Source organism: Artemia franciscana, unplaced genomic scaffold (genome assembly GCF_032884065.1).
Source record: "Artemia franciscana unplaced genomic scaffold, ASM3288406v1 Scaffold_1091, whole genome shotgun sequence".
NCBI classification, from domain to species: domain Eukaryota; kingdom Metazoa; phylum Arthropoda; class Branchiopoda; order Anostraca; family Artemiidae; genus Artemia; species Artemia franciscana.
The window spans coordinates 98,629-163,106 of NW_027062739.1; the positions used below are offsets into that span (position 1 = coordinate 98,629).

The following is a 64,478-nucleotide window of genomic DNA, read 5'->3' on the forward strand; positions in this document are numbered from 1 at the left end:
CTTGAAAAGTTTCGGATAGCTTTATAATACCAACTAGATTATATAATATATTGTTCCAAGTCTTGATCCGTCACGATGTCTACGATTGAAAAGGATAAAGTTCAATTTGTTGCAAAGTCAATTTAGTCCCTTCTTTCGATATTCTTTTGTTATTGTTGTTTTGTCAACGCTGGAAAATAGCCTTTGATCATGTGATTACTGATCGCGTTCTTCTTTGAAAATAACGTTTTAAAAGCTTCGATAGGCTGACAACTCCCCTACATGTCTTACCACTGGAACCGACTTGGTCTTATTATCAAGTACAGTGGAAACAAATAATAGGTACACCAAATAGCAAAATTTGCAAACCTCCCCCACTGCCGAACATGATTTTGAGCTAACAGCTGACCTTTCCTTACAAGTCCCCTACATGTCTCACAATTGGCATCGGCTCATTTTTGGTTTCAGTGTGTACGCTACTATTGAAGTTGTCAACCCATTGAAACTTTCAAACTAGTATCTCATGAAGGAATTTTTGTATCAAAAATGAATGACATATACTTTGATCAACTCATCAAAAGCTATCGATTTCCGTCGAAAAAAAATTCTATCTATCTTAGTTCAAAAGTTGATTTTTTGCCGTAAGCCAACTTTCTAACGTCACCACTTAGAAAGGAGCAAAGGATAAGCTCCTATTTCTTTAGCAATGACAAAACTTTTAAAAGTTTAAGATGTACATCTGGTAAGATTTCTGCAGCTCAATCCCAAGTCCGAAATAACAAATGATAAACCCAGCGAAAATCATGGTAGCACTTTCGGACCCGTGGGAAAATGCCGCTTTTTTGCTTCTGTAAATTTTTCTATTTATCATTCAAAGAAGATATATTGGCTGTGGGGCCGGGTAACTGCCGCATATATTTAACACTTGTAGATTTTAGTCTTCACTTGTATCTTCAATTTGAAAGTGGTGCCTGCCTGCTAGAACGGAGCTTCCCACTCGAAAGCAGAAACATGGTTTGATGAAACGAAAGCTTGGCTGCACAACTTCAGATACTCCTCTCTGACATAGGCTACATAACTCCACTTCACTTCGCTCACCATAGGCTCTGGCTCGTGGACAAGCAAAAACTATCGTCTTTGGCCTCAGGCAAAAGTTCTGCGGAGCTTTCTAAAATGTAATGCCATATTCATCAATCCGGCCTGAGGTCCACACTTTTTGCAAAAACCGCACAGTTACCCAAAGTGTTGCTCTCGCAACACAAATCGCTACAAACAAGAGTACGGGGCACTTACAGTTACAGCACTTTTCCAAGGGCAAGTTATTCGAAATTGAAAGTTCTAGTTACCTTTTTAAGAGTCATCAAAAGGTATCGGAGGAAATTAACCCCCCCCCACACACACGCGTTTTTTCCCCTAAAAGAATCTGATCAAAATTTTGACGTAGCCGTTTTGTTGGAAATAGTTCAACTATCAGATGACATAAACTTCGGGGTCAATATAACCCCTTTGAGCCCAGAGGAATTGTAACTGATGTCCCGGAGGCAAATAAAGTTTTTTTGGAAGAGGTTGTCGTATAAACTTTAGAGGGGACTCAAATGTCAAGAAACAGAAAATTCTAATTCCCTTTTTAAATGTCAAAAGTGATCCGATAACATCTAGCCCCCCCCCCCACCAGCCCAGTTTTCCCCAAATGTGTCTCATTGAATTTTTGATATATTTTGTTTTGTCCAAAATAGACCAAAGATCATAACTCTGGGGTTTCAACAGCCCCGAGAACCCGGGGGGCAAGTATTTAAAATTGTGCCCCTGGGGTATATAAGGTTTTTAAGGAAGAGTAAACTTTGTAAGTGGCTCATTCCATTAGAAATTGAAAGTTCTAGTTACCTGTTCAAAAGTCAAAGGGACCAGAGGGCAAATAGTCCCCCTTCCGTCTTTGCCTTAAATTGATCCTATCAGTTTTTTTAGATAGGAGCAAAAGATCAAATAAAAAAAATCTATAGGGTCAACATAACCCCCTCCCCCAAAGTCTGAGGGAAAGTGTTGTATGTTATGCCCGTGGGAGTATAAGGTTTTTATATGAGGATCTTTAAAATAGTTCAAAGATCAGATAAGCCTGGCCCCCACCCCACTAAACTTACTAACGATATTTTATTCCAAAACTTCAGGGAGCTGACCCCTGGCCCTCCCTGCATAGCCCAATCCCCCAACCAAAAAAAAACTTATCAATAATATTTTATTACTGAATATATGAGAAATTGCAATGAAACTAAGTGAGGATTTATCAATAGGCCAACTAGGCCCTGCGGCTTTCACTATCCCCGAAGTTTTGGGGTTACCCCGAAAGATCTTGCAAACAAGTGTTTTGCCGGAGTGGCAAAACGCTTGGGCCCAGAAGCGTCAAAACTTTAAATCTGGCCCTGAGTAAAGCAAAATCTTGAGCGAGTGAGCTTTCAGCAATTAATATCATTATATATCAAATACTCAGTGTAATTTTGTTAGTTTTTGTCAGGAGTGTTAATTTATTTTGAAACAATTTTTTTTTTGAAATAGTTAATTTTGAAAACTTAGAACTTAGGCAATCAAAAACGAACAGAAATTAATAAAAAAAAACTCCGAAAAATAAGGTTTTTAAAGAAAAGTAAAGACTACATTAAACTTATGATCAGAAGAAACCTACAATAACTCAAACTCGAAACTACCAGAAATTACTATTGAAAAAAAAAATTAAACTCAAAAGGAACAGAAATTAAATAAACAATCATAGCAAAAAAAAACAAGTACTAATATAAAAGAATAAATAATTCTTAAAACGACTTAAATTTAAATTGAATATTGAAATTAAACTTAAAAAGAACAAAAATATTTTACTATTAAAATATGAATGAAACCCAAAACGAACATGAATTAAATAAACAATCATATTAAACAAACATTCAATAGGTACTAATATAAATGAATAAGTAAATCTTAAAACGAGTGGAACTTCAGTTGAATATGTAAATCAAGCCTGAAATGAACACAAATCCCTAGAAACAAGAGTCTAGAATTTGCCTCCTTCTCTCACTGTAAATATCTAAAACCTACTGCGTCATTGGCGCTTTACTGAAAATGAATTACATTACAAATATTCTCTTTTGTACTTATTACAACATTGAAAACAAACCTAAAACTTACAGTAAAATTGCATCAGGAACTGATGAGTTTTCAGCTATTAATATCATTTATACATAAATTATTCAGTTTAATTGTATTAGTTCTATCCAAGAATGTTCATGACAAATGTAGCTCCACTACAAACAAGAGTTGGGCTGCTCCCCCCTCTCCAAACTGTTGAAGTCTAAAGCCTTCCGTGTCATTGAAACTTCAATGAAAACGAATTTTCTTACAAACAATTTATTTTTTCCAGTTGTTACAGCATTGAAAATGAAAATAGAATTTACACTTAAATAAAATCTTCAACTAATAATCTTTTGACATTTAACATCATTCTATATCACATATTTAATTTGATTTCATTTGTACTTTCCAAGACTATTCAAGAAACAAATAGTTTTCAGTAAAGTACCAATGACTTAGTAGGTTTCAGAATTTTATAATGAGATAAGGAGAAAAACTCCAAACTCTTGTTTGTGCGGATTTTTGTTCGTTTCAGGGTTGATTTGCATATTCAATTCAAGCCGCACTCGTTTTAAGATTTGTTTATTCGATAATATGTTTCGTTTGCATTGATTGTTTATTTGATATCTTTTCGTTTTGGTTTTCATTTATTCTTCAATTGTAGTTTCTAGTCGTTTTGAGTTTGAGTAATTATAGGTCTCTATTTCTTCGAATCGTAAGTTTAATAGAGCCTTTAAAATTCTTTAAAAATATTTTTTATCTGAATTTTTTTTAATGAATTTATAATAATGTTAACTCACTCCATTAACAGGACTTGGTGGTTTTTTTGTACCTGTCGTGACAATTTTTAACTGCTTAGGGACCAGATGGAATGTTTCAGAAGCTAGAAAAAGGCACAAGAATTGAGCATGGTATCGGGAGGTGATCAGATAACTGATATTCAGCTAGTTCGCTTAGTCACCAGATTTTAGACTCGATGGTACAGCAATATTATCCAAGTTAGATATTCTTCAGGATGTGTGGACTAACGTAAAAGTACAAGTTTTGTCTAATACGGACAAAACTTCAGCAAATATACCTTAGACCTGTGTTTGACATTGTAAAGGTTGAAAATGGGGCTCCAAAAGATTGCAATCAAAATCACCGGTCGCCATGCTGGTTAACGTGCACGCTGTTGACTTTTAACTACGAAGGATCGTGGTTTATCACATAATAATGCCAGTGAATATCCTTAATTAATTAACATTATTACCATCAGTGGGTAGATGATCATTTATGAGCAAAATCAGCTGAATCAACTCTTAGAGTTATATGATGACCATCTGTTTCGAACAGATTGGAAAGCAATATTTACGTCTCAAGTAATATGTTTTTAATGTGCGTGAAGTTTTACGCTCATTTGAGCCCTTTAAGCTTTTGGAGGGTTATTTGGTACGACGGAATTGAAGGATATCGGTTGTGCAATTTGAGCAGTCTGTGACGTGTCTTGGAGGTTAATTGGAGAGCGATTTATGTCTGTGCTAAAACTGTTTATTTTTCTGGAAACCTCACTGACTTTAGATACTACTTTGGTGCAGACTGCTTCGCCTACGGCAGGTACATCACATGTTACTGACTATTGCAATTTTCAGGATTTGACTTTGAAATTTTGAAGGACTCTGTAGCGATTATCTTGATTCAAGTCACTCTGCACTCTGCTTAAACAATGTTAATGCTAGCTTATGAACCAGACATGCAACTTGCAAATAAATGGCTAATAACTTGCCAAGAATGGTAACAATAATGGGTATAATTGAATTTTTTTAAACAGTTTTAATAGTGGAAAAATAGCAATACTGGCCATTGGGCCACCTGGGAAAAGGGAGGGGGTCACATTTAGAAATGTAACTTCCTTCAGTTATTTTTGCTTCCTTTTTTTCTGTGGTATCTTTGGGCGGATTTTAAATTAATAATGACGTAAAGGTACATATGTGTTTGATTCTCTTAGGAACTGAAGGATTGTAGCGAGCATGGCCTCATTGCTAGGTATACAAGTGAACTCCCCGAAGAGCAGCAAATTCTGGTATATGCCGCCTATTTAGAATCCTTGACTACGATTCCTCTAGAGGAGAAAAATGGACTCTTGGAACTTGGTTAACGATGTGGACTAGATGTGAAGAATATTGCTGTTTTAGTAGCACATAGTACAAGGTAATTTTTTGCATCATAGATATTTACAGTGCAAGCAATATTTAATGAGCTTTGGAAATGATTTCAAAACGGGGCTCAGGTGAAGGGGGGGGGGGCTAAGTCTTTTTTTGAAAGCATACTACGAATCATCGTATTGTCAGAGGCGATGAATATTGAGATAGTGCAAGGCATATCTGATGTAATAATGCTTTTTAGTTTCCGAAGCTTTAAAATGAGGAAGGAGGAGTAGAATAATTAATTCTTTTAGGAACGAACCGTTAAAAAACGTATCAGTACAGGCGCAGAAAATTACTGATCTGGTAGATTGTAAAACGTAATTTTCTTTTTATTATGAAAACATGTTATGCTCTCAATTTTTCGAGCTTGTAAAATTTTCAAGGCTAGGAGAGGAAATTATTATTTTTTTTTCGTTTTTTACATAAAATGCTGCTGAAAACTAAGCATTTTATTGCTAGAGATGAAAAAAATACTTCTCTAGCATAAAGTACAAGTTTTTAACATTGGCAAGGCCGCATCCAGGAGGTTGGCTTGGGGATTCAGATTCCCACCCCTGCATTGTTTGCCTGATTCATAAAAACATAACAAAATGCATAAGAAAATTGATGTGTTTTTAGAAGTTTTATCTTTGTAGACCTCCCCCTCCCCTCCGAAAAAAAATCATGGATATTACCCTGATCATTGGGATCGATTATAGAGTGGTTTTGTAATTCAAGATTTTTCAAATTTGTAAAGCCCCCCGGGCAGTGAAAACGGAATCAGATTGTTTGGATGGTTATTTTGGCTGTTCTTTGGTTGTTTGTTTGGAATATACAGTGAAGATTAAATTCGATTGCTTGGAATGTTTTGTTTTTTTATAGTTGCTCGGTTTTGTTGGTTTTTTGGAATGAAGAGTGGAAATGAAATCTGATAGCTTGAAATGGTTGTTTTGGATTGTTATAATGTTTAGTTGGTTGTTAAGAATGGACAGTGAAAATGAAAAATGATAGTTTGGAATGGTTGATTTGAATTGTTGTTTGGTTATTGTGTCGGGTTGTTTATTTGGAATGGACAGTGAAAATGATGTTAAAAAAAAAGCCGTTCTGGGTCAATCATAGGTCTATTTGTATCCGAAAACCGCAATTTTCAAAGCTTTTCTTAAGATTGCTTTAGAATTACGAAGTTTTAAGATCAGTTCAAAATTTTTTCAGTATTGCCACGTTTGACCTTGAAAATGAAAGAGTAAATCTAATCAATAAAGGTAGATAGTTCGTTATTCAAATATTAGCGACTTGATGATTCTCAGAAACAACTATCACCTTCCAAAAAAAGTTACAGCTTTTTGAGCTGTTTGGCACAACACGTCTACAGTTATATTTGTCTAGTTTCACCAATATTTTTTTATTATTATTATTAATTCGTATGTATCTTTTACTGAAACTACATTGCTGAATATGGAATTCTTAAATAAGAAATATCTTAAAATCACTCTTCCCCTGTAGATTTTAAATTGCACCCATGTTTTGAATTCACTCTTGTGCCCATGGAGCCGTAAAACATTTCACGCTAGCCTAACTGGCTCTTTAACTTTGTTTGGAGGCCTTATTTCTTTTTAAGTTCTTATTAACTTGAATTCGTTTTTAATTGACATGTTTACATTATTGGGTAATTTTGGGTGTATTTACAAAGTTTTTTTGTTAGATTCCCTACTTAAAGATTCCCTTATTAAAATTTGGAATGTAATTTGACTTTTGGACAAAATTAGAATATTCAATTTAAGTTTCCGATCAACCCTCATTTTCTTCAACAAATTGTAATAATATTTTTAATATATAATTTGGGATGGTGGGATTAGTGTTCATAATAACCAGAAATTCCTGTCGGTTTTGGTTTTCTATAAGGCTGAAGCCGTTCCTGTTTTAGTTTCGTAGACACCCTTGAATGTACATGTATCGTCATACACTATTTTATTAAGAGAACCTTTTTATGTTGCATTTTGTTGCAACTGTACATACACTGTACATAACTGTACATACACTATTTTATTAAGGGAACCTTTTTATGTTGCATTTTGTTGCAAATGTTTGTTTGTTTAAATGCGTCAAGGTATTTTATTAAAAAGAACTTTATTTTGTTATCTTAAAAAAATAATAGGAAAAGCAGGACGTTCTGAATAAACACAACCCTATTTGATTCCTTAATATCTTGTCCTATTTGAAGTTCCCTTGGTCATGAAGCTTTATTGGGGTCTGAAATTTTACTGCATATCTGGGTAAAAAATTGTATTTTTTGTGATAAAAATCGGTGTAAAACATATTGGTTCCAGAATGTAATATTCTCTTTGTTCGTTCCTCTTATTCTGAAAATGTCATTCCAATTTGAGAAAAATCACGCTTCACCCATTCGGGATTTTTGTGAGTTGATAAAACCATTTTTTTTTCAAAATCGTTTCATCATCTTTTTTCTTTCTTTATCTTCTTTTTTCTAGTCCAGTATACATATGTAGTAAATTGTAAGCTGATCTTAGATAAAACAAATTTGGACTGAGTATGGCATATAGCATCAATCAGACCACGTCTTTATCAAAATAATAGTCCCTTATCTTGAGCAACAAAGACAATCACTTTTTCGCGTGTGTGCATAAAGATCCAACTGATTTTCAACCTGATTTGAAACGAAATATGAGAACCCGTTTCTTTTTCTCTCAAGTATTGCAGTCTTCTGCCCTGGAATGATCAAAGATATTCAAAATTTGAGGAACTGGGCTGAACTAAGACATTACATTTCCTAGCTGGCCGGAAAGAAAAAACTTAGGGCTCGTTGTCAGAAGAAGTTGTATTCCTGTTTTTCCTGTGCTGATGGGTTCACTTGATCCAACAGCTCATGGATATAAACTTCAATTATCCAAGAATAATGGAAGAATCAATGTTTAGAAGATGAAAAATTTTTCACCGCTTTATCCCCTGCAACACTGTAAAAGTTCAGAAATGATTCCTGACGCAGTTCTTAGGATATTGCAGATACGTTGTTTTGATAATTTAGTAGACATAGTGTCTTGAGGTATACCTTAGTGCTTAACTATAAATAGACTATAAGTCCTATAGAGGCTTATAGTAGAACGCTTAGGGAGGTCGGAGAAAAAATTTGGGCCCCTCCTCTTTCCCCTCTCCCAAGTCAAAATTTGAAGTCTACTTAGACTCATATTACTCTATGAAATTTTGTACTTGATAACCTCGTAATCAGATAATACCTTTTAATTTACTTCGCTACTCACACTTGATAAATTTTAATTCTCATTGGGGCTTTTTGGATTGTTGTGTAAAGATGTTAGGTTAATTAAGACGTGATATTCCCTCCTCTAACACGGTTTTAGAGTGCTCCCACTATGTGCACACTACTTGAAAGTTTTAGTTTAAAGTTTCCCAGGCCAATTCGCCTCTGCCCTTATTGTGCCAAGTCAAAGTTTGGAATGCAATTAAACCCTAAAAACCTTCTGGAAGTATCAAGTCAATCTCTTAATCCGTTCTTTTGGTAGTTTGGATTTCCGTTAACATAGCACCTTTTTATTTACATACCTACTTCGTCTTGAATAGATTTCAGGTAGATGAGGGCTGGAAGTGTCAAAACATTTTTAAACAAAATATTTTTATGCCTTCTCTATCCTCTTGCCCAAGTTAGATAATAATCAAAGCCCATGTGCCCTCACCACTTCAAAAAATACCCTGGATGTAGGTAGTGTCTTTTGACTGGGCTTTATCCCGTCCCCCTTCCATAAGTTTCCCTAAATGTCTCAATATGATACCCCGAGTCACCCACGAGATATTAGTGACGGACTGTTTAGATAAACTTATTACACATAATTTTGTTTTGATTTACCTTGCCACATCGCTCACCATATATTTTAAATCTTGTAAGAATCTTGCTTTTTAAATCTTGCTTCGCAAAGTGGGTCTGAAACAATTTTTTTTTTCTCCACATAATACAAAATTTGAAGTTTTTGTCCCACGCTTCTCCCTTCTTTTCTGTATTATAACCCAAATGTTTCAAGTTCATTCCACCTCCCAATTTATTTTTGACATGCTGCAATTAATTTTAAACTCGAGTGCACATGGTTTCTTGATTTTCTCACGGGTGTGTTTTGTTTTTAGTGTATGCTCTTAGAATGTTCTCGGAATCTTGGACTAGCAAACGGTTTTCAAGAGCTTCTAATTTATCGGACAACCGAGACTGGAGTTGGCTGTCTTTTCTGCTAAAATGTATCTACTAACAGTGGTTAATTTTCAGAATCTAGGATCAAAGCGGCCCTCTGATTTCTTTTGGCTTAAAAAGTCAACTAAAACTTCCAATTCCCAATTAAATGAGCCTGTCTGAAGTTTATACTAGCAGCTTTTCCATAAGAACCATACCCAGGGCATAACTTAGAACGCCTGTTCCGGGCTCTGGAGGACTGTGTCGACACCGGAGTTTTTGTTATCGTTCAAAAAACCATATATACCCCAAGGATATAAATTACAACGCCTGTTCCGGGCTCGGGGGGGGGAGGCTTGTTGACACCTGAGTTTTTGTTTTCTTTCATGAGAACCATATATGCCCCCAGGCCATAACTCACAAAGCCTGTTCTGGGACATGTATCTTAAAATTTCGACTCGTTCGGATTCTGGGAAAGTTGGGTAGAAAAAATGGGCATTGCGTAGCCGCTGGTGGCCCTCCAATCATTTTTGGCCATTTAATAAATCAAAAGAACTTTTAATTTACAATCTAATATTTCTACAGCTACACCTTCCAAACATGGTTTCTGGGGAAAAAATTATCGACCCGTTTCTGGGTCTTTGCTGGGCCCTGTTTTAGGGAATATTTTTTCCATTTTCCCAATTCCGTTACGGTCCCCTTAGCTTAACGATCTAGTGATTTTTTTCTAGTAAAAACCTTTAATTTTAAAATATAAAAAATTTTTTTTTGGTACAAACAATTTCTTGGGAGGGGGGGTCCATTTTTTGGGATAGGGGGTGTTGCGTCATAACTTTTGTTTTGCTCTTGAACCACGGGAGATCACAATTCATTCTAAGTGAAATAAAATGCAATATATTTTCTTTCTATTTCAGGAAGCGGCAAGAGGAGGACCTTCCTTGTATATTAACTGATGTGGAAGAGATTCCACCATTTTCGGTTTTCAAAATTTTTGGTCATCAATGGCTGCTTTGGGATGGTGTTCCTCTTTGCGGAGACGCGATTTTCCACAACAATGGGCTTTGTCGTGAATTCTTGCTGGTTGGTGACCTTGAAAATGTGGCTGACTCATTGGACATGGTTAGTAACCTTGTTCAAGGTCTAGATAGTTTCTCTACTGAAATTTTTAATATTTTGCAGTTCCAATAGACTCTTTCTTTTTTTTTCTTTTTTTTTGTATCAAAGAACTAAGTCATTGAGCGGTAAGACTCAACTGCTGAATACGTAGCAAGAAATTGATAAAAAGAAAGAACAGGACGTTTTTTATCATAATATACATTAAATCAAAAAATTAGCAAACACAACGAGGAAGTTTTTAAAAAACTTAATATTTTTTTCGACTCTTTTTAATCTCTTAGATAATCTTAATTCTATAATACATCAAGTAAATTGGAACTTTAAAGATTGAATAGTTAAAGAAACAATAATGAGAATAGTAAAACTATTTCCTTTTCTACCATTTCTTCATACCTAACTCTTCTTCATAGCTATAGTATCTAGGACATATATGGACGAAGTTAAGCAAAAGCTTTTAATAACTGGTTGAATAATCCAACTTTACAAAGTATGTTAGTCATAAATAGTTCTAATAGATTATTGATCTGTCATATGTTATCATAGAGTATCACAATTAGCTCATTCAGTGGTACACATTATCTTCGTCTTCCCTGTTAGTTCCATATTAACCAGGTAATTTCAGATTATCCTTGTTTTTTTTTTTACCTTGGAGTCTCTTTACAGTGTCTTGTAGTCTCTTTTATAGTCTCTTTATAGTTCCCTGTAGTCTCTTTATAGTCTCTTTTATACTCAATAAATTTCAATTACGTAGGTTTTTAATAATATTCCAATTGTTTATGGAAAAAGGGTATTATATTAAAAAATTACATACAATATTATATATAAAATTTATTTTTATAATTATACAAAAAAATAATTATAAAATTATGTTTCATAAATATATCACTTGGGGGAAAAAACCTTCTATTTCACGTTATTTATGGTTGTAATCTACCGTGTATAGAGTCATTTATAAAGTATGCTTGACGACATTTAAGACAATCAGGAAACAGAATCAAGTAGTTATGATATAACATAGCCTTGTCAAAAGAAGATGCATATGTTATATCATTGTGTATATAAACATGTAGTTGTTTTTTGAAAATTGCTTTGAAAACATAATGAATATTATGTTTTGTTTTTCAAAAAAGTAAATAGATAATTACGAATTCCCATGAAAAATCCCCTTAAACAGTCGTAAATGTTGTTCCAATAGATACTGCAAATTCCTATTGAATGAGCCTTTAAAAAGCCATCTATTTGTGCTAGTTGCGTGTTAGCAGTGGAAAAAAAAGATTTTCATTGTATTGGGGCTGTAACTTTTCTGTGTTGGGTTTCTGAAAACGGCAGTTCAAATGGTGAATTTTCATATCCATCTGATGCCATTTTTGAGGGGTTTCAAGCCATTTTACGAAGTTCCCACAAGTTTATTTTTGAAGTCACAATTACCGTTTCTGAATCATTTAAGAAAATATTGTATGAAGTTGCAGATGTTGTCTCAGGGAGGGAAGCTAGAATATGTGTCAGGAATGCAAGCGAAAGTGATTTAAGTTTAGTTGAGAGGAGGATGGGCTTCTACAAAAAATATCTGAGTGATAGATTCTATAGAAACAAAAGGAATGTAAGGAAGGTGGATATAACAATAAAATATGAATTAAGGATGTGTGATTGAGGATGTGTGAATTATGAATTAAGGATGTGAATTAAGGATGCCATGGATGACATGGCTGAAGACTTGAAAGATGCAGCCAGACAGCCTAATAGTAAAATATTTAACCGGCATATTAAAGAATTTAAAAGAAAAAGTATATCTGATCATGTCCCAGATAAAGAGCGGAGGAGATGGTTATAACCTGGCACGTACGCAGGGGGGGGGGGGGCCTTCGCCCCCCCCCCCGAAATTTTGTGAAATGTTTAATTTCCCCATGGTTTCTTGGGATTTCTGGCAAAAGTAGGACATTTATTAAGAATCTAGATACATTTGTGAAGCCTTCTGGTCAAGTCACTGCCCGATTATTAACCCATTTTCTGTCTAACTTTTTACTCTCTTTGAAGAAATTAGCAAATGTACTGTTTTTTTTCTTGTAAAGATAGTTTGCTTTCCACAGCAAAATATATTATTATCCTTGATATTAAGGCGTTTATCTCCCTTTTTCTAGATAAAGTACAGCTTTTAATGGATCAACTTCGGAAACTATCATTTTTCATTAAAATCTACGTTTTTGCAATAGAAGAACTACCCCCCACAGCACCCATATTGCACTGTTAACCCTAAAATTTCCCTTTCAGTGTGATATAATAGATTAATCACTGGTTCTAAATCGCTTTGAATATAACCTGAGCCTAAAACGTACTTTTGAGGCTTCAGTCGTCTCCCCCCCCCCCCATCCGCTACAATGCTACAGATTAAAGTTAATCTGTATTTTCCGATATACGTGCTTTTTGTATTTATTTAGTTACTAAATAAAAAAGTGCTACTTTATATTTGCTGTTTCGAAGGTTTTGGCCCCCCCTCGAAAAAATTCTGTGTACATGCCTGGGTATCATGTTTTGAAAACATGCTAAACTATGATAAAGTAATAGGATAGGATTTAGAAAAGGACGAAAAAGTATGTAACACTGTAAAAGTGAAGGGAGATTTATTTTGTGGAAAAGAATTAGCGACATTATTAAAAGAAGTGAAAAATTACAAGACACCAAGTGCTGATAGTTTGGCAAATGAGTTCTTTCTAAATATGGTGATTTTAAAGTTGATTTTAATATGGTGGTTCATAAACTGCTGAAGATTATAAATATGAGTTTTTGAAAAGGGGAAGCATGTATTGATTTTATAAAATCTTTATTTAAACTCCTTTATAAGAAAGGTGATAAGAATGAGTGTGGTAATTTTAGGGGCATTTGCTTTGCTTATGTAGGAAGGAAATATTTAGTATTATGATACTTTTTAAACCTAAATATTATGTACATAAATTCTTAAAAGAAGAACAGTGTAGTCTTAAAAAGGGGAGAGGACACGTCGACCAAATTTTCCCTCTTAGATTAATAATTGAGAAGATATATTTCATTATTTAGTATTGAGAAGTGTCTGAGTCAAAGCATCAAACCCCTTTAGTGCTTTGATTTATAGATTATGAGCAAGTGTATGATTCTGCTGATTGAACAACTTTAATGAAGGTCCTATCCTTGTGTGGTATACCAGATAAATACACTAAGGTGAAAAATGTTATGTACGAAAATAATATTGCTGCAGTTAAGCTAGAAAATCAGGTGAGTTGCTGGTTCTGTAATGAATCGGGATCTAAGTGTGGTCCCCATTTATAGGGATTATTTTCAGGAACTTGTCCTAAGGAGCACAGCAAAGGTTATGCTAAAGCAAGTAATCAAATGGATAAGTTAAACTCTCCTAAACTTAGATTATGGTGATGATTTGAGCGTCTAAGCTGAAAATGATAGCGTAATGAATGATTTATTTTTATTTTTTGAGAGTTGAGGGTGTAAGGATAGGCTTGATTATTAGTTTTAATAAGACTAAGTCGCTAAGACTGGGAATAGGTGAAGGCTCAGAGGGGATTTTGGTTAAAGAAAATATCGATAAAATGAATAGCTTTACTTACCTAGGTAGTATTATCAGTGAAGATGGTAGTTCCAGTGAAGATGTTAAAAAATAGACACAGGCTGTTTTTTCATAGTTTAAAAAGTTTACAAGAATAGGATGATAAGTCTTGAATTGAGTTTAGAATATTGGAAGCTATATTGATGACAGTGTTCAAGTATGATCTGAAGCGTGAGCACTCCGGAAGATGGATGGGGGAAGAAGATGAATGTGTTCCAAGGAAAATTGTCTATGGATGGTTTTTGGTACTCGTCTGACTGACTGTATTTCAACCAATAAGCTGTTTGAAAAATGTGGGTCAATCCCGCTTTCAAGGGGTATAATGATAGAAAGACTAAGATGGATAGGTGACTTTTTGCAGATGAAGGGTAAAAAATTGCCAAAGATCGTACTTTTCGGATAACCATCTAGGGCTATACGAAAAGCAGGTCGTCCCCAAATGGAAATGGTGGATATCCTAAAGAAAAATTTCAGGGAAATTGGAACTTCTTGGGATGTTCTAAAGAGGAAGGCTTGGGTTAGATTGGGATTGGAAAGGAGCAGTACCAATGGTTGAGTATTAAACTAGACCTCAACTTACTAAAGAGGCAACAAACGCCTTTTCTGTAGGATCATATAATTTTGAAAAAAAACATATTTTCAAATGTAATCTGTTTGCTGATAACTTAATTTTTCAATTACCAGAGGAACTTCTTCTTCTTTAAAAGAGTTTTCTTGTAATTTTTGATCTGGTTTCAAATGGTTATTATTGTTTTTTTGTTCAAAATTTAAAAAATCCCTGTTCCGAAAAAAAAGAATATAAATTCCCCGCCCTGCATGAGGTTTATTTTTCTCTGGTTAAAATTACTAATTCCGTTTTTTATTATTTTCACTTTTCAGTTGCCTGACAATATTGAGGATTTGGTTAAGCAAGAATGAATTGAAGCAATGAGTGTTGATGATAATGAAGAACAAGGAGTTTTACCCTCTAAAGAAGAAAATACTATTAGAGAGCACATTTGTGTGCGGTCGTATTTGGTATGGTATAACTTTAATTAGCCAGGATGGGCAGTTTCTATGGATATAATGGCTCTCCGGATAATAGTGAAAGTATCACCTCACGTAGGAGCTCCCCGTTATTGAAGGGTTAAATTCATGACTTGAGAATCTATTTGTTCTGGACTGACCCTAATACTGAAAGATCAACATTTTCAGTGTTGCAGCACAGATTAACAGATGGACTTATTGTGAAAAGTCCATGGGGTCAAATAGTTTTGGGTTTTTTAATTGTCTTATATTCATACAGGGGTACTAATGAGATTTTAAATGGATGGGGTCGTTTGTATCTTCAGAAATTATATTTTTTTTTGTCTGCCTAGATTTCTTGTTAGTATTTTCAACAATCTATCACTATCAGTCACATCTTGTCCAAAATATCTTATGGTTTTGTTGTAAGAATTTTGTGTGGGGAGCCACTGCTGATTCGATTCGTAGGGTACTTAAAGCAATCAGATACTTCTGATTTAAGTTAATCATCATGCATTGGCAATTCTTCCTTTAGTTTTGATGTTAAGTACCTAACATCACTCGGTCCCTGGAACTTGGCTCGTGGACAGCTTATATTTATACGCAATTCTCACTATCTGTCGTCTTCTAATCGAATGCTAATGTCTACTTCTTTTCCAGCTTTACCCCAGTAAACACTTTTACTTTAATTACGTTCTTATCTAAATTCAGTAACAACCAGATATGTTCCATGGAACACACCCTCTAAAATGATCAAACTATGCATTAGCATAACTATCGTGTTACTCTTTAGCTTCTCTTCTTCGTCGTTCTTTGTTGAACTTTTGTCCTGTTTACTTTTTCTATATTTTGTTATCTTCGTTTAGCTTCTTTGTCCTATATTCTTCTCCTGTAATTTTTTACTATCGTTTTTTTTTTTGCTTGATTTATTTTTTCAGAAGAAGTCCAATTATTTAATTTTTTCAGCAATGCCAGGAAGCTTTCGAAAACTGGCTTATAGTATTGAACTCAAAGCCTTGCCCTCCAACGAAGCCAAAAACTCTTGAAAGGCCGATGGGAATCACCATTATTCTGAACAATTGACATTCGAAAAGAAAGAGCATTTGTACAAAAAGGACTTGAAGAAATGGGAAAGTCGACTTTCAGCAATTACTGATGTGAGTTTAGCAAGAGCATTTTAAAATAAATGATCAAAGACTTACATACAAAAATAGGAGAGTCGACTTTCAGAAATTACTGATGTGTGTTTAGAAAGATCTTTTTAAAATATTGTTATGACCAAAGACTTCCATTGCAAAAATTGGGGAGTCGACTTTTAGCAATTTTTGATTTGCGTTTAGAAAGAGCATTTTAAAATATTGTAATAACCAAAGACTTGTATTACAAAAATGGGAAAGTTAACTTTTTGCAATTACTGATGTGCGTTTAGAAAGAGCTTTTTAAAATATTTTAATGACCAAAGGCTTACATAAGAAAAATGAGAGAGTCGACTTTCAGTAATTACTGATGTGTGTTTAGAAAGAGCTTTTTAAAATATTGTAATGACCAAAGAGTAATATTCCAAAAGTAAAGATATAGACTCTAATTTATCGAGAAGTTGTTGACAAAGTTCAAAAGAAACGAAGTTGTGTTTTGAGTAAAAAGAAAATGAATACCAATATATAAAGTAAGAAATAGTAACATAGGTCAGACATAGAAATACACAATGAAGGACATAAAATAACGGTATCCCAATTAGGACATTAAATCGACAAACAAGAGGTAAGTGCATAAAATAAATAGTTATTGGGTCTTTCGGCTATGCTGAACAAACTGCCTATCTCAAATTTTTATTGGATATGTCTTGGGAATTAATGAGCTTGGGTGTGGGGCTTGTCCCTAAAATCCCTTTTGACTCTTAAACAGGGAAGTAGAACTTTAGATTTCTGTTTAAGTGAACTCTGGATGAGCGATTAAATAAGTTTATCTTTTTTAGCTTTGTTTATTTTGTCCATGTTTATATAAGGGCTAAAAAAAAGTCTTTGTGTTGATACTCTCCCTCTTTTAAATGGTTTAGGTGCCCCTAACAAAGGACATTGCCTGTGCTTTTGACTTGTTTTATGAGAAATTTAATTATAAGTGACATGGAGGGACTGAGAAGTTAAAACATTCTAAAAATATAACGGGCATTAGTACTATACTTTATAGTACCCAATAGTTCTGGGTAGGGGAACCTGTCCACTGTTAGGCTATGAAAATATATTTTATGCTTTGCCCAATAGTTCTGGGTAGGGGAACCTGTCTAGTGTTAGGCTATGAAAATATATTTTAAACTTTTTCGTAGAAAAAAATAGCTTTCGCATGCTGACAGCGTCGCCTGAAAGTGGCTTCTCTGAAATAACGTTTTTGTCAAAACTGAGTTACAAACGGTATCTTGTGTAAGAGAAAAAACAATATTTCGAATAGTCTAAATGACATTGCTTGGTCGTCTCTAACTGTCTTCATTTTACGGTTCTCCTTTGCCAAACTGCATTTTTTTTTTATTTCTTTAAAGTGATTTTTCCGAATCACATGCAGCATATTCTGTTTTGGCGATAGCTACTGATTTGCTGAACGAAACGTGGTTACATGGTCATAAAGTTTGGTACATGGTCAGATTCATGTGTGCCTAAGAATCTTAATCAAATAATGAGCAACATGATGCAAGACATCATGAAGTAGTATTCGCACGTCTGGAGTATAACAATGAAGCTTTCTGAACCTGGCCACTCCACGTTTCAGGACATCGATTTTAGCTTAGTGCCACTTTCAAAGTTGAAGTTACTATAGTTTAAGCAACAATAAGGAATTGTTATGTTGTTGTGCATAAGCAAGGACTATGCAAAAGGATGTTTTATAAAACTTTGTTCGCAGACAATATTCCTTCTGTAGCGCTGACTGCACTAGCCTAAGGAGGTCATTGCCCAATATTCCTGCACCGAATGCTGTGCAATTATGTTCCGATTGCGTTGCGTTCATCCCCGAACCCTACCTTCCCGTCCGCAACTGACCGTCCCGTATAAAATCCCTAAAAGTCCATAAACTCACTCCCATCTCCGCTAAACATGAAAGATATTGCAAGAGTTTTGTTGAGTTGTATAATAATCAGGAATACTAGTCATGGATTTTATTGTTACTATGTATTTTTTATTTTTGACTTTTTAACTAAGTGCTCACTTTTTTTGTGTGTGTATTTGTACAAAGAATTATGTTTGACGTGAAGGTCAAATTCTTCCTATAGGATTTGTAAATGATATGATATATTGTGTATACTACTGCTATTTGCGGCGTAAAATTCTAATTCAGCAATCATGCTGTGATAGAAATTTTGAAATAAAATTCTGTTCTGTTCTAAAAGCTGCTGCTTCCCTTCTAGCACATCAGTGGATTTCTCAAAAGAAAATATAAAAGACGTAGAATCGCTTTACCGTTTTCTGCCAGCAGTAGATGTTGCATATGTAAAAAATTATTACAATTTGTAACAAAGCTTAGGTACGCAGCACTTCAGGAAAAAAAAAATCTTCCCTAAGTAGCCACTACCTCCGAAGGTATAAACCTGAAATTCAAGGAGCTTGTTACTAAGTGAGACTTCTCTTTGACCTTTTGTCATGTTTTACAGTAAAACTTCCAATTAATTTTCGAAAATAAATATAAAAAAAACTTAATTTAAATAAAATAAATGGTTCGAAATGAGAATAAAGTTTATATAAATTGAATAAAAGTTCGAATTTTGTTCCAATTCTTTGAGAATGACCCTCGAATTACAAAGGCCGTTTAATTAGAACAAATAGCTCTTTCAAAAGTAATATAAAAAACTTTAGCGTAAAGAGCAGGTATTGAGGAGGGGGCACACCCCCTCATATGCATAATATTTTTTCTTCTTTTAAAGTATTAATGTTGTAAAGTTTAAAGTTTTAATGTTTTTTATTCAGTTTCCGACTGCTCTTTAGATAATGCTGGGAAATCCGGCACCCCCTTCATGGAAAATTCTCTTTCCCCATAAAAACTTCCTCCATGGAAAGATTTCCTCCCACGTGACCCTCACAGCACCTACCCCCCCCCCCCCCGTCCCTGCCATAAAAAATCCCCTCTGAAAACGTCTGTATGCTTCCCAATAATCAATGCCATATTTAAACATTGGGCAAAGCTCATAACCTACAGCCCTTCCGCTGGTGACTATGGGGGATTAAGTCATCGTCAAAGGCATAGTTACTAGATTTTTTGACTATGCTGAACAAAATGGCTATCTCAAAATCTCGGTCCAGTGACTTAAGGAAAAAATGAGCATTGGAGGGTGCCTTGTTGCCCTCTAATTTTTCGGTTATTTAAAAAGGGCAATTGAACTTTTAATATCCGTTTGAATGAGCCCTTTCAAAACATTCTAGGAACACTGGGTTGATAGAATCTCCCCTGGGATAATAAAAAAACAAAACAAATAAACACGTATCCGTGATCTTTCTTCTGGCAAAAAATTCAAAATCCACATTTTGGCTGATAGTGAAACCTCTGCAGGCTGGTCCTCTGATGTTCTGAATCTGATGGTGTGGTTTTTATTAAGATTCTAGGACTTTTAGGGGATGTTTCAACCTTTTTTCGAAACTAAGGCAAATTTTCTCAGGCTCGTAACTTTTGATGAGTAGAATTAAACTTGATAAAACTTATATATTGAAAATCACCAGAAAAATCTGATTCTTTTAATCTGTCTGTTGGTATCTTAATTCCGTTTTTAAGAGTCTTGGTCACTATTGAGCCGGGTCGCTCCTTACTTACAGTTCTTTACCACGAACTGGTTGATTAAAATTTTTCTATCTGATGAAATACGTTGAGCCGAAAGTCACATTTCTAATTCATGCTGAGCTAATTCTGATTTTGCCATTTTTTACCTATATTCCAAAACTTCCTGGGGGCTCTGCCAAAGCTGATATTCATTCCGTTTTATCTCTAAAACGGCTTACCTTAGGCCAATAAAAATAAGCACAATGATATAAGGGGTTTTTCTTCTTAATTTGAAACAAAAGTTCAAGCTCTAGCTATAGTCGATTCTGAGGTACAAATGTCAAAATTTTCAAACTCGTTTTCTCGGTTTTTTTGGGAAAACTGATTCGGCAAAGGCGCTTTCAGGTGACGCGGTGTTTCCATCTGCCCATTTATAACTGGGTTGAGTCCGGCTGAGCCTAAAGAGTCACGCCATTGACCCTCGTTTCAAACCATATAACCATCAACACCAGGACTGGAACCTTTGTTTGAATAAATAGGAGTGAATAGGTACAAAATGGAACAGTTTTTTCTTTAAGTTTATTCGGTACGCTTTGTATCCAACGGAGAAGAAATTGTAATGGAATTAGGCCTACTAAAAAGATATCAATGTGATATCAAAACGAAAACAAACCTAGGGAGAGGGAAATAGACTGTAAGAATCCCAAAAATACTAGCATAAAAAAAGAAAGAAATATAACGTCATCAAAACAAGCGTGTATGGGCTAGAAGCCAGAGCATAAACCGAACAAAGGAAATCTGAAATTTTTGATGCTCTAGTGGAAGCCTCGAATATCTAAACTGCTAACCGTCATGAATGAAACGACCAGAGGGGAGACGTCAGCTGGTATCTACCAGGGCTAAAGAACTGAGCCAGCTCATTAGGATTAAACCCTGAGCATTAATCTCAACTTCTAATGTGCAGTTTTATCACAAACTCTTCTTTCTTTTTTTCTTGTTTAATTTCTATTTTTCTACTTTTGTTTAAACCATAAAGCTTTCTTCTTTTCGTGGTTTTCTGCTCCGTCTTTCTTTTTCTTCTGTTCTTTTTTCCATGTGCTTTTTTCTCATTTGGCTTTCATGTATAGTATTTTTTCAGAGAATCATAAGACTTTTGCGAGAGGAAGCTATTGAGTTTTCTGGTGGTTGGCTCATTGATTCACCAACAAGTGATGACAAAGATGAAGAAAGTGAAAGACGAGAAAGGTTGATTGCCTACCAAAGGTAAGTTTCTTATTGAAATTAAATTTCGGTCCCTCACGTAAAGAGTACAGATCATTTCTCTGTTGTAGTACTTTCAAAAATAAGTGTCATCAGGGTTCTTTTGACATCTTTCCAAACAGATAAAATATTTGGCCTCTGTTCGATATAGATGACATCTTTTCCTTGACATTTTTCCAAAATAGATATCATCAGCAGCATCGGGGTTTCACTGAAAGAGGAAGGAGTACAAGAAAATATTAGAAGACATAATATAATTTTCGGGATCAAAAGAAAAAAGGTAAACTAGCTCTGACGTATGAAGTATATTGACTATCACATATGAAGTCTATTGGACATACCTTATCTTAAACCTTAGTGCCTCCAGAGGTACACAGAGCGTCAGTGAGTAACCTCCAGTCCACCCTCAAGCGGGCCACTGCGTAGATATCCTTCCACACTGGGATGAGACTCGTCTGAAGGGTTCTTTTTTCATGTTTGTACGTTTTACGGAGCGTGTTCTGTGGTCTTCCTCGATGACGGTTGCCTTCTAGCTGCTGGTGGAAGAGCAATTTAAGAAGTCCATGATCTGGCATATGACCAAGGTATCACCATCTTCTTCATCTCATTATGTAGATGTCTGGCTAGTATGTTGTATGTTGAAAGTTTTGTTTCTTCGTTAAATTTGTTGTGTGATGTTTTTTTTGGTAAATTTGTTGTGCGTAATGTGGTGTTTTTCGAGTGTGAAAACCTCCCCCTGAGAGTTGAATAATATTCAAAGATTCAGTTACGAAAACTCCTGAGGTTCGAAGCTCAATTCCAATATATTATCCAAAGCACTTTTTACGTAATATCTGCTATTACATTTAACATGCTTTACTTGTTTTTTCATGGGATAAGATTAGCGTCATTGCCGTTGCCACTTAGATTATATTTTGAGTGGCAATAACTGTCGCACTAGTGGCGCAAAGTGGCAAGAACTCGTAGTTTGGTTTACTTCATCCTGAGCAATCCCATCAAACCTGTGAGAAATTGTGAAATAATTTTCCCATCAGAAGCTATTAGAATTTAAATTGAAAATAAATTAGCTCACATAAGGGGTGGCTCTTATCCGACGTTAGAGAAAGGTAAACTGAAAAATCAAAAACTATTTATTGTTAATTAGCTGTTAAGAGTATTTTGACAACCGAAAATGAACCATCAGTGCCATCTATTTTGAATATACTTTATGCGCCTGCTTGGTGGCTTGAGGATAGCAAAAACATTGGAGTGTAGCGTATGGTTTCACATTCTTTTTAATTTCAATTAATCATTGAATTTAAAATTATTAATTTCTAAATTTGTTATTTATTAATGAGAGAAAAATAAAAGAAGCCTCTTATGGCTATGTCTTCTCAGTATTTTCTCATGTCTACAAGAATGAATCTATGTAAGCATACATGCTGGGAGATGGTCGCTAAAGAAACCAGTGCAAGAAGGCTCCGAATGGAAAATCCAAAGTGGCTCTGGAATGAGAGGTCCTGGATTGGGGAATTTATGAGTTAGATTTTCGGTGATTTGATATGGATAGGCGAGGATTACAGGGCTACTTACAGTGTAGGGTCCGATAACCTCATTAAAAAAGAGGAAATTTTTAACGATCATTGAATATTTGATGCGATTGATAAGCAATGGAGTTTAATTTCTTAACTGGAATGTCTCATTTTCAAGAATATATTTTAAACCAAAAATCCAGTCTGCAAAAAGCAGATTTGGGTTAACTTAGAAACATCTTGGCAAGTTAAGAAGGCTAGTTGACTTATAGGTGGTAGGCATAATGGGTATAGAATAATGCTTTTTTTTTGCTGCATATGACTCTTAAAGTACCTGGAAAGACAAATATGCAGGAGTTTTGGGTCAAATGAAGTTTCCAAACGCCAGATGGCGTTCGTGATCTTTCTTTTCCAAGTTAGTGACAGTTTTAGCTCTTGTATGTTTCCCATACTCTTTGATCTAATTTTTAAACTTTGGACTATTCTGCCAAGCATTGTTACAACAATGAATGTAGGCCACAACTTATTTTTTCTAGATGTTGTTAACTTAAAAAAACGCTAATATTAAAATCTAACGAAAATCCAATAGAACGAGAATTTTAGTATCAAAAGTGTCAAGAAGGTCCTTCTAGTTTTCCCATATTATCAGTCTTTTATTGAAAACTTTAGTATTTTTAGTAGTAATTTCAGTAAAAACTTCGTGTATTCGGTAAAAAAAAACTGCATATTTGGGTGACATGTTATTAGCCTGATCGTGGAGACTAATTGATAAATTTCAACTACTGAGATGCTATTTAAGCTATATCCCTTTACATTGTGTAGAGCAATTTGCTATATATTTTATTTATGGTGTCCTGCGGCTTGAATGTTTCAGCGCGAGACGACAACTATGCTATCATTCGATCCAACTTTAGATTCAGCCTTATCCATAACTTTTTATCTTGCTTCAAATGTCTTTTTTTTTTATGGAAAATATATTGAGAACATATCAAATTGAAAAAAATATATATGTATTTTTGAGCAGGTCTGGATGATTCTCGAAGAAGATGTCTACATTCCTAATGATATGAGCATCTTTGCCTTTCCGTGTGAGTTAGTAAAAAATGAACTGTATATAGCAAAAGTAAAAAGATAAAGTATAGTAAAAATTAATTTTATTTTTAACCAGGAGAATCTTGTATTTTTGCTTTTGTTTGCATTTCTTTTGTCCTCTCATTTTTTTATTTATTCAACTATTCATTTCAGCCTTGAAATTGAATCAGCCAAATTATTCGATATTTCATTAGATTTTTTTTTTTTTAAGGGCTAATATTATTTTGTATTCAATTCGATTTTATTTTAAGCTTCTTATTTACTTTACCTGTATCGTAGATGTATTGTGTTTTTCTGACGGTTTCGTATCCTATCTTTTTAATTTCTAGAGTTTTCAATTCTTTATTAGTTTATTTAATCAAACTCCTCAATTTTTTTTTCTTTATCAGATTTTGTTTTACGTTTGGAATAATGTAAATTTGACATAATGTAACTTTTTGTCAACTTCATCATGTTTTTATTATTTAGCAAGTTTTATTTTCTACCATGGATGTATTGCATTTTCTAGGTTCTGATTTCATATTTGATCCTGTGTCTAGTTTTTGGTTTGTTATTCTTAACCTTGTCAGGGTCAAAAATAGAATCAATATTAGCCAGGGGGGGGGATACAAATTTTGCTCCGACTTCCAAATTTTTGGGCTTTCATACCTGTAGCTAGTCCAATACTTTTTCATTTTAATTTCAGGCTTGTAGTTTACTTTACTAAGTTCTTTTATCATCAAAAAGAATTGAAGAAAATCAGCAAATGGAAGCAATTATTATGAATCCTGAGTACCAAGTATCAAAATCTTTCAGGGAGGATGAACTGGAAGAGTTTCTTGAGAAGACTTGGAGGGCAAACAGAACCTGAAACTGCTTTTTAGCCTATCTTAATGTCACCATAAACTGTTAATATTTTGAGCATTTTCTAAGTAAAATCTCTTATTTCAACTGATTCAAAATAAGTTATTTGTCTATTGTATATGCAGGAAATATATAAAATAGTAGGTAAATTTCAAGAAGTGATAAACATTCAGATGTCGACAAATAATCGAACCCGGCTGTAGCAAGACATTACAAGGCCGGCGCAAGGACCTTAGTAGACAAGAAGTATCGTTAATCCTAAACACTTCTGTTTTACTGAAAACCAAGGAAGTTTTGTACTGGAGATTTATTTGGTTTATTGATTTAATACATATTGGAAAGACGTGTAGTTGTGATGAGGCAAAGTGCAAGCTTATATGCTGTAATGGAGGGTGACTCATACTAATAGTAACTTATACTCTAAAACACATAGCAATCGATACAGCTTTGTGGTGAATGCTCATCTAACAATCTTTTGGGTTAAAACCTAGTAAATATAAGCAATAGCTATCAATTGAGCCATTAAACATCTATCTACGATTTTGTGGTAGCCTGCTAACGTTGCAGGAACTTACTAGTGTGCAAACGATTTATGAAACGTACTAAGGGGACTGGGAGGGGGAGTGTACGGGAGGGGCTCTTATAAACCTCCAGTTTACGGTTCCCATCAAATCTATTACAATAGTGCCTGCTATGTACTTCAGAGCTTTTCCACTTAAGAAAGTGGTACCAAAAGTGTTGTTTTCAGCGTTGTATCGCACTTATGAATGGTAAAATTGAAAAAAAAACATGTCGATATGAGCCATAGCTTTCAAATGAGCCATTAAACGTAACTCTCAAAAGTTCTGCTAGTTCAATAACCCCAGCTTTTTCACTTGAAACATGGCACAAAAGTGCTGTTTTAGTGCCATATGGAACTTGCAGATGGTGGAATTTATAGGAAGAACGTAGATATGAGCAGTATCTTTTATATGAGTTATAAAAAATTTGTCTACAATGCTCTATTAGTCTGATAGAGTCCCCTTAAGAAGTGGCACAAAAAGTGCCATGTGTCACGTACACTTGGCAGAATTGATAAAAAGGATGAAGATATGAGAAATAGCTTTTGAATGAGCCATTAAGCATGTCTCTGTGATTTCCTGGTAACTCGCTAGGCATGAAAAAACAAGAGCTCATATGGCACTTGTAACGAGGCGAGAAGAGCTAAGAGCCAAGAGATCATATGGTATGAGCTCTAACAAAATTCTATGAATCAATAGATTGATTTAAAAAGGAAAATAAGAGGCTTAATGCCGGTCAGGATTTAAAATAAGAGCTCTGAGTCACGATGTCCTTCTAAATATCAAAATTCATTAAGATCCGATTACCCACTCGTAAGTGATAAATGCCTCATTTTTTCTAATTTTTCCTCTCCCTTTAGCCCCCCAGATGGTCGAATCTGGGAAAACAGCTTTATCATGTCAAATTGTGCACCTCCCTGACACGCCTACCGATTTTCATCGTTCTAGCACGTCCAGAAGTACCAAACTCGCCTAATCACTGAACCCCTCCCCCCAGCTCCTCCAAAGAGAGCAAATCCAGTACGATTCTGTCAATCACGTATCAAGGACATTTGTTTATTCTGCCCACCAGGCTTCATTCTGATTCCTTCATTCCAGGTGTTTTTCCAAGATTTCCCCCTCCAACTCCCCCCCCCCCTAATTACAAAACACCTGGTCGGGATTTGAAATAAGAGCTCTGACACATGAATTCCTTCTAAAAATCAAATTTCATTGAGATCAGATATTCTATTCATAAGATAAAAATACCCCAATTTTCATGTTTTCCAAGAATTCCGGTTTCCCCCTCCAACTCCCCCCAATGTCCCAGGATCTGGTTGTAATTTAAAATTAGAACTTTAAAGCACAAGATCCTTCTAAATATCAAATTTCATTAAGATCTGGTCACCATTTCTTAAGTTAAAAATACCTCAATTTTCAAAATTACCCCCCCCCCCCCAATTCCACCAAAGAGAGCAGATCTGGTCCGGTTCAGTCAGTCACGCATCTTAGACAGGTTTCTATTCTTCCCATCCAGTTTCACCCAGATCTCACCGCTTTAAGTATTTTCTAAGATTTCCGCCCCCCCCCCCAACTGCCCCCCCCCCCCCCCCTATTATGCTTGTTCCGGTTGAGATTTAACATGAGAGATCTGAGTTACGCGGTCCTTCTAAATATGAAGATTCAAGAAGATCTGATCACTCCTTCGTAAGTTAAAAATACGTAATTTTTTCTTATTTTTCAGAATTAACCCCTCTCCCAACTACCCCAAAGAGAGCAGATCCGTTCCGGTTATGTCAATCATGTATCTATGACTTGTGCTTATTTTCCCACCATGTTTCGTCCCGATCCCTCCACTCTAGGTGTTTTCCAAGTTTTAGGTTTCCCCCTCCCAACTCCCCCCCCAATGTCACCAGCTCCGGTCGGGATTTAAAATAAGTGCTCTGAGACACGATATCTTTCTAAATATCAAATTTCATTGAGATCAGATCACCTGTTCGTAAGTTAAAAATACCTCATTTTTTCTAATTTTTCAGAAATAACCCCCCCCCCCCAACTACCCCAAAGAAAGCGGATTCGTTCCGTTTATCTCAATCATGTATCTAGGACTTATGTTTATTTTTCCCACCACGTTTCATCCCGATCCCTCCACTCCAAGTGTTTTCCAAGTTTTAGGTTTCCCCCTCCCAAATCCCCCCAATGTCACCAGATCCGGTCGGGATTTAAAATAAGAGCTCTAAGACACGATATCCTTCTAAACTTCAAATTTAATTAAGATCCGATCACCCTTTCGTAAGTTAAAATACCTCATTTTTCTAATTTTTCAGAATTACCCCCCCCCCCCCCCCCACTACCCCAATGATAGCGGATCCATTCCGATTATGTGAATGATGTATTTGGGACTTGTGCTTATTTTCCCATCAAGTTTCATCCCGACCCCTCCACTCTAAGTGTTTTCCAAGATTTTAGGTTTCCCCCCTCCAGCTCCCCCAATGTTATCAGATCCAGTCGGAACTTAAAATAAGAGCTCTGAGACACAATATCATTCCAAATTTTTAATTTCATTAAGATCCCATCACTCGCTCATAAGTTAAAAATACTTCATTTTTCTATTTTTTTCCGAATTAACCGACCCCCCCCCCCGACTCCAGATGATCAAATCGGGAAAACTACTATTTCTAATTTAATCTGGTCTGGTCCCTGATACACTTGCCAAATTTCATCGTCCTAGCTTACCTGGAAGTACCTAAAGTAGCAAAACCGGGACCGACAGACATACCGACAGAATTTGCGACTGCTATATGTCACTTGGTTAATACCAAGTGCCATAAAAAATAGGAGGTAGGTCATTCCTGAAAAAATGTCAGATGGTGATTTTTTTTTTTTTTTTTAGGCAGTTTTTTTCAAGACGTATTTTTCTGATTTTAGTTACTATTGGCTGTGGTTATCGCTTTACTAGGTTGCAGCTACTTCTGCAACCATAGTATTGAAATAGATTTCCTTTATTTTTAAAAATAATGCGGATAGCTTTGCATATCCAGACATATTTGTAGCAACTTTTCCTAGCTCAGCAGTATTGTGCCTTTAGGCTTAGGGTAGTTGTTTGACCTGTCTCTAAATAGAAAAGCCACTTATTACTTAGAAATGAACTGAAATTTCGAAAAAAGATCGTCTCTTGTGTGGGTAAGATAAACGGTATTATAAAATATGTTTGTTTTAATAAAAAATATTAAATAGATCTCTTATCCTTTGTTTTAATATTGAAATAGATTTCCCTCTCGGGAAATGCTTTAAAAATTTGAGCCTAGAAAATGACTGAAAAAAGACACAGGACACCGATACAGATACATCGATATGTCCGATACGATATATGTGATACCAACATGGCTGATACCGATACCACGTACAAACCTTCCCCAGGAGCTATGAAGGGCCATATCATCATCAAAACCATATTTATTGTACCTTTGAACTATGTTAAACAAAATGCTAACAAAAGCGCTTAGGATACCCTTATTTGGGGCCTGTATTCTAAGGTTTTTGATTAAAAGCTATTGACGTATCAGTTTAGAGGGAGTTAGAATTGAGAAAGTTAAAAACCTTTAGTTATCTTTCTTTTAATCTTGAAGTTAGTACGTTGGATTGATCATTTTATTTCTAGTTTGTTTCTTGTTTTTTTGTCTATAACACGTAATTTGATGCAAAACTTTCAATATAAGATTATACTTGATACTAAAAAAAAGCAAAAAAATATTCATCGCTTAAATCAACAAACGGAAAAATAGAAAGAATTGATTATATTCTTTTGTTTTTCTGCTTTTTGGTAAATTCTGTTATGATTGGCTCTTGCTTCCTTCTTTTTATTGGTGAAGAACAAACGATGTACTGTTTTCCCTGGCACAAAAGGATTTTGGAATAATTTCCGATGCCCATTTCGTTCCATCGGCTGCACCTTTTCTAGCGATCTCCTGCCAGTTCTTGTCCCATTTGACTGTGTCATTGAAAACCCTTTCTCATAGTTCTAGATCGGTTTGCAATTACCACATCCACTGCTCACTTAATTGAACCGATGGTTCCAGATGAAGGGTATTGGTGCCATTTTGGTGCCTATTAGACAAAATTTGGTATACAAGTATTCAAATTAGTCCATTTTTATCCAAGCAAATATTTTTGGAAAGGTTGTATTTTGGACATATTTAGTTTGCAAATAGTGTTTTTAGTGGATTTTCACTTTTATTGTTGCGCCATCTAATACTGGATATAGTAGCAGAACTGGTGATCAGAATTTGTCAACTGTGGATGGATAGTTCTCACACAAAGGAATCCTGTCTATCTGAGCTATATATGGAGGGCAACGAATCATTTTTCCAAAGTTTTTTTTTTCACTAACAGCTACACTAGAAAGGTATTATTGGTACATGAACTCTAGTTCAGTGTGATTGGTTAGGTTTTGTGACCAATATGTTTCCACCTCCATCCAAATCAAGTCAAAGCCTCCCTCTTTACACTATCCTAGGAAGTTTCTATTTTACTTAAGATTTCTTTTTGATATCTTCCAATCCGATTTGAGGACTACCTGCATTTCGTTTGGCCCTAAACCTTTGGCAGATAAGGATAATTTTTGACAATCTGTCATCCTTCATTCGTAGAACCTGCCCTATACATCTGAAATTTTCTCTCATTATAGGCTTAGAAAGCGGTATTGAACCACATTTATTGTACAGCTTACTATATGAAATAGGGTCGGTCAGTCGGGTAGCCAAAACAATCCGTAGGTAATTTCTCTGCAAAACATCCAACAAAACCTCTCCCTTTTTTTGAGAGTGTCCCCGATTCAGAACCATCCTTGACCACTGTCATCACTGTAGTTTCCAATATTATATTTTTCGTTTGCGCACTTGTCCTCCCATTCTTCCAACAAAAATTATTACCTGTGAGAAAAACCTTGAGCCTTGGCTATTCTACATTTAACATCTTCACTGCGCCCGCCGTCTTTAGTAATAACAGTACCTAGGTAGGTAAAGCTGTCCATTTGATGAGTCTTGTTATTTCCCAACATCGCCTTCACTTATTCCTAGTCTTAGTGACTTAGTCTTCTTGACATTGATTTTCAAACTTATTCTTTGCAAGGTATATCCCGTCTTCTGGTTAATTTTAGATTTCCTATTTACACCAACCATATCGAATCTTTAAACTAGTCTAGAAAATTCAATCGAAAAAACCAGGACTTAACCAGCAAATCTGAAAAAAATGAGACTCACGGTCACTGCGTTTTGACTTGGACCTCAAAGGATGACGAGAATAAATTCTCTTAGTAACTATGGGACACATATTAAAGCCATCAAGACTATTTCCAGCGTAAACAATAAAGCCGAGGATCAAAAGACTAACTCTTTGGCAAGTTGCACCCGTCAACCAACGCGTGCTCAGGTTTTGTCAAGGAAAATATCCACTGCTGTATGAAGATGGAATCCTCCTCAACCCTAAGTACTTGCTGACTCTTTCCTCCGTGGTGATATCGATTATCCCAATACCTGATGCGGAGCACTATCCATTGCTGCACTCCTGTGCCAGTCCCAAATCTAAACGGTTTCTTCTTTTTCTTCTTTTTTCTATGCAAACTAAATCTGAAGCAGACGTTTTTTTTTTTTCCGTGGTTTTACCCGCCCAAACAACTCTGAGGAAGATAATGTCTAAGATTTGGTTTGATTAGGGAAAATAAACCCTTGAAGCCAACTCCACAGGAGTGCTTTCTGTCTCCGGTATTAGAGCCAATACATGTGGTGTTTTCTTTTATATCCGGGAGGAATTCCCTTCCTGTCAGTTTTGCCTCCAGGAGATTCAGATGTCGACGAGAGGAAGAAATTTCAATGACTGGGTCATCACACGAGTAGTAAAGACACAATAGTCCCATTTCTAAAAATTTTCTTTGGTCAAGTTAGCTTAAATTTCATGCGTATCACTGACAGATGGGGAAATTTTATCTATTATTGATTACTGCTGCAAATATTCCGTAATATAAATCTCAAGAAGCTTACCTAATGTATTTTTTTCATAATTTAGAGTTTGAGAGGTACAATGTTCTCAAAATGAATTGCGAGCATTTCGCACACTTTGTAAGAAACCATCATGCAGAATCCCAACAAGTGAAGGATTTTCTTCTTGGGGTCTATGAAAATGGACTTTCAGTAGCACGAGTAAGTTTTTTTTTTTTTTTTTTTTTTTTTTTTTTTTTTTTTTTTTTTTTTTTTTTTTTTTTTTTTTTTTTTTTGATGTCATGCTTCAACCATTAAGACATAGAAAAAAGATTTCATCAGTTTTATTGAACACGATCCTATTTTGGAAGCCTACCGCATTTCTATCAGACGTATTTCTTATTTGACAGTGACTAACATGAAGGGGATGACCGGTATACTATATAGGTCCCCTAAAGTTTCTGTTAAGGTAATCCATTCACCGACCAAAAACACTTGCCCCGAAGCAGTGTTGTGATATTGGAGATGCTTTTTTCAATGTAATTTGTTTAGAATTCTGCCGCTTGTTATAAATGGGAACGCTTTTCACAGTTAATGATTCTCAGAAGTGCTGTTACACGCCTTCCACTTTCCATGACGGAGACTTCAACGCCTCATTTTTGGAGCGCTTAAAACTCTGATTCAAACGTCACGGAAGATTTTGGACCAAATCAGGTTCCTGACGTCCCCTTCGAAAGCTGGGTATCCGAACTGGTTGGACCGGTTATCCTGCTCTTCTGAAACTGCCTATCTACTGATTTGTCCCTCAAGGTGTGAAAAAATGGCTTTATCGTCCCAAGCAAACAGTGGTAGATGGAGGGTTATAGGAAAGGGAATTAAAAAAGTTGTGTTTCGTTTTTGCTTAGATTTTTAAGAGGAGGTAGTGGCTTAAAGTTAGACTTGCAACTTCATAGTTCGCATTTTTGTAATTATAATAGCCTTATAATTTGTTTTGGCTTGAGAAATTTATATAAATGAAGTCAAATTACATGAATGCAAGGGGGAAAATCTTGTAATTTCGCGGATATATAATTTTACCTGGGAAAAATTGTAACATATCCAGGAGAAAATTCTCCCCTGAATGTACCACTAACGTCACAAAAGTGGAGACCAGTGTGCCTGATTTTGCCTCATATCGCTCCATCTTTCTTTTGTCCTGCACGGATAAATACATTGGGAAACATTATGATAATTCATTCCTACAGATCTCTAGATTCACGTAATCCATTATCAGATGACAGTATTTCATTAAGGAGTAAATATTTAGCGTCAAGTTTTTACATTCAGAACTCTGTTTCGCTTCGTTTCTCTCTTTCCTCCTTTTTTCTTTCTTATCATTGCTGTTGTTGATTTATTTCCTCCAGAATCGAAAAGTATCTAAAAAAAAAGATGTTGTCAATGTAATACGTAGTCCCCAGATAATTTTTTTTCTTTACCATCATAGAAATTATCTTCTCTGCAAACATAAGTTAAAGCTGGGGCTTCACCTACCGGACTCTGGATAGCAAAGCTGGTCCGAGAAAGAGCCCCTAGATGATTTTTTCACTCCCACTTTTCAGAGATTCTATAACCTTTTTGTTTTCCTGCTTAATCAAAGTCAATTTTTAACTTGATCTGTTTCTTCCACCGTTAAAAATATTTTTTTCAGCTCTAAAGCTACCAGAATCCGGAAATCTGTGAGCTAAAATTTCTCTTTTTCCAAGCTGCTCCGAGGTACTTCTGGTCTGGCTTCAAGGTCCAGATTACATGCGAAGAAAAGGTAAACCCAGATTTTGAAAGCCCAGACTCTAGAAATTCTGGGAGGTAATGCCCCAGATTAGCTCCTTTTCTATTGGCTCGTGTGATTCCATTAGGGCTGAAAAAAGAAACGTTCCAGGTCTGACCGACCTGGAACGAATCCCTGCATAACTAGGAGCAGAAAAATCTGAGCTATTTTGAGATACTCAGCTTGGTTTTATTGCATTAAAGATCAGGATTTCCTTAGTCACAATAAATTCATTATTCAAAAATTTTAAATTTCAAGAAAAGACTTGAGAGTATCACATCATCAAGGTCTCTTAGCAAAGACTCAATTTTTTCCTGTTCAGGGAGAATTTTTTTATTTTTTCCCTGAGGATTCCAGGAGACACAAGTGCCGTGGTCGTAAATCTGCTCCCTAGTACGAATCAAGGAGTAAACATTCTCAAATGCACTGGTTTCAACCAGTTTTGAGACTTTGTTTTGACAACTGAGACTACGCTAAAAATGCACTCGACACAAGCAGTTGAGTGTGGAAGGGACATGATAGGTAACACGAATATGCAAAGTTCCGAATAACTGTTGTAGCCCAGACCATTTTGAAGCTCATCCAGGTCCCCCCCCCCAAAAAAAAAACTCTGTACTCTTAAAGTACTGAGGCAGTAAAGGCTTAGATTCAGCATGGATTGATCGCCACTGAGAGTATAATTCTTCTAACGATTGTTGATTGACTCAGTTAGGGAACATGACTGGCATTGGTACCAAGAAACTTCTACTAGTTAACTTCTTTGAGCGACTTTTTTGCGCTTGTTGTTTTTTGTCATTGTGTTGCTCTTTTCTTCTTTTTTTATCTATTTTTCTTTTCTTATGCCCGTCTTGTTGCATTTTTTATGACGGGTCTGCTGATAAAAAGATAACACATAAACCACATGTAAGCCATTCTCTTTATTCTGGCATGTGTATAAGCAAGCTCCAAAAACATTAAAAAACAAACTATCTGTGCATGTTTATTTGGAACTTTTTCTACTGTTAAGTATTAGTCAAATTGATCCTTTGACCATTTATATCAAAGATTTTTTTGACGGGGGGCTTTTTTGGGGGATGGGGAATCTTTACAAAAACCACAAAATTTTGTTAATATGCATTTTTGTTATTTGTTAAAGGCTAGACAAAAACCTTGGGGTGGGGGGGATTCAAACCCTATGGAAGTTCCAATAACGTATCGGATATTTTGTGGGGATGGGGGAATCTTTACAAAGCCACCGAAATTTCGTTCATATGCATATTAGTTAATTTTCTACAGGCTAGACATAAAATATAAATCTCCTTTGACAGAAGCAGCCACAACCAGACATAACTTTGTATAACTTTCCCTTTGTTTATATATAATAATATAAGGTCTATATTATAATAATATAAGTTTATATAAGGGGGCAAATTTATCCTTTGTCTCTAAAAAGGCTAAGGGTATTAGGGTAAATCCTTTAACAGTGTTGAGGGGCATGTCAAATAAAATCAAAACTTACTATATGCAGGAGGGATGTCAAATGGGTACAATAGCGTTATCTAGGGAATGGCTAAGATATTAAGTAGGAACACTAAAATCATGCTGAGAGGGGAGTTGAAAAAGGAACTGAAATAAGCCAGAATCCTCTCCTTGCTCTTTTAGATGCTCTTTACACAGATTGAAATATTAATAAGTCATCTTATTCAAAATAGTCACAAGGTCTAACAGTTTGCCCCCACAGATGTCATTCCCCCACATTCCCCATGAGCAAGGATTGTAAATTATCCAATTCGTCTATTTTAACATGCAGGATTTATTATTGGGATAGGGGGGAATGTTTGATCATGGGTGTGTCCGAAAATACTAAGTTGGAACTCTAAAATCATGCTGAAAGGGGCTTTGAAAAAGGAATGGAGAGAACCAAAAAAGGAATGGAGGAATAGAAATATTAATAAGCCATTTTATTCAGAATAGTTACAAGGTGTAATAGCTTTGTTCCCGCAGATGTCATGCCCCCAAAGTCCCCATGAGCAAGGATTGTAGATTATCCAATTTGTCCATTTTTAACATGCAGGATTTATTATTGGGATAGGGGGGAATGTTTGATCATGGGTGTGTCCGAATATACTAAGTTGGAACTCTAAAATCATGCTTAGAGGGGGCTTGAAAAAGGAATGGAGAGAACCCAGACTCCCCGCCTCTTGCTTTGTTAGAGGTTCCCCTTTACACTGATAGAAATATTGAAAAACTATTTTATTCAGAATAGTCACAAGGTGTAATAGCTTTGTCCCCGCAGACTTCATGCCCCTATAGCCCCCTGAGCAACGATTGTAAATTACCTGAGACGTAATTTCGGGGAATGTTGAGGAGTATATTGAGCTAAATCATGAGACACTATCTTATCCAGGCTATGAAATAGTCATATCTACAATATCTTAGGAACAGGTAAGGGTATTAAATTCAAGCTTTCAGGGCCACTATTGCTATTATTGACGTTGCAAATGCGACTAGCTGCGAATCGAGCAGTCACTAATTCCGACTGTGACTGTTTGTAACTGATATAACATTTACTTGTGACAACTCTCGGAGGGGATGTTGAACAAAATGAAAACACACTATGTGTATGCTGATTTTCAAAAGGGAACATCAGTAGTATCTAAGGAGCGGCTGTGGGTATTAAGTTGAAAATTTCAGGGGGATATGAACAAAGCTTGAACTTTTAGGGTATGTTAAGTGGGATTTTAATTTAAATCAATAGACACTTATGTGCTTCCAAGCTATCAACAGAATATATCTGCCGTATCTTGGAGCGACTAGGGGTCAGAATATTTAATCAGAAGATGGTATGTACATATCGGCTATCAGAAGGAAGAATCTGAAATGTCCCAATAACGGCTAATGACATTTAGTTGAAACTTTCAGCGAAACTAGTATTATATATATATTTAAATTCTTACGCCAGATACATGAAAAACTGGAAAAATATTCATTATGTTATCCAAAACATTGACAATCAAAAACAAACAGAAATTAATAATAATAATAATTAAAAGGTCGAATTAGAAGCCCATCGAAACTTTCAATGTTTTTGGTTATTCATTTACATTTTCCATTTCGATAGGTTTCCATCCCTATGATTGTTTCTCTTGCTGCCCCTACATTTGGCAGAGAAATGCTTGGACAAATTGCAGTCACAGGAACTGTAGCGCTGCTTCAGTTGGGATATGACATGACAACCCGTCGAATTAGAAATTATACCAGAATATCAACCATATGAAAATTTTAAAAGCCTTCAGACTTTGAGGGGGCACGGATATTAGCCCCCAACCGTGCTCTCTTAACTTCAACTAGTGTGTTTTATTTTTCAAATAAGGCGGAGGTGTCGTCAAGTAAATTTTTTTTGTTCCTTGTTATTTACTATTTTTGTTGTTTTCTCATTTTTTCGTAATGGAATACAAGGAATTATTTTACTTTGTTTATATTTATACAGATGATACGTACTACAAAGTAAGGAGCAATTTTGAGTATTATTACTATAAGGAATGAACAGATAAGAAGCGGAAATACAATAAAATGTCAAGGCCAGTATGAGCTCAAATTAAAGTGACATTAAAATGGAATCAAAGCTAATAGAAACATAATTTACTGCAGGAATAAGTTTGTTTTGCTGCCTTTCAAATTGTCAAAAGACTAGGGTGGCATACTGACGACACAATATGGTTTCATGCCCAAGAACTCTCGACCCCCTTCCTACTTGAAGATTGGTTTTTCAATAACACTTTACTGAAAAATTTTTCATTACTTTAATTAAGGCTCATCTAACTATTTTGTTTCATACATCTGAAAAATGTATTTAAATCTATGAAACAATTTTGAAAATCTGTATATTTTTATTTATTTTTTTTTAATGAAAGTAGAACTTATACTTTTATGTTAAATTTAACAAGGGATTTTTTTATTTAAATGCTATAATTAACATTTAAATTAAACTATTGAAGGCTCTTAGTTTTTTTTTCTGTAGTTTTTTTTTCTGTTCCTTTTTTTTTATTGTAAAAGTGTTTTATTCTTGTTTTTTGTGGCCCATTACAAGCAAAGCTTCTTGGGCCTAGTAACTGCTTTACTTTGTAATAGTTTTTCTTTTAGTATTAATAAATTTATTGATTGATTGATCATGTAAAGGACACCCAATATATGGCTCATGTTGGATATTTATACACACTTATGCACACTCAATATTATTACACACAATATTATGTACACAATGTGAATGCATGAATGGATGAACTTAATTACCCGTAAAAGTATAAAAAACACAAAGTACAGAGTATTATAAATAAAAAAAAAAACAATAAACAGCGAAGAAAAAAAAAATAAAATTCAAACTAACGAAAGACAACATGGACTAATTAACCAGTATCAATATGGAAAAAAGGCTGCAGAGGGTCATAAACGGGAATAAAGTTGATAGTCTTTTTACATAAATCATCACTGGAAGACCGAATCCGAGAAGGAACATCAATCAAACCAAATCGAGCAATTAGTTTTTTGTGTTTTGGTGCCATCTAGGAAGCCGGAGGAGGAATTTGCAATATGTGAAATAAGCCGTACGTAGAGTATGTCGATCTTTCTTACGAAACAGATGAACCATGCCTGATAAGAACAAAAGCACATGGGCGCAATAAGCGTTATAAATCATGCACAAACCGTTGCAGTTGTAACGGCTTTTGTTTGGGGATATTTTTCCGTAAGCGACGCCTAGGTTTTTCACGGGTTGATTCACTAGGGATGAACGGTATTAGAAAGTGTTTGGCCGAAAAACAGACCAAGCCAACTAACTAAAGAGGAACATGGTAGATCTGCAGTCCTAGCAACGAATGGAGCGACCGCATAAGGGCTATATAAACAAATAAACTTGCATTTAAACGCATTAACTGACAGTCAATCTTAGATAGTTCATTGGTTAATATAGTAAAATTAAAAAGCAATCCACTGCGAGTCCGGGCAACAAGAAGAACGTCATCTGCATATGTAATACAAGACAAACCAATATTACCGTATAAAACAGAACTTCTAAGGGGACGCAGGCACGATACAAGCGCGCATTTAAATATACTAGGAGACAATACGGCACCTTGCCGAACTCCCTTATTAATTTTTACCGGGTCAGACAGAGCAGAAATAAGAAGGATAAGGATAAATAAAAGCATAATAAAGAGAAACAATGACATCAGAAGGTAGAAATGAGTTAACTCGATGCAACATTGAAGACTTGCAGAGGATTAAGGAACGGGTGTGAGTTATATGCGGGTTTAAAAGAAAGAAAATGAGTGAATTAACTCAACATTTCAGCAACAAGCGATTAACTCAACATTTCAACTCAGTCCAATCATATTAAGGTTGTCCCAAAACTTCTATTAGACTAAAAGCGGTTCATAGTGTGATGCGGCCCTACACATAGCTGAATGGGGTAGCTTCATCTTGGTTAACCTCTAAAGTTTATAGATTTGTGTCCCAAGCTATGTAGTTGGCAACCTGTTCTTCCTTTTTGAAGCAACTCTCTAAGACATGTAAAGCGAGAAACATTATATGTGATACAAAGCGTGTGATTTGTAAGCGAATACTATCCAGAACAGGTAGCACCACTTATCAACTCCATAATTCTGGGAACTTTTCTATCCAATACACCTTGTCAACCAGATCAGATTCAAATAGCTAGTTTGGGTGCTGTACTAAACAAATATTATTTACAATGGTTGTTAGCCCTAACAAAATAGAGCAAATGGATAAAACAAATGATTTTAGATTTTGTTAAAAAAAAAAACGGATCAATTTTTTTTGTACCAGAACCAGTTCTGGAAATCTGGTGGTAAAACTTTAGGTGTGTCTGATGGCATGAACTGATAAATGAATGAATGAATGAATGAACTTTATTACCCGTAAAAGTATAAAAAACGCAAAGTACGGAGTATTATTAATAAACAAAAACAAAAACGATAAACAGCGAAGACAAAAAATTCAAACTAACAAAAGACAAAATCTTACATTTTTGACCAGAAGCCTAAATTAGAGATCCCTTAAATTCTTGCTTCATTATTTATATTCAGTTCGCTCATGTTCAGGTTGATCCAAAACTCCCTTAGAAATAAGAAATTAGAATAAATGTCCTGGATCTCCTGTATATAAGTTGCCCTCTTGCTTTTAACAGTGTATAATCACATCTTGAAAGTTCAAAAGTATAAAATCTCAAAGTGCTTGTTGTATATAGATCAGAAATATAGTTCAAAAAAGTTTCTTAGAGCAAACTGAATTTCATTACTATTATGAAAAGTTGGGTGCTCCAATCGCTGAAGCAGAATATAAAAACACAAATATGATTCTGAGTCTACATAGTCTTATGAGGCCCTATACATGGCTGAACGGCGTAGCTTTAGGTTTGGGGGAGCTCTAAAAATTTGATATTGCGTGTCTCTGTGCGGTTGTCAACCTTTTCTTCCTTTTTGGAACCACTCTAAAATATGTTACAGCGTGGAATCTTATCACTGAGTCAAATCATCCTGTCACAATATAAACAAATCTGGCTCTGAACAGACAGTGCCACCTGTTAACTTTGTAACTCTGGGAACTTTTCTATCTCACACTGTCAATCTGACAGAATCAGTAGGTAATTTGGGTACCGTTCCACAATCAATATCATTTGCACCGCATATAAAATCCTTATAAAATAGAGTAAACGAGTAATTTTTTTTTTTTTTATTGATTGCAGAGCCAATTAACACAAAGTACATTCTATTAAGGAACAGTTGGAAAATATTGATTTCGTGCGTTCTGGTTGTGGGCTTCAGAATATATATGCCTAATAGCTTCAACCGCTGAGATAGAACTGAGCCTTAAGTTTTATGCCATGGAGTGTTTCTTTTTGGTCGAGTGGTTTAGAACATATAATTGCCACCATTCGCTGCACTTCATCAAGCTTTGAAAATGGTTACGACTATACAGCCCACGGGTAAAGGCGTTTACTCCCCCCCCCTGTCTGGAAGTACTCCCTCTCCCATCATGAAAAATACCCCTCTGTGGCCGGTCTGTCCCCAATCACTTTCGCTGTATAAAAAAAAGAACTAGAACTCTGAATTCCTGGAGTAATGAGTATCATCCGAAACATATGCGACCATGAAGCGGAGGTGCCGATGAAAAAAGGGTAGTCCCTCCTATAAGGAATAAATTTTTCTCATTTTGGAGCTTAATGTTACTCTTTGTTTTCATTATAACAGCGTTGACTAGAAATATTTCATTAAATATAGAGCAATTAAACATCAATTTTTCATTTTGAAGATCACTGCCCCCCCCCCCCGAAAAAATAGCCCTTCCCCCAAAAAAGAGGTGGTATTACTGTGAGGAAATTTAAAAGAAATGGGGAGTCAAGTGTTACCAGGAGCCTTTTTTTCATTGATGATTAGATGAAGATATTAGGTTGTGTATTTACTTTTGTATTTCAAACAGTTTTTGCAACAAACTATAAGTAATGAGTGACTTGTGGCAGTAGCAGCCAAAACTCTAAAAAATAACCAGAAACTCTAAAAAGGGAAACAAATATGTACACTAATCTAATTAGTTTTTTATGATAATTATAAATCGGTTAAATTTTGAGTTACCCACCAAAAAATACCAGGCTTTGGTAATACGTCTCAAACTTCGAATAGAGGGAAAACATCTCTAAAAGGAGGGGGAAAGGTGATTTTGTTTTCCTGAGAATGCTGATGAAGCCTGCTTGTTTATTTGTTAGAACCCATATACACTGAAACCTATATTTTTAAAAAAGGGCCTGAAATTTCACCATTTTGGGATTCTGTGAGAAGTAAAAATCCGACATTCTCGACAAGGGGCCATAGCTGGCTGTCTCTTACATGATTATATCAATATTTCAATTCAGCCCTTTCATTTTAAAATTGTCCCAAAACTTTTATTGGACTAAGATAAACACTTTGTCTTATGTGGCCCTCAACATTACTGAATGGCGTCTTGTTAAAGCTAAAAAAAATTTGTTTTGAGTCACTTATTGTGCTGCTATCTAGTTCCAGCTTATTCTTGCCTTTTGAAACAACCACTTATTAATTACTAGTAGTGCCTACTAGTAACTACTACTTAGTACCTCTTATTAACTTTATAATTCAGTGAAATTTTCTTTGTAATTCAACGGATTGCAATAACTAATTCGGGTACTTTTCCAAAATAAATATTATTTACAAGGGCTATTTGACCGATGGTTAGGGTCAATGGCCCTAACAAAATAAAGCAAATGAGTCAAACAAATGGTTTTTGATTTTTGCTGTAAAAAAAAGATAACATTTTTATATTAGTCAATAAAGAACAAGCACATACATTTCTACTGGGTGTCATGGCCAGATCTAATACATTGTACAAGAAGCAAGATTCTTGCGTTTTCGACACGGAGCCCTAAATTGGAATCTCACGTGCTGGCTTCAATATTTCCATTCAACTCGTTCATGAATTTTTTGTCCCTCAAGGGTCAATTTTAGGGCCAAAATTGTTCTTAATATATATAAATGACATAATTTTTTAAGTTAGAAATAAAAATCCTCTTTAGTGTTGCCGACAATGTCATCCAACATTCTCCCGTACCAATGACCATAGGTGAAATTCTTATTAAGGTTGTTCAAATGTTCATGTTAAAATTGTTCCGAAACCCTTTCTAGATTAAAAGCTCCAAAGAGTCTTTTGAGGCCCTGCACATAGCTGTATGCTGTTGGTTTATGTTTGGCACAGCTCTAAAAATGTGTGGTCTATCTAGTTAGCATTTTCTTCATTTTTGGATGGACTCTCTAAAGTATGTATAAAGTGAGGAATGTGTATAAAGTGAGTAACCTTATCCCTGAATCAAATCCTTCTGCCATAAGATTTCTAAACGGATTTTTGCCAGAACAGATAGTGCCACCTATCAAATTTGTAGTTCAAGGATTTTTCTATCCGACTGACGTTGTCAATCAGGCAGATTTCAATAACTAAGTAGGGTTCTTTTTAAAAAATCAATATTGTTTGCACTGGTTGTTAGTCCTAAAGAACTAGAGCGAACTGGTAAAACAAATGATTATATTTTGTTTTTATGGATAGCAGAGCCAGTTAAGCACAAGCTGGTGATGTATTTTATGTGTTCTGGTGGTGGGCTTCAGAATAAATTTGCCGAATAGCTTCAACCACTCAGACAAAACTGAGTCTAAGTTTTATAACGTGCAATATTTCTTTTTGGTCGAGTGGCTATGGACATATTACTACCATTCACTGCACTGTTTCAAGCTTTGAGAATGGTTACGACTGTACGGCCCTCATCCGGGTATCTTTGCTCAAATATTGAGGTACGCTGCCGATTGAGAAGCCAAAGGTATGTCATAATTGTCAAGTCATTTTTCATTTTGCTAGAGACTGTTCTAATCTAACTAAATGTTGCAAATGTGACGGTAGTCACAGCAACCGTGACAAGAACTGTCAGGCGTAGTTCTTTACGTGTACAAACTGTGGTGGCAATCACCAAAGCAACAGTTTGTCGTGTTGAGAAGTCAAAAAACACCTACCTACTCGAGGGCCTGATATTAGAATCGAAACTATAAACCGTGCGCGTTAATGTGAACTCCAGTCCTAGCTAAATAGTTTCTCTATTTCTTCAGAATATTAATGGCGCCAGGCCGAAACTTTTGAAGAACTTTTGAAGTTTCTTATTTAAGTACGATATTGTCTGTTTAGCCGAACACTTACTTAATGCGGTAAATCTTCAATACTAGGAGTTCGCGTCTGACCATTTATTTTTTATTAAACCTGCTAAAACTACTGCTGGCCGTTCATTAGTTGCTGCAAATAAGAAGTCTAGTTGTTTTGAATATAGAGATCTATAACTCGCAGTTTATTTAGGTAGTATGCTTCTTGTATATGTTTATATGCCAAATAATAATCGAAATGCTGCATTTAACCGACAATATGTGTCATGTGTGCCCCTGTCAAAACTACTGTACAAACTAATGTCATCAAATAAATTGCTTGTCATATGAACGGTGACTTGAACTCCGTCCTCGAAGATACTGTTGCACCTTTTACACAGTTGCTCCTTTCTTTAATGAGTACAAATTCACGTTGGGAAAAGAAATTCAGGAGTTTCTCACTCTGTTATCAATATGACAGAATTCTCGAAATTGTCTGTTTTGAGAACCCACTTTTCTGCTGATTATGGCAAATATTTTTCGTTAACATGTAAAGGGACGTTTAGTCATTACTAGTACTACTACTTACAACTCACCGCTGAACCAAGCCGTTCGAAGCCAAAAACGATTGCTTCAACAATTCTACTCGAATCTTGGTTCAACTAAAATTTCAGCAGTTAATAATTATGGACTATTTTTAAAAGAGTGCATGGAGACTTCCATCCAGTTTGGGCACTTTAATTAAGGGGAGTGACAATTGGATTTTACCCCATTAACTTTTCCAAATTATATACAGTTTTCTTCTTTTTTCAGATGAAAAAAAAAAATTTTTTTCACACATTCAGGGGCTAGGAAACTACCAGTGTGGTTTTGATTAAATTTGAAAAGCACATTATTCACATAATTGATTCATGGATTTTAGTTTCCCCTCGGGTGGAATGTACCGATCCTATAGGTACTACAATACCTGGCCAACGCTTGGGGGAACGAAGCAGGCCCAGACATCCCTCCGGTTTCCAAAAATCAGTTGAATATTCTGCCCGCATGTAGGGACCGTATTAGATATTAAGCTGATAAGAACAAATACTACCGATACTACCACAAAGTGCACAAAATATGTGCTAAAGATATAAATTTTAACCATATTCCATTTTTTTTGGGATCGTTGGTGACGTACAATACTATCTATGAAAATTTTGTTTATGACATTTTCTTCCACTCTCTTTCATTCTCCATTCCCTCGTTTTTCTTTCTTTTCTAATACAGTACACGTGTTTCTGACATTAATTGAAGAAATTATTCGAAGCAACATTCTACTGCAGTAGGATTTTACCAAAAGCCAAACAAATCTCGCTGTTTTACTGCCATTTATGACCTTTTTGAGCAACGCCCTGAAATTCGTCCCAAATGACGATTTTAATACAAATCAGGGGGCTAAAATCGAATTTAATCTTGTTTTGCTACAGTTGTGTCACATAGGGTTCTAATAAAACTGTGACAACATTTATCTTCTAGTATATGAAAATCAAGTTCTTAGTAAGATATTGATTTTATTTTAAATATTTTTTTTGTTAATTACAAAAGGAAGGTACATGTGAAAAATTCCTGATATTAATAACATAAGCTAGTACAACATTATAGAAAAGTGTAGTTTTTGTACAAAATTAAATAAAAAAACAAGTTTTTTAATTGCTAGTAAGGAGTGACATTAAAACTTAAAACGAACAGAAATTACTCCGTATATGAAATGGGTTGTCCACTCCGCAATCCCTCGCTCTGTACGCTAAAGTTTGACTCTTTGCCACAATTCTACTTTTTAAAACAATTAAAAGCTTTAGCGTAAAGAGCGAGGGATTACGGAGGGGACAACTCATTTCATATACGTTTAAATTTAATTTAAGTAAATTAATTTATATTAATTTAAAGTACAGAAAAAAGTTTAAAGCACCATTATTAAAGTTAAAATAAAAAAAAAATTCTTATAGTACAAAAAGCGTTGAAAATAGTTTCAACTATATGCAGAATGTTGAAAAGTTAAAAAAAGAAGTGTAAAACAATAATATTAACTATTCTACAGTAACGCATTGGTTGTTTCCTTAGACACATTTTAATGAATAGGTTTTATTTTTCTGCTAAGAGATCAAAAACAAAACAAACAATATTTATAATTAAACTTGAACTGATGAGAATGGCAATAATGCTCTATTTAAAATTATGATTTCCAAATTCTGTAAGAGTAATCTCGGTCCCCAGATATCTCAACACTTGGCCATTATTAAGTGAATTGCAGTCATCCTGTAAAATATATACGTAACTTACAAATTAGCTTACGTAACGAACTTCTGTATTCTTTTGTTCACCCCCCTCGTCAGTACCTCGCTCTTTACACTAAAGCTTAACTTGTGTCCCAATTTCTTAAGAATGACCCCTAAATCACAAAAGTCGTAGAATAAATAGTTGAAATTACTAAAAATACTTTAGTGTAAGAGCTAGGTATTAGATGGAGGTGAGCCCATCATATGCGTAATAATTTCTGTTCGTTTTAGGTTTTAATGCTTCTCCTTATTTTCAGTTGAAAGAACTTTTTCATATTTATTTTTTCATTTTTTTTAAATAATGCTAGAAAATCCTGTGCTCCCTTAATGAAAATTTTCTTCCCCCACGACAAATTCCTCCAAGGAAAGTTTCCCCAACATATCTCCCTCTTCTCAACCCCCCACCTAAAAATCTCCTTGAAAACGTCGGTACACTTCCAAATAACCACTACTATATGTAAGCACTGGTCAAAGTTTGTAACTTGTAGCTCCTCCCACGGGGACTGTGGGGGAGTAAGTCGCCCCTAAAGACATAGTTATAAGGTTTTTCGACTACGATGAATAAGATGGCTATCTCAGAATTTTGATTTGGTGACTTTGGGAAAATAATTGGCGTGGGAGGGGGCCTTGGATGCCTTCCAATTTTTTCGGTCACTTGAAAAAGGCACTAGAACTTTTCATTTCCGTTAGATTGAGCCCTCTCGCAAGATTCTAGGACCACTGGGTCGATACGATCACCCCTAAAAAAAAACAACAAAACAAATAAACACGCATCCGTGATCTGTATTCTGGCAAAATATACGAAATTCCACATTTTTATAGGTAGGACCCTGAAACTTTTACAACAAGGTTCTCTAATACGCTGAATCTGTTGGTGTGATTTTCGTTAAGATTGTATGACCTTTAAGGGGTTTTCCCCCCATTTTCGAAAATGAGATAATTTTCTCAGGCTCGTAACTTTTGATGAGTAAAACTAATCTTGATTAAACTTATATATTTGAATTCAGCATTAAAATGCAATTCTTTTGATGTAACTATTGGTATCAAAATTCCATTTTTAGAGTTTCGGTTAATATTGAGCCGGGTCGCTCTTTACTACAGTTCGTTACCACGAACTGTTTGATTTATTTTATTTTAAAAATAATTTTTTAATTGCAGAAAGTTTTTAACCATATCTGTTTCCTTTAAAATGAGCCATTAAACAACTCTACGATGCTCCAGTGCCGATCCATCTGAGGAAAAAAAGGGAAAGAAAAAAAGATGCCGTATATGCAGAATATCGTGGTTTCAGTCACTTATCTTGATTTTCAAGCCGATCTGTTTCCCTCGTCTTTCAAACTAAGGGACAGTAAGTTGGCTATCCAGGGGTCTCGGGTAAAGCGGATTCGTGGGTTTTAATATTTCTTATTGTTCTTCCTAGTTTGCTAGGTATGGTGCTGAATGGAAGTACACAAGATCTATGGTTTGTTGGAACCAAATAATTTTGAATAATCAAGTAAATAAAAATAATTTCACAAAAAGGATTAATTGCTCACAAATGAATATAAAAAGGGTATAATCCAATCTTAGTGATTTACACTTGGTTTTAATTATTCAAAAAGTGATGATTGTTATGCTCTAGATAAATTTCACACAGGTGTGGATTTGGCGAGCGAGGGCAAGGGCATGTGCATACTTATAATGTTTAAAATTTGCACTAATTATAGGAATTAAGAAATTAAAAAAAAAAAACTAGGGGGAGAATAATTTTAGCTAGAGTGCACCTCTCAAGGATAAATTCTGTATCAACTCCTGATTTTTTTATACCTTTACGTAGAATCTTTATTGCCCTTATAAAACTTTACATCTAAAGACTATAAGTCTAGAAAAAAATCAACTTAATAGAATAAGCACAAGATACCCTCTATAATATTGAGTTTCAAACATATAAAACATGCAAAATAAAATTCCTATGTGAAAAAATAATAAAAACCTATTTGATAAACCAAGCTTACTTTAAACTAGTTTAGATTAGTAAGAAACAAACGATGATACTTGACAATAAATGATTGGAGTGCTGAGTTATAGAAGAGCAATAGTATTGTTGAACATCTTTGCCATTGCTTTCCTAGTTTCAGGTCACATATTAAAGTTGATTTCCTTGAAAGACCACTTTTAAAAACCTCATGGTAATGAACTGCAAGCAAGGAGCAGCACGGTTCAATAGTACCCACAATTCTAAAAAACAGAATTTTTGTATCAATAGATACATCAAACAATTTTCTTGTTATGCTGATTCCAAATATATAACATTCATCAAGTTTAGCTTTACCCATCAAAGGCTTCGATCCTGAGATATAGCAAAACAATTTTCTTATTATGCTGATTCCAGAAATCTAAGATTCATCTAGTTTAACTTGACAAATCAAAGGCTTCAAACCTGAGAAAATTTGTGGTGGTGCTGAGTTATAGAAGAACAATAGTATTGCTGAACTTCTCCGCCATTGTTTTCCTAATTTTAGGTCACATATTAAAGTTGAGTTCCTTGAAAGTCCACTTTCAAAAAGACCGTGTTAATGAACTGTAAGTAAGGAGCAGCACGGCCAAATAGTGCCAACAATTCTAAAAACAAAATTTTTGTATTAATAGATATATCAAAACAATTTGTTTGTCATGCTGATTCAAAATATATAACATTCATCAAGTTTAACTTTACCCATCAAAGGCTTCGAACCTGAGATATATTAAAGCAATTTTCTTATTATGGTGATTCCAGAAATCTAAGATTCATCAAATATAACTTTACACATCAAAGGCTTCAAACCAGAGAAAATTTGCGTGATTTTTGAAAAAAGGGAAACATCCCCTAAAAGTCAAGGAATCTTAATGAAAACCGCAATATCAAAGCCAGCGTAAAAGAGAATACTGTTTAATTTTATTATTATTTAAGAATTAACGACGCTTCTTGACTACTAAGGTCCCTGTGTCGGCCCTGCAGTGCATTCCTGCAGCGTGATTCGATCTCTGGGTTCCGTATTACCAAGCTAAGGTCAAATCCACTGTGCCACCACAGGACAAAAAATGAATACTGTTTAAGTAGCTTCAAACTCTCATTTTCAAAAATGTAGAATTTAAGATTTTTGGCCAACACAGATTACTTATGCGCCTTTATTTGTTGGTTTGTTTCCCCCATGGGTGATCATATCGAACCAATGTCCCTAGAATATCGACAAAAGGCTAATTTGACCCGAAATTAAAATTTACAGTGCTCTTTTTGAGCAGCCAAAGAGATTACAGGGCAGCTAGCCCACTTCAACGCCCATTTCTCCCCGAACCATTCGATGAAAATTTTAAAATAGCCATACACTGTTTCAGCTAGTTCTAGCTGAAAGTTCAATTAACTATGCCATTGGAGATAACATGACCCCTCGCAGCCCCTGGAGAAAGATTTTTAAGATATGAAATTTGGCCATTGTTTATGTATAAGACTTGTTATTGAGAAGAATGCATACATTTTTGGGTGGGGGTAGGATGAATTTTCTGTTTGGCAATTACCCACGGGGAGAATTTCACATAGGGAGATAATTTCCTGGGGTGGGGGTTGAACTTTTTAGGGGAAATTTTACACCAACGGAATTTGCCGGAATTCCTACATGATTTCTTTTATTTGTCTTACTTTCTCTTTGCCAACTCAATTGCAAACGAAGAAATATTAATGATAATCGTTAGTGATCAATTCTGACCGGGATTGAATAGTCTAAGGGATCTTTCCCAGGAGAGAGAGCCGGATTTCCTGGCATTATTTCAAAAATGATTTTTTTTTACTTTTTGTCCCAATTCTATAAAAAAAACTCTTGCAGCTTCTCCAGGGTCGTTTAAAAACTCCTCCAGGGTTGTTTAATTTGAACAACAGAAAAAGCTATAAATACTAAAAAACTTCAGTATAAAAAGTGAGGTATTATAGAGAAGGACCCCCTTTAATGTGTAATAATTTTGTTTCTTTTGAGTATTAATATTGCTGCTTACTTTGAGTTGAAAAACTTGTTGTTTTTTCTTAATATTCATTTAAACACATCTTTCACCATGTGAAGGCTTTAGAATCCACCTTATCACTCTAACGAGCTTCCAAGTGTATAAGTCTAACGAGCTTCCAAGATATTAAACTATTTCATGACTGCACATGGTAAAGAATGTGATTAAAAGCTTTTTTCCTATTTCTAAAAATTTAGTTTTCGGGGGTAATAGCTACGTCTGTGGAAAAAATGAAGATATTAGACTATTTTATGATTGCGTATGGCAAAGAGTGTGATTAAAGGCTCTTTTCCTATTTCAAAAGTTTTAGTTTTTGGGGGTATAAGCTACGTCCGTGGAAAAAATGAAGATATTAGACTATTTTATGATTGCGCATGGTAAAGAATATGATTAAAGGCTCTTTTCCTATTTCAAAAGTTTAGTTTTTGGGGGTAATAGCTTCGTCCGTGGAAAAAAAGTGAAGATATTAGACTATTTTATGATTGCAAATGGTAAAAAATGTGATTAAAGGCTCTTTTACTATTTCAAAAGTTTTAGTTTTCGGGGGTAATAGCTACGTCCGTTGAAAGAATGAAGATATTAAACTATTTCATGATTGCACATGGTAAAGAATCTGATTAAAGGCTCTTTTCCTATTTCAAAATTTTGGTTTTCGGGGGTAATAGCTACGTCCGTGGAAAAATGAAGATATTAGACTATTTTATGATTGCGCATGGTAAAGAATGTGATTAAAGGCTCTTTTCCTATTTCAAAAGATTTAGTTTTCGAGGGTAATAGCTACGTCCGTGGAAAAAATGAAGATATTGGACTGTTTTATGATTGCAAATGGTAAAGAATGTGATTAAAGGCTCTTTTCTTATTTCAAAAGTTCTAGTTTTTTGGGGTAATAGCTACGTCCGTGGAAAAAATGAAGATATTAAACTAATTTATGATTGCAAATGGTAAAGAATGTGATTAAAGGCTCTTTTCCTATATCAAAACTTTTAGTTTTCGTGGGTAATAGCTACGTTTGTGGAAAAAATGAAGTTATTAGACTATTTCATGATTGTGCATGGTAAAGAATGTGATTAAAGGCTCTTTTCCTATTTCAAAAATTATAGTTTTCGGGGGTAATAGCTACGTCCGTGGAAAAAATGAAGATATTAGACTATTTTATGATTGCATATGGTAAAGAATGTGATTAAAGGCTCTTTTCTTATTTCAAAAGTTCTAGTTATCGGGATAATTGCTACGTCTGTGGAAAAAATGAAGATACTAGACTATTTTATGGTTGCAAATGGTAAAGAATGTGATTAAAGGCTCTTTTCCTATTTCAAAAGTTTTAGTTTCGGGGGTAATAGCTAAGTCTGTGGAAAAAAGGAAGATATTGGACTATTTTATGATTGCGCATGGTAAAGAATGTGATTAAAGGCTCTTTGCCTGTTTTAAAAATTTTGTTTTTGGGGGGTAATAGCTACGTCCGTGAAAAAAATGAAGATATTAGACTATTTTATGATTACAAATGGTAAAGAATGTGATTAAAGGCTCTTTTCCTATTTCAAAAGTTCTAGTTTTCGAGGGTAATAGCTACGTCCTTAGAAAAAATGAAGATATTAGACTATTTTATGATTGCAAATGGTAAAGAATGTGATTAAAGGCTCTTTTCCTATTTCAAAAGTTTTAGTTTTCGGGGGTAATAGCTACGTCCGTGGAAAAAATGAAGATATTAAACGCCTATATTAGACTATATTAGACTATTTTATATAGACTATATATTTTATATATAGTCTATATTAGACCATTTTATGATTGCAGATGGAAAAAATGTGATTAAAGGCTCTTTTCCAATTTCAAAATTTTCGGGGGTAATAACTACGTCAGTGGGAAAAATGAAGATATTAGACTATTTTATGATTGCAAATGGTAAAGAATGTGATTAAAGGCTCTTTTCCTATTTCAAAAAAATGAAGACTATTTCAAAAGTTTTAGTTTTCGGGGGTAATAGCTACGTCCGTAGAAAAAATGAAGATATTAGACTATTTTATGATTGCAAATGGTAAAAAATGTGATTAAAGGCTCTTTTCCTATTTCAAAAGTTTTAGTTTTCGGGGGTATTAGCTACGTCCGTTGAAAAAATGAAGATATTAAACTATTTCATGATTGCATATGGTAAAGAGTGTCATTAAAGGCTCTTTTCCTATTTAAAAAGTTTCAGTTTTCGGGGGTATAAGCTACGTCCGTGGAAAAAATGAAGATATTAGACTATTTTATGATTGCGCATGGTAAAGAATGTGATTAAAGGCTCTTTTCCTATTTCAAAAGTTTTAGTTTTCGGGGTAATAGCTACGTCCGTGGAAAAAATGAAGATACTAGACTGTTTTATGATTACACATAGTAAAACATGTGATTAAAGGCTCTTTTCCTATTTCAAAAGTTTTAGTTTTCGGGGGTAATAGCTAAGTCCATGGAAAAAATGAAATATTAGACTGTTTTATGATTGCACATGGTAAAGAACGTGATTAAAGGCTCTTTTCCTATTTTAAAAGTTTCAGTTTTCGGGGGTAATAGCTACGTCCGCGGAAAAAATGAAGATATTAGACTATTTTATGATTGCACATGGTAAAAAATGTGATTAAAGGCTCTTTTCCTATTTCAAAAGTTTTAGTTTTCGGGGGTAATAGCTACGTCAGTGGGAAAAATGAAGATATTAGATTATTTTATGATTGTAAATGGTAAAGAATGTGATTAAAGGCTCTTTTCCTATTTTAAAAGCTTTAGTTTTCGGGGGTAATAGCTTCTTCCATCCAAAAAAATGAAGATATTAGACTATTTTATGATTGCAAATGGTAAAGAATGTGATTAGAGGCTCTTTTCCTATTTCAAAATTTTTAGTTTTCGGGGGTAATAGCTACGTTTGTGGACAAAATGAAGATATTAGACTATTTTATGATTGCGCATGGTAAAGAATGTGATTAAAGGCTGTTTTCCTATTTCAAAAGTTTTAGTTTTTGGGGGTAATAGCTACGTCCGTGGAAAAAATGAAGATATTAAACGCCTATATTAGACTATATTAGACTATTTTATATAGACTATATATTTTATATATAGTCTATATTAGACCATTTTATGATTGCAGATGGAAAAAATGTGATTAAAGGCTCTTTTCCAATTTCAAAAATTTTAGTTTTCGGGGGTAATAACTACGTCAGTGGGAAAAATGAAGATATTAGACTATTTTATGATTGCAAATGGTAAAGAATGTGATTAAAGGCTCTTTTCCTATTTCAAAAAAATGAAGACTATTTCAAAAGTTTTAGTTTTTGGGGGTAATAGCTACGTCCGTGGAAAAAATGAAGATATTAGACTATTTTATGATTGCACATGGTAAAGAATGTAATTAAAGGCTCTTTGCCTATTTTAAAAGTTTCAGTTTTGGGGGGTAATAGCTACGTCCGTGGAAAAAATGTAAGATATTAGACTATTTTATGATTGCACATGGTAAAGAGTGTGATTAAAGGCTCTTTTCCTATTTCAAAAGTTTTAGTTTTCGGGGGTAATAGCTACGTCCGTGGAAAAAATGAAGATATAGACTATTTTATGATTACATATAGTAAAAATGTGATTAAAGGCTCTTTTCCTATTTCAAAAGTTTTAGTTTTCGGGGGTAATAGCTTCGTCCATGGAAAAAATGAAGATATTAAACTATTTTATGATTGCACATTGTAAAGAACGTGATTAAAGGCTCTTTTCCTATTTCAAAAGTTTCAGTTTTCGGGGGTAATAGCTACGTCCGTGGAAAAAATGAAGATATTAGACTATTTTATGATTGCACATGGTAAAAAATGTGATTAAAGGCTCTTTTCCTATTTCAAAAGTTTTAGTTTTCGGGGGTAATAGCTACGTCCGTGGGAAAAATGAAGATATTAGATTATTTTATGATTGTAAATGGTAAAGAATGTGATTAAAGGCTCTTTTCCTATTTCAAAAGTTTTAGTTTTCGGGGGTAATAGCTTCGTCCATGGAAAAAATGAAGATATTAGACTATTTTATGATTGCAAATGGTAAAGAATGTGATTAAAGGCTCTTTTCCTATTTCAAAAGTTTTAGTTTTCGGGGGTAATAGCTAGACTATTTTATGATTGCGCATGGTAAAGAATGTGATTAAGGTCTTTTTCCTATTTCAAAAGTTTTAGTTTTTGGGGTAATAGCTACGTCCGTGGAAAAAATGAAGATATTAGACTTATTTATGATTGCACATGGTAAAAATGTGATTAAAGGCTCTTTTCCTATTTCAAAAGTTTTAGTTTTCGGGGGTAATAGCTACGTCCGTGGAAAAAATGAAGATATTAGACTATTTTATGATTGCGCATGGTAAAGAATGTGATTAAAGGCTCTTTTCCTATTTCAAAAGTTTTAGTTTTCGAGGGTAATAGCTACGTCCGTGGGAAAAATGAAGATATTGGACTGTTTTATGATTGCAAATGGTAAAGAATGTGATTAAAGGCTCTTTTCCTATTTCAAAAGTTTTAGTTTTCGGGGGTAATAGCTTCGTCCGTGGAAAAAATGAAGATATTAGACTATTTTATGATTGCAAATGGTAAAAATGTGATTAAAGGCTCTTTTCCTATTTCAAAAGTTTTAGTTTTCGGGGGTAATAGCTACGTCTGTGGAAAAAATGAAGATATTTAACTATTTCATGATTGCACATGGTAAAGAATCTGATTAAAGGCTCGTTTCCTATTTCAAAAGTTTTAGTTTTCGGGGGTAATAGCTACGTCCATGGAAAAATGAATATATTAGACTATTTTATGATTGCGCATGGTAAAGAATGTGATTAAAGGCTCTTTTCCTATTTCAAAAGTTTTAGTTTTCGAGGGTAATAGCTACGTCCGTGGGAAAAATGAAGATATTGGACTATTTTATGATTGCAAATGGTAAAGAATGTGATTAAAGGCTCTTTTCCTATTTTAAAAGTTTTAGTTTTCGGGGGTAATAGCTTCGTCCGTGGAAAAAATGAAGATATTAGACTATTTTATGATTGCAAAAGGTAAAGAATGTGATTAAAGGCTCTTTTCCTATTTCAAAAGTTTTAGTTTTTGGGGGTAATAGATACGTCCGTGGAAAAAATGAAGATATTAGACTATTTTATGATTGCACATGGTAAAGAATGTGATTAAAGGCTCTTTTCCTATTTCAAAATTTTAGTTTTCGGGGGTAATAGCTACGTCCGTGGAAAAAAATGAAGATATTAGACTATTTTATTGATTGCACATGGTAAAGAATGTGATTAAAGGCTCTTTTCCTATTTTAAAAGTTTTAGTTTTCGGGGGTAATAGCTAAGTCCGTGGAAAAAATGAAGATATTAGACTATTTTATGATTGCAAATGGTAAAGAATGTGATTAAAGGCTCTTTTCCTATTTCAAAATTTTTTGTTTTCGGGGGTAATAGCTACGTCCTTGGAAAAATGAAGATATTAGACTATTTTATGATTGCCATGGTAAAGAATGTGATTAAAGGCTCTTTTCCTATTTCAAAAGTTTTAGTTTTTGGGGGTAATAGCTACGTCCGTGGAAAAAATGAAGATATTAGACTATTTTATGATTGCAAATGGTAAAGAAGTGATTAAAGGCTCTTTTCCTATTTCAAAAGTTTTAGTTTTCGGGGGTAATAGCTATGTCCGTGGAAAAAATGAAGATATTAGACTATTTTATGATTGCACATGGTAAAGAATGTGATTAAAGGCTCTTTTCCTATTTAAAAGTTTAGTTTTCGGGGGTAATAGCTACGTCCGTGGAAAAATGAAGATATTAGACTATTTTATGATTGCATGGTAAAGAATGTGATTAAAGGCTCTTTTCCTATTTCAAAAGTTTTAGTTTTCGAGGTAATAGCTACGTCTGTGGAAAAAAAGAAGATATTAGACTATTTTATGATTGCGCATGGTAAAGAATGTGATTAAAGACTCTTTTCCTATTTCAAAAGTTTTAGTTTTCGGGGGTAATAGCTACTTCTGTGGAAAAAATGAAGATATTAGACTATTTTATGATTGCACATGGTAAAGAATGTAATTAAAGGCTCTTTTCCTATTTCAAAAGTTTTAGTTTTCATGATACGTTACATGAAGATATTGCTATTTCATGATTGCACATGGTAAAAATGTGATTAAAGCTCTTTTCCTATTTCAAAAGTTTTAGTTTTCGGGGGTAATAGCTACGTCTGTGGAAAAAATGAAGATATTAGACTATTTTATGATTGTAATGGTAAAGAATGTGATTAAAGGCTCTTTTCCTATTTCAAAAGTTTTAGTTTTCGGGGGTAATAGCTACGTCAGTGGAAAAATGAAGATATTAGACCATTTTATGATTGCAGCATGGTAAAGAATGTGATTAAAAGGCTCTTTTCCTATTTCAAAAGTTTTAGTTTTCGGGGGTAATAGCTACGTCTGTGGAAAAAATAAGATATTAGACTATTTTATGATTGCGCCTGGTAAAGAATGTGATTAAAGGCTCTTTTCCTATTTTAAAAGTTTTAGTTTCTGGGGGGCAATAGCTACGTACAGGAAAAAATGAAGATATTAGACTATTTTATGATTGTAAATGGTAAAGAATGTGATTAAAGGCTCTTTTTCTATTTCAAAAGTTTTAGTTTTTGGGGCTAATAGCTACGTCCGTGGAAAAAATGAAGATATTAGACTATTTTATGATTGCACATGGTAAAAAATGTGATTAAAGGCTCTTTTCCTATTTAAAAAGTTTTAGTGTTCGGGGGTAATAGCTACGTCCGTGGAAAAAATGAAGATATTAAACTATTTTATGATTGCAAATGGTAAAGAATGTGATTAAAGGCTCTTTTCTATTTCAAAAGTTTTAGTTTTCGGGGGTAATAGCTACGTCTGTGGAAAAAATGAAGATATTAGACTATTTTATGATTGCACATGGTAAAGAATGTGATTAAAGGCTCTTTTCCTATTTCAAAAGTTGTAGTTTTCGGGGGTAATAGCTACGTCCATGGAAAAAATTAAGATATTAGACTATTTTATGATTGCAAATGGTAAAGAATGTGATTAAAGGCTCTTTTCCTATTTCAAAAGTGTTAGTTTTCAGGGGTAATAGCTACGTCCGTGGAAAAAATGAAGATATTAAACTATTTCATGATTGCAAATGGTAAAGAATGTGATTAAAGGCTCTTTTCCTATTTCAAAAGTTTTAGTTTTCGGGGGTAATAGCTACGTGTGGAAAAAATGAAGATATTAGACTATTTTATGATTGCGCATGGTAAAGAATGTGATTAAAGGCTCTTTGCCTATTTTAAATTTTTAGTTTTTGGGGTAATAGCTACGTCCGTGGAAAAAATAAGATATTAGACTATTTTATGATTGCACATGGTAAAGAATGTGATTAAAGGCTCTTTTCCTATTTCAAAAGTTTTAGTTTTCGGGGGTAATAGCTACGTCTGTGGAAAAAATGAAGATATTAGACTATTTTATGATTGCAAATGGTAAAGAATGTGATTAAAGGCTCTTTTCCTATTTCAAAAGTTTTAGTTTTCGGGGGTAATAGCTACGTCCGTGGAAAAAATGAAGATATTAAACTATTTTATGATTGCAAATGGTATAGAATGTGATTAAAGGCTCTTTTCCTATTTCAAAAGTTTTATTTTAGGTAATAGCTACGTCTTGGAAAAAAATGAAGTTATTAGACTATTTTATGATTGCTAAAGGTAAAGATGTGATTAAAGGCTCTTTTCCTATTTCAAAAGTTTTAGTTTTCGAGGGTAATAGCTACGTCCGTGGAAAAAATGAAGATATTAGACTATTTTATGATTGCACATGGTAAAGAATGTGATTAAAGGCTCTTTCCTATTTCAAAAGTTTTAGTTTTCGGGGTAATAGCTACGTCTGTGGAAAAAATGAAGATATTAGACTATTTTATGATTGCGCATGGTAAAGAATGTGATTAAAGGCTCTTTTCCTATTTCAAAAGTTTTAGTTTTCGGGGGTAATATTTACGTCCGTGGAAAAAATGAAGATATTAGACTATTTTATGATTGCAAATGGTAAGGAATATGATTAAAGGCTCTTTTCCTATTTCAAAAGTTTTAGTTTCGGGTAATAGCTACGTCTGTGGAAAAATGAAGACATTCGACTATTTTATGATTGCAATGGTAAAGAATGTGATTAAAGGCTCTTTTCCTATTTCAAAAGTTTTAGTTTTCGGGGATAATAGCTACGTCCGTGGAAAAAATGAAGATATTAGACTATTTTATGATTGCGCATGGTAAAGAATGTGATTAAAGGCTCTTTGCCTATTTTAAAAGTTTTAGTTTTCGGGGGCAATAACTACGTCATGGAAAAAATGAAGATATTAGACTATTTTATGATTGTAAATGGTAAAGAATGTGATTAAAGGCTCTTTTTTATTTTCAAAAGTTTTAGTTTCTGGGGGTAATAGCTACGTCCGTGGAAAAAATGAAGATATTAGACTATTTTATGATTGCACATGGTAAAAAATGTGATTAAAGGCTCTTTTCCTATTTAAAAGTTTTAGTTTTCGGGGGTAATAGCTACGTCAGTGGAAAAAATGAAGAAATTAGACTATTTTATGATTGCAAATGGCAAAGAATTGATTAAAGGCTCTTTTTCTATTTCAAAAGTTTTAGTTTTCGGGGTAATAGCTTCGTCCGTGGAAAAAATGAAGATATTAGACTATTTTATGATTGCAAATGGTAAAGAATGTGATTAAAGGCTCTTTTCCTATTTCAAAAGTTTTAGTTTTCGGGGTAATAGCTACGTCCGTTGGAAAAAATGAAGATATTAAACTATTTCATGATTGCACATGGTAAAGAATGTGATTAAAGGCTCTTTTCCTATTTCAAAAGTTTTAGTTTTCGGGGGTAATAGCTACGTCTGTGGAAAAAATGAAGATATTAGACTATTTTATGATTGCACATGGTAAGAATGTGATTAAACGCTCTTTTCCTATTTCAAAAGTTTTAGTTTTCGGGGGTAATAGCTTCGTCCATGGAAAAAATGAAGATATTAGACTATTTTATGATTGCAAATGGTAAGAATGTGATTAAAGGCTCTTTTCCTATTTCAAAAGTTTTAGTTTTCGGGGGTAATAGCTACGTCCGTGGAAAAAATGAAGATATTAAACTATTTCATGATTGCACATGGTAAAGAATGTGATTAAAGGCTCTTTTCCTATTTCAAAAGTTTTAGTTTTCGGGGGTAATAGCTACGTCTGTGGAAAAAATGAAGATATTAGACTATTTTATGATTGCGCATGGTAAAGAATGTGATTAAAGGCTCTTTACCTATTTTAAAAGTTTTAGTTTTTTGGGGATAATAGCTACGTCTGTGGAAAAAATGAAGATATTAGACTATTTTTTGATTGCATATGGTAAAGAATGTGATTAAAGGCTCTTTTCCTATTTCAAAAGTTTTAGTTTTCGGGGTAATAGCTTCGTCCGTGGAAAAAATGAAGATATTAGACTATTTTATGATTGCAAATGGTAAAGAATGTGATTAAAGGCTCTTTTCCTATTTCAAAAGTTTTAAATTTGGATGTAATAGCTACGTCTGTGGAAAAAAATGAAGATATTAGACTATTTTATGATTGCAATGGTAAAGATGTGATTAAAGGCTCTTTTCCTATTTCAAAAGTTTTAGTTTTCGAGGGTAATAGCTACGTCCGTGGAAAAAATGAAGATATTAAACTATTTCATGATTGCACATGGTAAAGAATGTGATTAAAGCTTCTTTCCCTATTTCAAAAGTTTTAGTTTTCGGGGGTAATAGCTACGTCTGTGGAAAAAAATGAAGATATTAGACTATTTTATGATTGCGCATGGTAAAGAATGTGATTAAAGGCTCTTTTCCTATTTCAAAAGTTTTAGTTTTTGGGGGTAATAGCTACGTATGTGGAAAAAATGAAGATATTAGACAATTTTATGATTGCAAATGGTAAAGAATGTGATTAAAGGCTCTTTGCCTATTTCAAAAGTTTTAGTTTTCGGGGGTAATAGCTTCGTCCGTGGAAAAAATGAAGATATTAGACTATTTTATGATTGCAAATGGTAAAGAATGTGATTAAAGGCTCTTTTCCTATTTCAAAAGTTTTAGTTTTCGGGGGTAATAGCTACGTCCGTTGGAAATAATGAAGATATTAGACTATTTATGATTGCAATGGTAAAGAATGTGATTAAAGGCTCTTTTCCTATTTCAAAAGTTTTAGTTTTCGGGGGTAATAGCTACGTCCGTGGAAAAAATGAAGATATTAGACTATTTTATGATTGCAAAAGGTAAAGAATGTGATTAAAGGCTCTTTTCCTATTTCAAAAGTTTTAGTTTTCGGGGGTAATAGCTACGTCCGTGGAAAAAATGAAGATATTAAAAATGTGATGTGATTAAGGCTCTTTTCCTATTTCAAAAGTTTTAGTTTTTGGGGGTAATAGCTACGTCAGTGGAAAAAATGAAGATATTAGACTATTCTATGATTGCAAATGGTAAAGAATGTGATTAAAGGCTCTTTTTCCTATTTCAAAAGTTTTAGTTTTCGGGGGGTAATAGCTACGTCCGTGGAAAAAATGAAGATATTAGACTATTTTATGATTGCACATGGTAAAGAATGTGATTAAAGGCTCTTTTCTATTTCAAAAGTTTTAGTTTTCGGGATAATAGCTGCGTCGTGGAAAAAAGAAGATATTAGACTATTTTATGATTGCAAATGGTAAAGAATGTGATTAAAGGCTCTTTTCCTATTTCAAAGTTTTAGTTTTCGGGGGTAATAGCTATGTCTGTGGAAAAAATGAAGATATTACTATTTTATGATTGCACATGGTAAAGAATGTGATTAAAGGCTCTTTTCCTATTTCAAAAATTTTACTTTTCGGGGGTAATAGCTACGTCCGTGGAAAAAATGAAAATATTAGACTATTTTATGATTGACATGGTAAAGAATGTGATTAAGGCTCTTTTCCTATTTCAAAAGTTTTAGTTTTCGGGGGTAATAGCTACGTCTGTGGAAAAATGAAGATATTAGACTATTTTATGATTGCAAATGGTAAACAATGTGATTAAAGGCTCTTTTCCTATTTCAAAAGTTTTAGTTTTCGGAGGGTAATAGCTACGTCTGTGGAAGAAATGAAGATATTAGACTATTTTATGATTGCACATGGTAAAGAATGTGATTAAAGGCTCTTTTCCTATTTCAAAAGTTTTAGTTTTCAGGGTAATAGCTATGTCTGTGGAAAAAATGAAGATATTAGACTATTTTATGATTGCACATGGTAAAGAATGTGATTAAAGGCTCTTTTCCTATTTCAAAAAGTTTTGGTTTTTGGGGATAATAGCTACGTCTGTGGAAGAAATGAAGATATTAGACTATTTTATTATTGCACATGGTAAAGAATGTGATTAAAGGCTCTTTTCCTATTTCAAAAGTTTTAGTTTTTGGGGGTAATAGCTACGTCTGTGGAAAAAATGAAGATATTAGACTATTTTATGATTGCACATGGTAAAGAATTGATTAAAGGCTCTTTTCCTATTTCAAACGTTTTAGTTTTCGGGGGTAAGAGCTACGTCTGTGGAAAAAATGAAGATATTAGACTATTTTATGATTGCACATGGTAAAGAATGTGATTAAAGGCTCTTTTCCTATTCAAAAGTTTTAGTTTTCGGGGGTAATAGCTAAGTCCGTGGAAAAAATGAAGAATATACTAGACTTTTTTATGATTGCACATGGTAAAGAATGTGATTAAAGGCTCTTTTCTTATTTCAAAAGTTTTAGTTTTCGGGGTAATAGCTACGTCCATGGAAAATATGAAGATATTAGACTATTTTATGATGGCACATGGTAAAGAATGTGATTAAAGGCTCTTTTCCTATTTCAAAAGTTTTAGTTTTCGGGGTTAATAGCTACGTCTGTGGAAAAAATGAAGATATTACACTATTTTATGATTGCACATGGTAAAGAATTTGATTAAAGGCTCTTTTCCTATTTCAAAACGTTTTAGTTTTCGGGGTAAGAGCTATGTCTGTGGAAAAAATGAAGATATTAGACTATTTTATGATTGCACATGGTAAAGAATGTGATTAAAGGCTCTTTTCCTATTTCAAAAGTTTTAGTTTTCGGGGGTAATAGCTAAGTCCGTGGAAAAAATGAAGATATTAGACTATTTTATGATTGCACATGGTAAAGAATGTGATTAAAGGCTCTTTTCCTATTTCAAAAGTTTTAGTTTTCGAGGGTAATAGCTTCGTCCATGAAAAAATGAAGATATTAGACTATTTTGATTGCACATGGTAAAGAATGTGATTAAAGGCTCTTTTCCTATTTCAAAAGTTTTAGTTTTCGGGGGTAATAGCTACGTCCGTGGAAAAAATGAAGATATTAGACTATTTTATGATTGCACATGGTAAAGAATTTGATTAAAGGCTCTTTTCCTATTTCAAAAGTTTTAGTTTTCGAGGGTAAGAGCTATGTCTGTGGAAAAAATGAAGATATTAGACTATTTTATGATTGCAAATGGTAAAGAATGTGATTAAAGGCTATTTTCCTATTTCAAAGGTTTTAGTTTTCGAGGGTAATAGCTATGTCTGTGGAAAAAATGAAGATATTAGACTATTTTATGATTGCACATGGTAAAGAATGTGATTAAAGGCTCTTTTCCTATTTCAAAAGTTTTAGTTTTCGAGGGTAATAGCTATGTCAGTAGAAAAAATGAAGATATTAGTCTATCTTATGATTGCACATGGTAAAGAATGTGATTAAAGGCTCTTTTCCTATTTAAAAAGTTTTAGTTTTCGGGGGTAATAGCTACGTCCGTGGAAAAAATGAAGATATTAGACTATTTTATGATTGCACATGGTAAAGAATTTGATTAAAGGCTCTTTTCCTATTTCAAAAGTTTTAGTTTTCGAGGGTAATAGCTATATCTGTGGAAAAAATGAAGATATTAAACTATTTTATGATTGCACATGGTAAAGAATGTGATTAAAGGCTCTTTTCCTATTTAAAAAGTTTTAGTTTTTGGGGGTAATAGCTACGTCCGTGGAGAAAATGAAGATATTAGACTATTTTATGATTGCACATGGTAAAGAATGTGATTAAAGGCACTTTTCCTATTTCAAAAGTTTTAGTTTTCGGGGGTAATAGCTACGTCTGTGGAAAAAATGAGGATATTAGACTATTTTATGATTGCACATGGTAAAGAATGTTATTAAAGGCTCTTTTCCTATGTCAAAAGTTTTAGTTTTCAAGGGTAATAGCTATGTCTGTGGAAAAGATGACGATAATAGACTATTTTATGATTGCACATGGTAAAGAATGTGATTAAAGGCTCTTTTCCTATTTCAAAAGTTTTAGTTTTCGGGGGTAAGAGCTATGTCTGTGGAAAACATGAAGAAATTAAACTATTTCATGATTACACATGGTAAAGAATGTGATTAAAGGCTCTTTTCCTACTTCAAAAGTTTTAGTTTTCGGGGGTAATAGCTACGTCTGTGGAAAAAATGAAGATATTAGACTATTTTATGATTTCACATGTTAAAGAATGTGATTAAAGGCTCTTTTCCTATTTCAAAAGTTTTAGTTTTCGGGGGTAATAGCTACGTATGTTGAAAAAATGAAGATATTAGACTATTTTATTATTGCACAAGGTAAAGAATGTGATTAAAGGCTCTTTTCCTATTTAAAAAGTTTTAGTTTTCGGGGGTAATAGCTTCGTCCGTTGAAAAAGATGACGATATTAGACTATTTTATGATTGCACATGGTAAAGAATTTGATAAAAGGCTCATTTCCTATTTCAAAAGTTCTACTTTTTGAGGGTAATAGCTATTTCTGTGGGAAAAATGAAGATATTAGACTATTTTATGATTGCACATGGTAAAGAATGTGATTAAAGGCTCTTTTCCTATTTAAAAAGTTTTAGTTTTCGGGGGTAATAGCTACGTCTGAGGAAAAAAATGAAGATATTAGACTATTTTATTATTGCACATGGTAAAGAATGTGATTAAAGGCTCTTTTCCTATTTCAAAAGTTTTAGTTTTTTGGGATAATAGCTACGTCTGTGGAAGAAACGAAGATATTAGAATATTTAATGATTGCACATGGTAAAGAATGTGATTAAAGGCTCTTTTCCCATTTCAAAAGTTTTAGTTTTCGGGGGTAATAGCTAAGTCCGTGGAAAAAGATGACGATATTAGACTATTTTATGATTGGACATGGTAAAGAATGTGATTAAAGGCTCTTCTCCTATTTCAAAAGTTTTAGATTTCGAGAGTAATAGCTATGTCTGTGGAAAAAATGCAGATATTAGACTATTTTATTATTGCACATGGTAAAGAATGTGATTAAAGGCTCTTTTCCTATTTCAAAAGTTTTAGTTTTCGAGGTTAAGAGCTACGTCTGTAGAAGAAATGAAGATATTAGACTATTTTATGATTGCACATAGTAAAGAATGTGATTAAAGCCTCTTTTCCTATTTTTAAAGTTTTAGTTTTCGAGGGTAATAGCTATGTCTGTGGAAAAATGAAGCTATTAGACTATTTTATGATTGTGCATGGTAAAGAATGTGATTAAAGGCTCTTTTCCTATTTCAAAAGTCTTAGTTTTAGGGGGTAAGAGCTACGTATGTTGAAAAAATGAAGATATTAGAATATTTTATGATTGCACATGGTAAAGAATGTGATTAAAGACTATTTTCCTATTTAAAAAGTTTTAGTTCTCCGGGGTAATAGCTATGTCTGTGGAAAAAATGAAGATATTAGACTGTTTAGAATTCCAGTCTAAACACCATGTGCAATCATAAAATAGTCTAATATCTTCATCTTTTTCCACGGACTTAGCTATTACCCCCGAAAACTAAAACTTTTGAAATAGGAAAAGAGCCTTTAATCACATTCTAAACAATAGACTGTTTAGACTGTTTAGAAGTTTAAAAATTCCTATGTCAAAAGTTTTAGTTTTCGAGGGTAATAGCTATGTCTGTGGAAAAGATGACGATATTAGACTATTTTATGATTGCACATGGTAAAGAATGTGATTAAAGGCTCTTTTCCCATTTCAAAAGTTTTAGTTTTCGGGGGTAATAGCTAAGTCCGTGGAAAAAGATGACGATATTAGACTATTTTATGATTGGACATGGTAAAGAATGTGATTAAAGGCTCTTCTCCTATTTCAAAAGTTTTAGATTTCGAGAGTAATAGCTATGTCTGTGGAAAAAATGCAGATATTAGACTATTTTATTATTGCACATGGTAAAGAATTTGATTAAAGGCTCTTTTCCTATGTCAAAAGTTTTTGTTTTCGAGGGTAAAAGCTATGTCTGTGGAAAAGATGACGATATTAGACTATTTTATGATTGCACATGGTAAAGAATGTGATTAAAGGCTCTTTTCCTATTTCAAAAGTTTTAGTTTTCGAGGTTAAGAGCTACGTCTGTAGAAGAAATGAAGATATTAGACTATTTTATGATTGCACATAGTAAAGAATGTGATTAAAGCCTCTTTTCCTATTTTTAAAGTTTTAGTTTTCGAGGGTAATAGCTATGTCTGTGGAAAAAATG

At 34.2% G+C, this 64,478-nt stretch overlaps 1 long non-coding RNA gene and 1 other non-coding gene across 2 annotated transcripts; one reads left to right on the top strand and one right to left on the bottom strand.

The window, feature by feature from the left end:
• Positions 1-15,054: 15,054 nt before the first annotated feature.
• On the top strand, positions 15,055-24,629 carry LOC136042319 (uncharacterized). Its single transcript, XR_010621255.1, has 4 exons — positions 15,055-15,175; positions 16,130-16,320; positions 21,036-21,160; positions 24,446-24,629. It is a non-coding gene; the product is annotated as an uncharacterized LOC136042319 (long non-coding RNA).
• An 18,908-nt stretch (positions 24,630-43,537) lies between these two features.
• LOC136042321 (U2 spliceosomal RNA) lies at positions 43,538-43,722 on the bottom strand. The gene has a single exon (XR_010621256.1). It is a non-coding gene; the product is annotated as a U2 spliceosomal RNA (small nuclear RNA).
• Positions 43,723-64,478: the final 20,756 nt, after the last annotated feature.